A 63,354-nucleotide genomic window follows, 5' to 3' on the forward strand; every position below is an offset into this window, starting at 1 on the left:
GGCAGAGGGATTTATTTGAAAACCAGAGGATGTAGCATCAGGGTAGGGATGAACCTAATGTGTTTGGTGAGTTTGGAGTCCCTAACCCAATCAACAGCAGAGCTATTGATCAATATATGGGTAAATATTGATCAATAATCATAAAAAAAATCCTTAAAATTAGGCAGAGGGATTTATTTGAAAACCAGAGGTTGTAGCATAAGGGTAGGGATGTCACTAATGTGTTTGGTGGGTTTGGAGTCCCTAACCCAATCAACAGCAGAGCTATTGATCAATATATGGGTAATTATTGATCAATAACTATAAAAAATTCCTTAAAATTAGGCAGAGGGCTTTATTTGAAAACCAGAGGATGTAGCCTAAGGGTAAGGATGCCACTGATGTGTGTGGTGATTTTGGAGTCCCTAACCCAACCAACAGCAGAGCTATTGATCAATATATGGGTCATTATTGATCAATAATCATAAAAAAATCCTTAAAATTAGGCAGAGGGATTTATTTGAAAACCAGAGGTTGTAGCATAAGGGTAGGAATGTCACTAATGTGTTTGGTGAGTTTGGAGTCCCTAACCCAATCAACAGCAGAGCTATTGATCAATATATGGGTAATTATTGATCAATAACTATAAAAAATTCCTTAAAATTAGGCAGAGGGCTTTATTTGAAAACCAGAGGATGTAGCCTAAGGGTAAGGATGCCACTGATGTGTGTGGTGATTTTGGAGTCCCTAACCCAACCAACAGCAGAGCTATTGATCAATATATGGGTAATTATTGATCAATAATCATAAAAAACATCCTTAAAATTAGGCAGAGGGATTTTTTTGAAAACCAGAGGATGTAGCATAAGGGGAGGGGTGTCACTGATGTGTGGGGTGACTTTGGAGTCTTTAACCCAACCAAACTCAGAGCTATTGATCAATATATTGGTAAATATTGATCAGTAATCATAAAAAAATCCTTAAAATTTTGCAGAGGGATTTATTTGAAAACCTAAGAATGTAGCATAAGGCGTGGGGTGTCACTGTTGTCTGTGGTGATTTTGGAGTCCCTAACTCAACCAACAGCAGAGCTATTGATCAATATATTGGTAAATTATGGTCAATATGCATTTAAAAAATCCTTAAAATTAGGCAAAGGAATTTATTAGAAAACCAGCAGTTGTTGCATAATTGGGAGTACTTCATTGATGGTTGTAGTGATTTAGGAGGGTTTACCCCAACTCAAAAAGGGGAGCCACTGATTCTTTTTGAGGGTATAAATGATTAACAAGCATTTAAAATAAAGCCCCAAAATTTATCAAAAGAATTCATTTAAAAAACGAGTGTTGTAGTGCGATCATGAAAATGTCATGAATGCCCAGTGATTTTGGACTCCTTATATTAAACAATATTGGAGCTATAGATGAATATACAGTTTATTAATGATTTTTAAGTACACAAATTATCCAAAATTAAACAAACGCTTTTTTTATTCAAAAGCACTGTCCCAATATGATTATGTTAATGTCTTTGATTTGTTCGTTGAATTCATAATCACAAATTGTGGCGTTATTGTTTTTTTCCCCCTCCTCATCTAGTAATTTGCAGACTGTCCCTTGCGCGCTCGCCCAGCCTCTGCTGCTCATAGAGCTCAATTGCGTCTTTTCACCGAAAGAAACGGTTTAAATATTTTACAAATGTCTTTTTTTGACATTGTAGCTGGTAGTCTGTGTTACGAAGGAGGCATAAAGGCGACTTTGGTGTTTCGACGACGTTTTATCTGAGAGGTATTGATCGCGAAAGTCCGAATCTGCCAATATCTTGCCAACTTTACTTAAGTGCTTCGGAGGATGTTCGCCGCCTCGGATTAGGCACCCACACCTTGAGGAGACGCTCGCCGGGAGGAGGCGGAACTGCCAAAAGGTCCACCACCACCAACGAGCTCTTGCTCCTGCACGACGAGCAGCCTTCGGAGCCTAGCGACACCGGCTCAGCTCGACTTTTTCGGAGTAATGTAACGGAGGCTTCCGCGCTGGAACGCCAAGCCGTCTGCATGATATGCAAAAAGAACGGAGACTGTAGAAGGGAGCCCACCAGCCTGGGGAGTCTCTCACTCATATCCCGACATGAAAAGCATGCCGATAGTGTAGTAGAATCGACTGAGGGCGGCAAGGCTGCGAGCATGGACGTTTCCGGGGTGACCGAGGGATGCAGAGCCGAGGTCAAGAGCGCCGCCGCTGGGGCCGAGAAAAACGACTCCCGTGTGTCTTTCTCCAACGCGCCTGGCGCGAGAGGGCACACCCCGGCTCCGCTGTCCAGGAAGTCGTGCACAAAGGCGGCGGCCGAGGACGGCTCCCTGATCGCAGTCGACTATGGCGAGTCCAGCCGGGGCCAGACTTATATGCAGCGGCAGTTCAGCTCCATGCTGCAACCGGGGGTCAACAAGTTTTCCTTGCGGATGTTCGGCAGCCAGAAAGCGGTCGAGAAGGAGCAGGAGAGGGTCAAGTCGGCGGGGAACTGGATCATACACCCTTACAGCGACTTCAGGTTGGCTATGAGTCACACAAGTGGCCACGCTGCAAGGCTACTTAATCAAACCTTAATAACATATCCAGACTACAGTGAAGTTCATTTGACGTTTCAGCTCCAAGGACAGCTCAGTTATGTCCATTTATTATCCATCTCTCAACCCATCCGCAGTTGCTTTGACGTTTCAGCACCAAGGACAGCTAAGTTACTGTCTGTCCATGCATCCATCTGTCGGTCCATCCGCTGTCTATCATCCATACGTCAGAGCTGTTACAGAGTCAAACCTAGCTCCAGCATAAAACATTTTGCTGAACAGGCAATGTTGAGTTTTGCAAGATTTGATGATTCTTGTCATACAAATGTAATACTCTACAGTGTATACTACTGTGAAATAACACCAACAGAAAGTAAAAACTATTGTACAGTACTTGCCATTTAACGGCACAATGTAGTACTTCAATGAGCAAAGTCTTTGGCATTCAATGAATTGCATGGTTAAGATTAGGGCTCTGAATAGTGATTATTTTATTAATGAGATTGACTGAAATTGAAGATGTAAAAAATGCTCAGAATTTTTCTTGATTCCGTTTCTAAAATTATCCATAATATGTTGAAAATTAGGTAAACATACTTTTTCGAAATAAAAGCAAGTGTTTTATTCAACACAAATGTTTTTTTTTCCCTACCTTCTTGGAGGGCAGCTACAAAAATAGTGGAATTTATATTGCAGGGAAGTTCAAATTCCAAGGTTTTTTAGAGTTTTATATTTCATGTGTTATTTGAAAATGTAATTGTCAATTGTGTTAATTTGACAATCAGTTTTGGATTAGTTGTTGCATCTACAGTTCACATAAAATCTTTAAATCTTTACCGTTAAAAAGTGAGTTCTGATTATTTTTATCATCATGCTTTTCCTCATTGGGTTGTCATCACTGGCACCCTCCCGCAGTAATACATGATCAAAGGCATCTTCAGTCTTAATTTTTTGGATACTCACTGAGCTAAAACCATGCATCATGAAGTTTTGACACATTTGAGTCACTTGATTGAACAGGATCGCACAGCACCTGAAGTTTTACCATGGCACTTGTGTCTTTGGTCTAGGTTCTACTGGGACTTTACCATGCTCCTGTTCATGGTGGGCAATCTCATCATCATCCCTGTGGGCATCACCTTCTTCAAGGATGAGACTACCACACCATGGATCATCTTCAACGTGGTTTCTGACACCTTCTTCCTCATGGACTTGGTTCTCAACTTCCGCACGGGCATCGTATTTGAGGACAACACAGAGATCATCCTGGACCCCAACAAGATCAAAAGGAAGTACCTGCAGACCTGGTTCGTGGTAGATTTTGTCTCCTCCATCCCGGTCGATTACATCTTCCTCATCGTCGAGAAGGGTATCGACTCAGAGGTGTACAAGACGGCACGGGCGCTCCGCATCGTGCGCTTCACCAAAATCCTCAGCCTGCTGCGCCTGCTTCGACTATCCAGACTCATTCGTTACATCCACCAGTGGGAGGAGGTAGGAACACACTGCGCTACATCTGAACTACAGTGATACCTCCACTGATGAACGCTTAAGCTCACGAACTTTTCGCCTCGAGAACATTAAAATCGCGAGCATATAGTCTCTGCTGACTCACGGCGTCCCAGTTCGTCGCTATTATGGGACTGAAAAAGACCCCACAACAGGCTAGTGTTAAGCCAAAGAAGACATTAAAGAAAATTACGATCGAGCAGGAGGATGAGATCATTGAAAAACACGAACGAGGTGTGCGTTTGTGTGACTTAGCGTCACGGTACCAGTACACTAAGTCTACCATTGCTACCATCCTTAAGAACAAGGAAGCTATTAAGGGTGCGTGTGTGGCTAAGGGTGTTTCTGTGTTGTCTAAGCCTAAACGGTCTCAGGCAATAGAAGAGGTTGAAAAACTCCTGTTGATTTGGATTAACGAAAAGCAGTTAGCAGAGGACAGTGTGACAGTGTGAGTTTAATTACAATACAAAAGCAGATTTATTGTGTGAAGGTGAAACCTTCACACATATGTCATTCCTTGACTTTATTATTGTGTGAAGGTGAAACCTTCACTCATATGTTATTCCTTGACTTTATTATTGTGTGAAGGTGGAACCTTCACACATATGTTATTCTACCGCTTTATTATTATTATTATTGTGTGAAGGTGGAACCTTCACACATGTTATTCTACCGCTTTATTATTATTTTGTGAAGGTGAAACCTTCACACATATGTTATTCCTTGACTTTATTATTATTATTGTGTGAAGGTGAAACCTTCACACATGTTATTCCTTGACTTTATTGTGTGAAGGTGAAACCTTCACACATGTTATTCCTTTGCACATTTTCTAGTTGTGTGAAGGTGAAACCTTCACACTTATGTTTTTCTCCACCTTTATTATTATTGTGTGAAGGTGAGACCTTCACACTTATGTTTTTCTCCACCTTTATTATTATTATTATTTTTATTATTCCGACCATTTTTTAGTTTCGTTTTAACTTTTTCCCAGTTCATTCATTTCATACCGTTCAAACTTCATATCCTTCCACATATTCATGTTTAGTGCGGGTCTATTTTTCAAGTTTCAACTTTTCATCGTTTTCCTACAATTTAAGTTTTTGTACCGTAAAAATGGCCTAATGTTAAGTGAATGGGGTGGTCTTCGTACTTTATTTTTAAACTTTAACGGTTTCCGCATTTCCTGTGTCTCTGTGGCTCATGGGTATTGTGTGCCGTATACCCACTTCATGTTCGTGGGTTCAATCCCTGGCTGCGTCTTTTCGCACATTCAGTGGTTTTTTTTTTTCAGTTAATTCCGTATTTTCTTTTGGTTTCAACTCCTTCCCAGTTCATCCAATTCATGCCGTTCAAACTTCATATCATTCCACATATTCACGTGAAGTGCTTTTGTATTTTTTCAAGGTTCAACTATTCATCGTTTTCCTACAATTCACGTTTTTTTATACTATTCATATTTAAAGTATTTAGCCTTTTCAAACTGTTCTTACTTTCATTTCATCTTACTCTTCATTCCACAGTTCAACTTTTTTCAGTTTTTTAATTTGTATTATTCGTAGTTCTTCACAGACTCTCGTTCAAACATACTTCATTCTCTTTATTTACAGCTTTCACAGTGTGGGTTGACATCGCCCCCCCGTGGCCCAGTGGTAGAGTTGTCATCTTCAACATGTCCGTGCCCCGGTTCGGGCAAATCGCGTTTCACGTTTACAGTTGTTTTTTCTCTTCTGCTTTTACTTCGGATCATCCACACGTTTTATAATTCAAACATTCGTTTTTTTTTTTTTTTTTTCAGTTTTCAACTTTGTGTTATTCATATTTTTTCACACATTCACATCATTCCACAGTTCAACTTTTTTTCAATTTTTCAACTTTGTATTATTCATATTTCTTCACATTAACATTATTCCACAGTTCAACTTTCAGCTACAATTCAAGTTTTTCTACTGTAAAAATGGCCTAATGTTAAGTGAATGGTGTGATTCAAAAACATGCAGGATACAAGCCCTCGAGGACTGGAGTTTGACACCTATAGTTTAGTTGCACAAAGTACTCCATTTCCCATGATGCCATCGGGCGGCCATCTTAGAGCACTGAAGACTCCAACTCCCATCTGCCCTCATGGGCGGCCATCTTGGATATTTTATAACACGTCTCATTACCTCTCACTACTGCTTCCACCTAAGTACAGTGGGTCCCCGGGTTACGAACTTAATCCGTTCAGCGGCTACGCTCGTATCTCGAATTGCTCGTATAGCGGGCAATCCAAACCCATGTTAATTCGTGAATGCGTGCAACGCGCGCAGAAGCCTTAGGTGAGATCATCACGCTGTATACATATATTAATATTGAGTGACATAATCTACTGTACAGTTGCATTATATAACAAATACATAGGAATAATGACTTTTACCTTTGGAAAGACGTGACTTGAGCTAAATAAGCAGAATTCAACACAGTAAAGCAGATATGCTATTGCTCTTACAGTGTCACAGTAACTTTTTCAGTCAGGGTTTTCTCTACTTCCTTCCATCCCAACCAGCTGTGCCATCAAGCTAGATAAAGGCGTTCGGCCAATAGCATATCGGCACTTCTGTGATTGACGTGTGACGCCGGCCAGTGAGTGAGACCGGGTGACCTTAATCGACCAATAGCATATTGGCGTCTCCTTGACTGACTGATAATTATTCGCACTTTTTTTTTAAACGGTTGGAATGTATTGACATCTTATTGATTAAAACACATTTAAACCTGTGACGATTTTTTGTCCTGCAATCGGCACACTTAATTTCATGTCAGCTGTTTTTCCCCGACGTGAATTGAGCTGGGTGGAGGCGGAGGGGAGGTTATATGTGTTGTATTAACTAGGCACCACACTTATAGCTTGTTCGAGCGTCAGTTCACTGTTGGTTTCAACTCACAGAATTGCAACAATGGCGTTGTCCCAAAGCATGTCGGGAGGTCGCCGAGTAACATGACATGCAGTTTTGTCAAGCTACCATTATATAGCACTGTAATATCACCCGTACCAGGGTGCAGGGATTAACGTCTTGAGTTAATACGGCAACGCAGCTAGGCTATTGCTCTTACAGTGTTACAGTAACTCTTTCAGTCATGGTGCAAATCACGGAGATACTAAAACATCATCCTCTTATTTCTTCCTTTACCGCTGCTAGTAATTTTAGAAGCTATGTCTAACAGATAAAGTTTGCAAAGTCTTCAAAACATTCCGTTTTTCACTCATTTTCTCTACTTATTTCCATCCTGTCCCATCAAGCTAGATAAAGGCGTTCGGCCAATAGCATATCGGCATTTCTGTGATTGACGTGTGACGCCGGCCAATAGCATCTCCGTGAGTGAGACCGGGTGACCTTAATCGACCAATAGCATATTGGCGTCTCCTTGACTGACTGATAATTATTCGCACTTTTTTTTTAAACGGTTGGAATGTATTGACAATTAATTAAAAAAAACACATTTAAACCAATGACAATTCTTTGTCCTGCAATCGGCACATTTAATTTCATGTCAGCTGTTTTTCCCTTTAGCTGTACAAACACTACACTTAAATGGTAATATATTTAGACACCGTGAGTGAGACAGTCAGTGTGAGGTTGTAAGACCAATAGCGTTCACATTACTGCCACAAGTATCTGTTAATGATTGTAGATGACGCAACTGCTGAATATGTTGACGCAGTTAGGCGAGAACATTTATACATACTCAATGGCTGGCTTGTTGGAATGCTCGTAAGGCGAGAGGTTTGCTCGTAAGCGGAGGACAAAAATCTCCCTGATCCACGCTCGTAAGGCGAATTGTTCGCAAATCAGGGTGCTCGTAAGCCGGGGGCTGACTGTACAGCATCTGGCTTGGTTAACTTGATTCATACGTTCAGTTTTTTTCAGTTTTTCAACTCTGTATTAGTCATATTTAAAGCAGTAAAAAAACTGAAAAAGTTTGATTAGGGATCATTTTTAAATTGATAATGAGCTAAACATTTGAATGAGGTGGATTGTGGATTGATGTGAAACAGTGAAGAAATGTGAATAATACAAAGTTGAAAAACTTTGTATTTTCTCTTCTGCTTTTACTTCGGATCATCCACACTTTTTTATGATTCAAACATTCGGTTTTTGTTCAGTTTCTCAGTTTTTCAACTTTGTAGGATTCATAATTTTTCACAGATTCACATCATTCTACAGTTCAACTTTTTCAGTTTTTCATTCATCTTCAAATTCCACAGTTCAACTTTTTTTCAGTTTTTCAACTTTGTATTCATATTTCTTCACAGATTCACACCGTTCAATCGTTCCACATCATTCCACTTTTCAACTCCCAAACCTTCAACGGTTTCACCTTCACACGCAATTTCTTCAGAAATTGCACATTTTCTAGTTATTATTATTATTCTGCCGTTTTTTGGGACATTTCATCTCTTTCCCAGTTTATCCGATTCCCGCCGTTCCAATTTCATTTTATTCCACTTATTCCCATTCGGTGCGCGTGTTCTTTTATAATTCCAATTATTCATAGATTTCCCACAATTCCCTGTTTTCCACGCCAAAAATGCCATTGACTTACATTGGGTGATTTTTCATTTCAATATTACATCTTTTACATTTCATATTTTCAAAATTTAACTAATTCAGCTTGCCTTAGGGATCATTCTCATCATTCCAGTATTTCATAGTTTCCAATAATTTCCCATAATTCCATATTTTTCCCACCTTCAATATTTCATAATGCATTTCCAATGGGAGGGCTTCCCATTCATTTTCAATGGGACAATTAACATTTCACATTTTGATGTTTCCCATTTCATATTCATAACATTGAACTTATTCATTCCACCTTATGGCTCATTCCCAACAAATCAATAAATCAAAATTATTAAGAATTTCCCAATTTGAAGCTTCCTTATTTTGCATTTAATTCATTCAGCCAATTCATTTCACATTGTCATCATTACACATATTCACACAAACCAGTAATTCATAACAATATTAATAAATTTACCCATAATTCCTCATTCCCATTTTCCTCACCAAAACTTTGTAACCTTCTATCTTGGCCATTCCTGCTCCGATTCCCACCGTTCCAACTTTAATCGATTCCCCCAGTTCCCGCCATTCCATGGTAGTATCAATTTTCCTTTTCCCAGAAATCAAAAATTACCCACAATTCCACTTTTTCAGTTTTTCCCTTATATCTTTGCTATTCCTTCTCGGATTTCCACCATTCCAACTTTAATCGTTTCCCCCGATGCCCACCATTCCATTCGTGTATCCATTTTCCTCTTCCCAGAATTCAAAATTTTCCCACACTTCCACATACTGTACCTTTAATAAACCAATTCATTTTCAATGAGGTCATTCATTGTGTGGGCGTTTGGCCTTCATGGACTTCTGTTTAGGTAGACAAAGTACTCCATTTCCCATGGGGTCATCAGGTGGCCATCTTGGACACTTGGCTACATACACTGAGACTCCATTTCCCATCAACCCTCAGGGGAGGCCATCTTGGATATCTGATCAGACATCTCATGAGCGCTCAGCCCAACTTCCACCCAGGATGGCAGCCATCTTGGTTAACTCAGAACAATAAAAACGACTCTCTCCAAATGTTGAACATCCAAACTTTGAAATATAATCCCCCAAAATTCAGAATTTGTTCTTTGAGTGTATTTTTTTTCTTCCTTTTTGAAATTTTGTGATATTTTACAAAATTCAAAGAATTGTTGTTTTTTTTCACTTCATGACTACAGGTGTTTGTCCGATTCAGTCCGATTCAGCGTTTAACCGTTCATCTTGACCCTGCCATTGACCTCCGGGTGTCATTTACCCAGAATGCATCTTTTTTGCATAAGTAATAGCCCCCTAAAACTCGCGAAAAATCAGATTTTTTTATGTTTCCTCTTGTGATATCTCCATTTGCGTCCGACCTCTACTTATCGTTCCAACTTTAGGTGTTTCCCATTATGGGTTAGATTGCCAAGAACACCCTCGCACCAACAATTTCAAGTTTTTCCCATTTTTTTACCCATAATTCCTCAGTTAATTGTTCTTGCCAAAACATTGTAACCTTCTGTCTTCGCCAATCTTCATCCGATTCCCACCGTTCCGACTTTAATCGATTCCATTCATCCCTGCCAATTCATTGGTGTATTCATTTACCTCTTACCAGAATTCAAAAATTTCCCACAATTCCACATACTGTACCTTTAATGAACCAATTCATTTTCAAGGAGGTCATTCATTGTGTGGGCGTTTGGACTTTGTGGACTACTGTTTAGGTAAACAGAGTACTCCATTTCCCATGGGGTCATCAGGTGGCCATCTTGGACACTTGACTACTGAGACTCCATTTCCCATCAACCCTCAGGGGCGGCCATCTTGGATATCTGATCAGACATCTCATTTAGTTTTTCCCTTCTATCTTTGCCAGTCTTCATCCGATTCCGACCGTTCCAATTTCAATCGATTCCCCCGATGGCCTCTATTCCATTTTTACCCACAAATCAAAAATTACCCACAATTCCACTTTTTCAGTTTTTTCCTTATATCTTTGCCTTCTTTCATCCGATTTCTACCGTTCATACTTTAATCGATTCCCCCAAGTCCCGCCATTCAATGGTGGTATCCATTTTCTACTTCCCAGAATTCAAAATTTACCCACAATTCCATTATTTCAGTTCTTCACTTATATCTTTGCCACTCTTCATCCGATTTCGACCGTTCCTACTTTAATCATTTCCCCCAATAGCCGCCCATCCATTTTTACCCACAATTCAAAAATTACCCACTATTCCACTTTTTCAGTTTTTCCCTTATATCTTTGCCATTCTTCATCCGATTCCTACCGTTCCGACTTTAATTGATTTTCCCAAGTCCCGCCATTCCATGGTGGTATCCATTTTCTTCTTCCCAGAATTCAAAAATTACCCACAATTCCATTTTTTCAGTTTTTCCTTTGTATCTTTGCCATTCCTGCTCCGATTACCACCGGTCCAACTTTAACCGATTCCCCCAATGCCCGTCCATACATTTTTACCCACAATTTAAAAATTACCCACAATTCCACTCTTTCAGTTTTTCCCCTATATATTTGCCATTTTTCATCCAATTCCGACCGTTAAAACTTTAATCGATTCCCCCAAGTCCCGCCATTCCATTATGGTATCCAATTACTTCTTCCCAGAATTTAAAATTTACCCACAATTCCACTTCTTCAGTTTTTCCCTTATATCTTTGTCATTCTTCATCCGATTCCGACCGTTCCAACTTTAATCTATTCCCCCCAATGCCCGCCCACCCATTTTTATTCAAAATTCAAAAATTACCCACAATTCCACTTTTTCTGTTTTTCCCTTCTATCTTTGCCATTCTTCATCTGTTTCCGACGTTCCAATTTTATTTGATTCCCTGATGCCTGCCATTCCATTTTTACCCACAATTCAAAATTTACCCACAATTCCACTTTTCAGTTTTTCCCTTCTATCTTTGCCATTCGTTATCTTATTCCGACTGTTCCAACTTTAATCAATTCCCCCAATTTCCGCCATTCCACATAATTCAAAACCTCTCCCTTCAGGTGTTTCACCTTCACACGCAATTTCTTCAGGAATTGCACATATTCTAGTTATTATTATTCTGCCGTTTTTCGGTAAGTTTCTTCTCTTTCCCAGTTTATCCGATTCACGCCGTTTCAATTTCATCTTATTCCACGTATTCCCATTCGGTGCGCGTGTATTTTTATAATTCCAATTATTCATAGATTTCCCACAATTCCCTGTTTTCCGCGCCAAAAAACCCATTGACTTACATCGGGTGATTTTTCATTTCATTATTACATCTTTCACATTTCATATTTTCCAAATTTAACTCATTCATCTTGCCTTAGGGATCATTCCCATCATTCCAGTAATTCATAGTTTCCAATAATTTCCCATAATTCCATATTTTTCCCACCTTCAATATTTCATAATGCATTTCCAATGGGAGGGCTTCCCATTCATTCTCAATGGGACATTTAACATTTCACATTTTGATGTATCCCATTTCATATTCATAACATTTAACTTATTCATTCCACCTTATGGCTCATTCCCAACAATTCAATAAATCACAATTATTAAGAATTTCCCATAATTCCATATTTTCCACCTATAACAATTTGTTATTCATTCCCAAAGGCAGATTTTACTTTTTCTACTTGAAGCTTCCTCATTTTGCATTCAAATCATTTAGCTAATTAATTTCACATTGTCATCATTACACATATTCACACATACCAGTAATTCATAACAATATTAATAATTTTACCCATAATTCCTCATTCCCATTTTCCTCACCAAAACTTTGTAACCTTCTATCTTGGCCATTCCTGCTCCGATTCCCACCGTTCCAACTTTAATGGATTCCCCCAATTCCCGCCATTCCATGGAGGTATCCATTTTCCTTTTCCCAGAAATCAAAAATTACCCACAATTCCACTTTTTCAGTTTTTCCCTTATATCTTTGCCATTCCTTCTCGGATTTCCACCATTCCAACTTTAATCGTTTCCCCCGATGCCCACCATTCCATTTGTGTATCCATTTTCCTCTTCCCAGAATTCAAAATTTTCCCACAATTCCACATCCTTTAATAAACCAATTCATTTTCAATGAGGTCATTCATTGTGTGGGCGTTTGGCCTTCATGGACTTCTGTTTAGGTAGACAAAGTACTCCATTTCCCATGGGGTCGTCAGGTGGCCATCTTGGACACTTGGCTACATACACTGAGACTCCATTTCCCATCAACCCTCAGGGGCGGCCATCTTGGATATCTGATCAGACAGCTCATGAGGGTTCAGCTCAACTTCCACCCAGGATGGCGGCCATCTTGGTTAACTCAGAACAATAAAATCAACACTCTCCAAATATTGAACATCCAAACTATTAATTATAAGCCCCCAAAATTCAGAATTTGTACTTTGAGTGATCTTTTTTTCTTCCTTTTTTAAATTTTGTGATATTTTACAAAATTCAAAGAATTGTTGTTTTTTTCACTTTAATGTCAGATTCAGTCCGATTCAGCGTTTAACCGTTCATCTTGACCCTGCCTATGACCTCAGAGAGTCATTTACCCATAATGCATCTTTTTTGCGTTAGTAATAGCCCCCTAAAACTCGCGAAAAATCAGATTTTTTATGTTTCCTCTTGTGATATCTCCATTTGCATCCAACCTATACTAGTCGTTCCAAATTTAGGTGTTTCCCATTATGGGTTAGATTGCCAAGAACACCCTCGCACCAACAATATTCTACAACAACAACACATATTCTAGTTATACATGAAATAAGGTATATCTTTGTGTAGTTTTAAGGCTTATTTAGTAGAAATTTATTTTTTTATGGGGACCTGGGAACGGATTATTCTTGATTTAATGGTTTCTTATGGGAAATAAATGTTCGGAAGATGAACTTTTCGCCTTACACACACTTTCTGGGAACCAGTTATGTTCGTGAGCTGAGGTATCACTGTACTAAAAAGTAAGTAATATTACTACAGATGGGTGAGTACCGAAACCAAGTATCAGTATTGTGTCGACCATATAGTGAGGTATCGAGCACTCACAAAGTCTGCCCAAAGTAGCTATTGACACTGATGACAAAGAATTTGATATTGAGTAGATCTTGCCAAGCAGGAGTTAGCGCTATATCAGTCAATCTTGCCAAGCAGGAGTTAGCGCTATACTTTGGCAGTTTGACATATTGGCCAGTCAAAGAATAGTGGCTAAGGTGGTGGACCCAAAATGCAAGAAAGCAGGTTGCAATCAGAAAAACATAATTTAATATGAAGATAACAAATGGAAAACAAAGTCGACAACTGTCGACAAAGTAACAAACCAAAACTTACGACAAAATTCTCGAATACTAAAACTCATGGAACTAATCAATAGAACAATCCTGCATCGACAATAACAATAACAAGAACAATAACAACAACAAGAACTGGAAGGAAACAGGAAACTAAATATATGTTTCCGCACCATAAGGCGCACTTAAAAGCCTTATTTTTTTTAAAAAGCTGATGGTGCGCCTTATAATCAGGTGTGCCTTATATATGGATCAATATTGAGATTGGGATTATTAGATGGAGAATGAACTGATAAAGTTTTACCTCTTTTGTGTGTTTACAGTTGAACAAGGTCGTTCATATTGACATTGAGTTATTCTGCGATTGACAGTTTAGAGTTATTATTTGAGTTATTATTTTTATTACTTTGAGTATTACTATATTGTGATTGAAAAAGTTTTAAAATATGTCATTAATTGAGGATGCGCCTAATAATTCAGTGCACCTTATAAATGGAAAAAGTTTTAAAATACAGTGATCCCTCCTACTTCGCGGTCTCAGATATTGTGGTCTCAGTACTTTGCGAGTTTTTCCAGCAAAAATTAAAAATATTTCAAAATAAAAAATAATTTAAAAAATGTGCAAAAATCGAAAAAATTTGAAAAAAGCAAAAAAAAAGTACATTATACAGTACTGTATTCATCAAATAACTAAGTAATATTAGTTAATAACTATGTTAAGAATTCTTCAAGCTTTAGAGTTCGTGACGTTTTTATCTTATTTTGAAATGCATGCTTTTAATTTGTCGGGTCGCGTTGTATTTCCGTTTCCTGTTTTACTTTTTTTTTTCTTTTTTTTTATTGCATAACCTAATCATACGAAGATTCAACACAGTACAACATCACTGACCGAAGATTGTACAAACAGTATAAAAGAACATACAAAAGTAAAACAAAAATAATAAAATAAGAAAAGTATATACGCTAGGGGGATAAAAAAAAAACATTATATAAATATGTTTAACATAGAGCAAGCAGTTATAGTTTTAATTGCTTTTCGTTTCAAGGAACGCTGAATAGAATAGGTATAATGAGTAATTTTTTTCTAAAAACAAGAAAACATGGCTTTTTGCCTGTAAATTTACATGTATGAATATGAAACTTAGCCATGATAATAATGAGATTAATTATATGTATATGAATACTTTTCTGTGCATTATACTCCAGGTGACCAAATAAAACATTCTTCCAATACAAAAAAAAATCACTCAACATTTTCAGTAATAGAAGAGCAGAGGTTTTTCCAGAAAATTTTCACAAATGGGCAGTGCCAAAATAAATGCACAACCGTTTCTGGGCATTCAGAGCAGAAACTACAAGTAACATCTATGTCTTTCTTGAATTTTGTTTTTATATATTTTTTGGCAGGGTAGAATCTATGAAGGAGTTTGAATGATATTTCTTTTACTTTATTGGTGATCAAATAGTGATTAGTAGCCAGGCCCTCTTCCATGCCAAAACACCCACCGAACGACTCCAGAATGAATTCACATATGGCAATGAGATAAATCTTTTTGGAATAAGGCTCTTATAGATCTGTTGTTATTCCGAGAATTATTACAAAAACAGGCCTTGCCTATATGAGTGTCAGCTGAAGATAACAAGGGCAGATGTTGACCATTAAATCTTGGCTGAGAATTAAATAACATACAAACTCCAGAGGGTATCACACCAAAGACCTTTGCATAATCAACAGTAGATACCGGGATGTTGTATAATGCCAGAAACTCTTCATAAGAAAAAAGAAGACCATCCCTTTTAAATGGCTGGTCTACCCGTATATTGTTATTAAACCAATATTCGATAAAGAGTTTTGCGTTTGAATAAAATGTCCTTGTTATTCCGAAATAAAATAGTTATCAGGTGAAAAATTGTGTTTGTAAATGAGGGACCATGATAGAAAAGCTTGACGATGAAAAGCAGACAATTTTACAGGAATTTTGTCAATATTAAAGTTACCGACCGAAAAAAAGTTTAGACCACCCAACTTAGACATCAAATGAAAAGGTATACTATTCCAAATGGAGGTTGGGTTTCTGAAGAATTGATTTAGCCAATTTATTTTAAAGGATTCAAGATTTAGAGTGCAAAAATCCAAAAAATTAAACCCACCATTATCATAAGAGTTCATCTGAACAGATTTCTTAACGTGGTGTATCCTATTTTTCCATATAAAATTGAACATCACTTTATCAACCTCCTTTATTAATTTGTTATCGAGATGGAGAACCAAAGCCGCATAAGTCAGACGGGATATACCCTCTGCCTTGGTGAGTAAAACTCTTCCTCTTAACGAGAGGTCCCTTAGAAGCCAGAGGTTCAATTTTGTTTTAGTTTTTTGTAAGATAGGACTAAAGTTTAATGAGAGTCTCCTTTGTTGATCTTTAGTAATAAATATTCCTGGATACATAACTTCCTTTTTTATTGGGATACCATAAAGGGCAGATCTATAACACTCCTTAACAGCCATGAGTTCACACTTTTTTACATTTAAATATAAACCAGAAGCATTTGAAAACTCATTAACTATTTCAAAGGCAGTAGGAATTTAATTTTCATCTTGCAAAAAAAAATGTGGCGTCATCAGCCAGCTAGGTTATGATCAATTCTTTATGAATAATATAAATACCTTTCAGAGTAGTAGATTGTTAGAATAATTATTGTTAGAATAATTATAGATATAGTGATTATACATTTGCTACAAAATATTAATGCTCGCAATGAAGAAATGCTTTGCTGCGTGAATGAATAAACACATACTGAATGATAATAATGAATGAATAAACTGCTGATGTACTGCTAGGTATGTTGATGGTACGCTGGGAGAATGAGTGCACTGTTTGTGGGAAAAGAACTGTCTCGTCATTGTTTTCTTTCAAGCAGAAGGAAGGCCGCTCAAGCCTGCCAGTCGGAGCGTTCCCACACCTGTGACTCTTATCGATGTTTTTGCTATGCATTATCAGAATGTTTCGCTACGTATTTTTTCATACATGCATTAGTTTCTCACCCACATGCTCACACATAGAAGGACAAGTACACAAGGTCCCGGCCATAGACTTGCGTTTTTCCCTGCCCCTTGAGGGCCGGGACTTTCATGTAGTTAGGGATCTCTGTAACAAATAAAAGTAAGGGGAGTCGGAGAGATTGGCAGAGCGCAGAATTGTCCTTGGCCGGTTCCTCTTCGCTCCCCTCATGCATGAGTTGGGAAGATTGCCTTGTCTCCTTTTTTGTGTACAATTTCTTACAAATGTCTGACAAATGAACCTGACATAGATTTAACATGATCTGCCAATAGCTGAGCCACCAACAGGAAGAGATACGGGGAGGTGGGGCAACCTTGCCTAATTCCTCTAGATAAATTAAATCTAGGGGATGTACCTCCCATCAGTTTAATAGAACTGTTACCATCCTTATAAAGCGTTTTAATGGCTGTAGAGAAAAAATTACCAAAACCAAACTTTTTTAGAAATTGTAAAATAAACTGATTTTCCACTGTATTGAATGCCTTCGACAGTCTAGAAATAATATGAAACCATTAGTGTCAATTAAGTCAGGGTAATCTAAAATGTCCAAAACTAGTCTGATATGGTTTGTTATGTGTCGTTTTGCCATGAAACCTGATTGTGATTCGTCAATAATCGAGTCCAAGACCAATTTAAGTCTCTTAGACAAAATAAGAGCAAATATTTTGTAATCATTATTGAGCAAACAGATTGGACGCCAATTGTCAATTAATAATGAGTCTTTATTAGGTTTGGGAATCAGTATAGTCAACCCTTGAGTCATGGTAGTTGGGAGATTTTCTATTTCTATACATTCTGTAAACACTTCAAATAAAAAGGGAGCCAGGTCATTGGACAATAACTTGTAGAATTCTGAGGTCAGTCCATCCGTACCTGGCGATTTGTTATTTTTTAGATGAGTGGTTGCATTTTTTATCTCCTCAAGCATAATAGGCTCATCACATAATGTCTTTTCTTTCTTAGTAATAGATTTAGGAGTAAGTGAGTTTAGAAAGTTATCAGCTGAATTTTGACAGAAGTTAGGGCTGTATAATTCTCTGTAGAAATTACCACAAAAAGTTGAGATGACTTGAGTCCTCTGTAACAACTCCATCAATGTTCAGTTTAGCAATACTATTGTTATTGGAATGATGCTTTTTTAAAAGCAAAAAAATAACGAGTATTTTGTTCTCCTTCTATCCATTTTGTTCTAGATCTAACGAAGGCACCTCTTGCTTTTTGGCTATATAAGTCATCTAATCTAATTTGCAAATTTGCTAATTCCAGTTGCTCCTCCTCTGACAATGTATCTGTGTTTCTAAGTGACAAATGAGTGATCCCTTTTATTATAGTTTCCTCTTCAGCTCTTCTAGCTTTGGCTTTAAGACTACCACTTTTTCTTAATAATTTACCAAACTCAAATTTAAACAGTTCCCAATTATTACCAAATTGTTTTTCTGCTTTAGCTTTGGACCAAAAGTATGAAATCAGATCTGTGACATCCTTTTTAACGTCATCTTGTAGTAATAATGAGTGATTGAGTTTCCAATAGGCTGACTGAGGAATACTGTTTTTAGAGGATGATAATGATAATTTAATGTATATGGCTTTATGATCTGTAAGAGGTGTGGGCAATATATCCACATCAATATGATCTTTGTTAAAGTTCTCAGAAACTAACCAAAAGTCTATTCTCGACTGATTGGAACCTGACTTATTGCTCCATGTGAATGAGTTATTATTATAAAATTTAACTCTCCAAATATCCGCAAGGCTGAATCTATCCATAAAGGCTTTTAGAATAGAACCAGTTCTATTTTTCTGACCAGGAGGCCATTTACCCATACTGCTATCCAAGATAATGTTAAAGTCCCTTCCTAATAATAAAGTTGCATTTGGAAATTTGACTAACCAGCCTATCAAAATGTTCTCTATAGACAGAATGAGATTGTCATTTTCTTTTCTTGTGTTGTATCCATAAATATTGGCTATTAAAAATACTAGGTCATTGAGTGTAATCACTTGACAAATAAAGTGATCATTTGTATCATATTCTGTAAATAGGACATCACCATTAAACCTGTTTTTCAAAGTAGACAACCCTGCTGAACGCTCTGTACCGTGAGAAAGCCAAATAGAGTTGCCCCACTGACATCTCCAAAAATTGGCATCGTATATGATGGAATGAGATTCTTGTAAATAAAAATAATCTGACCTAAACTGCTTGGCAAAAAGAAATAAAGCTTTTTGTTTATCATTATTATGTAACCCCCTAGCAGTAAGTGATACAAAAGATAAAGTTAACAGAATACAACAAATAACAATGAACAAACAAACGTAGAATTGTGTTAACTGAGATAAGCTTGATGAGAACGAAGTGCTGAGATCAGCGTGGCAATTGTATTATAATAACTAAGCAAGTCTGACTGAGAATCAGTGGAAATTTGGCAGTATTTCTTCACATTATCAAGTGGAACGACTAGATATTATACTCATAACGTTATTTACCAAGTAAAAAACAAAACAATAACTCGTTATAGAGTAAAGTGTCAGATAACTTTAAGACATCACATGAACCTGAGAAATTATATAGGCTAAGAGCAAACCTGTGTCTTTACTTAAAGAATATAAACTGTAGTAATAACCCATATCTAGGGAGGGATTTCTGCACCATTTATGAAACCTCTTCATCCCACAAAGTAGGCTTGCTTCCCCTCTTCGCGCGCTTTCTTTATAGTCGGCCACAGTTTCTGCCTGTTCTCTCTGTCCTCCTTTGTGAAGTCCTCGGTAAAGCGCAGTCCCTTGTCCTGAAGAAAAGCATTGTTCTTAGCCGCTTTCCAAACAGCATCTCTGTAACGGCGCGCGATGAACCTGACGATAATACCACGGGGTCTTGGGTTGTTCAGGCGCTGTTTCACCACACGATGAACGATATCTATGGTCTCATGTATCTTCTCCCTCACGGGAGTACCCTTTGGCATACGTTTATCATCTCTGCGCACACGTTCTCCTTTTCACCTTCTGGTATACCATAACGTCTTAAGTTCCATCGGCGGCCAAAGCTTTCCAAATCTGAGACCCAATTCATGCATTTCATGGCAGATTCCTCGGTTCTCTCCACTCGTTTTTCAATAGAGACAATCTTCTCCTTCATACCTTTTAGTTCGGCCCGGACAGAGTCCACCATTTTCTCAATCGCGTCACTCCTTGAGTTGATAAGATCGGCCAGTGTACGAACAGCTTCTTCAGAGTTGAGAGCTTTGTGGATAGTGGGTTTTTTGGCAATTAGAGGTTTACTCGGAGTCAGTGGCAATGGAGAAAACGCTTCCTTGTCATCCAATTGTGGATCATTTTCCATCACGTGAGCGTCGTGCTCATTAGCACGGCTGCTGCTAGGTTCACTTTTTCTTTTTTTCGCAGATTTCTTCATTTTTCGTGCGAGCCCACTTTCACACACCCAAAAGTGTTAGGGAAGGTTCAACAATCCACTTCATCCGTTTATCTTCGCCAACTGCTGCAATTATTACTTTCACAGACTTTTAGTGCTTAGAGCTCGACAACTTTCTGACTTGACACGCCGCCATTTTGCCCGGCTCCCTCCTGTTTTACGTTCTGTGCGTCATTCGGCTCGTTACGGTGACGTAGTGAATGACAACGTAAGCTTATATTTATAGTTTATTATCATTTATGTTGATAACGCACGCTACTGCCTATGTTTATTAAGCGATGAGTGTTTATTCTGTTTGTGTTCGTTTGTGTAGAGGTTGCACTTTATAGTTAGTAGTTGTTAGTTGTCTAACCTGCTAATGTCGACTAAAATACAGTAAATTCATAGATTAAAGTTTGGCAAGTGTTTATATGTTAGTTGACTGACTTTAACATTGTTGTTGATTTATTATTCAACAGATACTACATGATACACCATACATGAGCCAAAATAAATGTGAAGTTCAACGTGATGACTTGTGTGCTCTTTCACCGGAGTCTTGGTGCAGATAACCAGTGCTGAGAACAAATTCTCAACAAACTAAGTAATATAAGTTATTTAATGAATATACAATAATGTTAACAATGTTAATAAGGATAATGTAATGTTAAATAATAGGAGAAAGGAAATAAAATACAAAAAAAAAAAGGATTGTTTATAGTTACTGCGGCTATATTGGGGCGTACGTGGAAATCTAGGAACTGATACCCTACTTCGAGGGTTTCAGACTTCACGGGGGGTTAACACCCCCCATTAACCGCGAAGTAGGAGGGATCACTGTATGTCATTAATTGATGGTGCGCCTTATAATCCGGTGCGCCTTATAGTGCGGAAAGTACAGTTCTCAAAATTAACCAGACAACAAGGAGCACCTTGAAACAATCAGAAGAAGAAGCTGATTAGTCAACACAAGAGAAGCAGAACAGAAAACCCCGACGCTAACTAAAATCACAAACACAACACAACATGACATTATCATTTGAAAAGGTTTTCACTTGATCAGAATCAGTTAGATTAACTTCTCTCTTTTCAATGGGATGGGGTCATCAGTTGTGTTGTGCAGAAATCAAGTTAATACTCAGCTAACAGTCCAATTGGAAAACTGTTCAAATTCATTTTATAAGCAGAACCCATTCGTAAGTAAAAAAAAATGACTGGTCATCCTTACTTGTCATCCTAAGAAATTGATCGAAAAGGCGTATCCAAACTTTTGTTCTGTACTTTACATTTTACAAAGTTACTTAGAGCAGGGGTGTCAAACTCGTTTAAGCTTGTGGGCCACATAGAAGAAAATCTATTTCCAAGTGGGCCGGACCAATAAAATAATGGTATACTGTATAGTTATATCATATTAAAACAACAACTTCAAATGAATTATTTTTTAAATGCTTTTCAAAATCGTACAACATCACGATAAATCATAAAACATTCACATTACTATTAATCATAAAACTTTTTAAGTTTCATTTATTGAAAACATTCAGTAAATACTTTCTTACACAATCTCGCGGGCCAGATTCAACCCATTTTGTTAGCCAGAACCGGCCCGTGGGCCCTATTTTGTACACCAATTTTCTATACCACCGGTGTCAAAACCAGTTTAATCATGAGCCAAATTGTATAAAAGTCAATATAAAGTCAAATCAATTTGAAATATGATTGTCACACATTTATCTAGTTTTAAGATCAGAGGCCGTTTAAAATTGTTCAAAAGAGGGATTGGTAACAAAGTTAAAGTTGAAGACAACTTGCAAATTTGATATTATAGTCAGAAACGAAGTCATAATTAGCATTTTGCGGGCCACGTTAATAGCTGTGATGGGCCCAAATTGGCGCCCAGGCCTTCAGTTTGACATCTGTGACGGCATTGTACTGCTGGGCAAAATGCCTATGCCAGAATGGCAGATACAATGAATTTATTTGCAGTGTTAAGTCATGAGGCGTAAACTGATAAATTCCTTTTATGCAGTTTACTGTATGTAGTAGTTATTCCTCTACTGCAGTGCTAGTGGGGCACGAGGTGATAAGAGGGCAGGGGGCACAGATGACCCCGGAGAAGTGTAATTGCAATTAAATACAAATTTTTATTCATTATTTAAATATTCAGGCACTTTGATGTACTTTTATTTTCTATTTTAGACTAAGTTAGACTAACCCGTGTAAACGCTGTAAAAAATAATGAATAGTCGTTGAGTTGATTCATATTGTTTTTTTTCTTCTGTTAATGTTAAAAAAAGATACAGGTTTCGATATACAATTTTTATAGATAATAATCTTTTTTATTGAAATCGCGTCGAGGGGGTTAGGGTTAAAAGTTTTCTCTTTCCTAGTGGGGGCTTGGCAAAATATAATTGAGAAGCACTGCTCTACTGTCTACAGTGGGGGTGGATAATGATTCCAGACATTTTGAGTTATGACTATGCTCATGGAAGGAACTAAACCCATTTTCAAGGCACCAGGAAAGTTATCAGACGAAAAGTTGGAATTTGATCATGTTTTTCACATGCAAGAAAAGTCGTCATACATGTCCAAGAACAATGTCATGATTCTAGAAAAGGTACCTGAGGTTGGTAAAAAAGTGCTATGTGTGCAAAGTTCTTTTACCATCCAGTAGGATTTAGGATTTTGACTGTCAGACATTGTGTGTACATACATAAATTGTATTAAATGTGCTTAGTAATTGATGGCCAATAGGTCATGCTTAGTGATCTCCTAATCATAGTATGGGTGTTTAATGTGTCTGTGAATAGCCCTCTCACTCACAGCCATAAGTGCACCACACTTACTGTATGTAATGCCATGATGTCATGAGTCCGTTTCCGACATGACGAGCAGTGGGGTAGTTTTTAGTAAAAGTCCCTACATTTGCGACTGAGCAAGACTGCGTTTTAACAGGCTAGAATGCTTCAAGACTCCACGTTAGCACTGAGCGTGCAAGTGTTATTGCAGTACATTAGGTTAGCATTTCTATAAAGTGATGGTCTTTTGAAAAAAACAAAACATTGGGGGAGGAGGTGATTTCCAAGTGAGCCCAACAGCAAAAACATTACAGACATCCCTCCTCAGCTAAATATTGACAACATTTTCAGCCCACACGAACCTCATTTCAATCAATTTGCATGTACAATTTTGGCAGAAATAAATGCAGTATTTTTTATCCTTAAAATCTTCTGTGACAAATCCACAATTTCAAGTTTATTTCAGCATTTCTATTTTATATATTTTACTGTAGCACTAGTTTAACCAGCATAAAAGTGTGTGTATTTCATCATTCTTTTAATTAATATCCCCCCACCTCAACAGTTGACCAGGTTGAAGATGGTGACTGATTGTAGGGGAGCATCAAAACAGTTGGGAATGCGGATGAAGGCTACAGCAGGAAGAAGGTCTCCAGTCATGTTGGATTCCATGCCACTAGACCCAGGCCCTCTCCCCGTCAAGGACTGTGTGGTGGCTGTCTGTGCAGCAGCCACCCCACATTAAACAACGTCACAAACAGGCGCCCTCCACAGGCGTCCTCCACAGGGATTCCACCCTAACATCCTTGATTACAGCCCCATGGCGACCAATGAGTGGCAAACGGGGGCAGGATTGTGAGATCTGGAAGGCTCTAGTCACGGATTGGCACATTAGGCGGTGGGTGTTAAGATTCAGTTGCTGGGCTCTTGGAACAAGGCAGAAAGAGCCCTTCGGCAGCTGCACCCATGACTGAGCAGCCCTTTCACTTGGCTCACCCCATATGGGGAGGGGGCTAGCAAAGATGCCCTAAAGATAGCCTGCCTTAGATCTCCCGATTGGATTACCGCATGCAGAGGGATCACTGCTTGCGATTGAAAACATAAAATAATGGACATTGGAGCCTGGAATGTGTGCACTGTAATGGATAGTGCACCCAGTGACAGACAGAGAGAAGAACTGCGATCATTGCTAGAGAACTGAGGAGGTGTCGGATTGACCTAGCTGCCCTTTCTGAGACCAACCCGGCAGACGGAGGAAAACTAAAGGAGAAGAAAGGTGACTACACTTTCTTTTGGAAAGGGAAAGCTGCTGATGAGCCCAGGATCCATGGTGTTGGGTTCACCATCAGGAACCAACTCATCAGTCACCTCTCTGAACTTCCTGTGGGGATCAATGAGCGTCTCATGACCATCCGTCTGATGCTTGACCACAACCAGATGGCAACAGTTGAGAGTGCCTATGCCCCTACCCTAGACTCTGGAAGTAGCAGGAAGTAAAAGAGACCTTCTACGCCTACCTAGGATAAGATTACTCTCCCAGGAGATTTCAACGGCAGGGTAGGCCGAGACCAAGACCTCTGGAAGTGGAAATGGGAAAGTAAGACATTGGGAACATCAAGCCTGAGAACTCAAGAACTCCTAATGGACAGAAAGAGCTCTGGAAGTCCAGAGACTGTCAGACTCTGGTGATACCAGAGGCTTTTTCAGTGCCACCAAGACTGTTAATGGTCCAAGCTACCGTGGCCTAAACCCCTTGAGCTCGAAGGACGGGCAGGAGCTGCTGTAGGACAGCAAGTCTTTCAACACACGGTGAAAGAGCACTTAGGAACCCCTCAACCGTAACAGCACAACTGACCCAGACAAAGGCTTTTGAAACTGTAGACCGCTAGGCTCTGTGGAGTATACTAACAAGGCACGGCTGCCATAAGAAGTAAATCAGGATACAGAGGCCTCTACATGATGGCATGTAAGCCACAGTGCTCACCAACAGCAGCTATGAGTCAAAGCCCTTAAGAGTAGAAACAGGTGTCAAAAAGGAAGCATTATTGCACCAACCCTGTTTGCAGTCTTCATTGCTGCAATGCTACATCTTATTGGCGAAGAGCTGCCTCAGGGGGTCCCAATTGTTTACAGGACTGATGGCAGGCTTTTCAACCTGCTCAGGTTCAAGCTAAGAGCAAGGTCTCCAACACTACCATCATGGAGCTCCAATAGGCTGATGACAATGCAATCACAGCACATTCTGTCGAGGACCTCCACGGCATCTTGAATGCGTTTGCTAGCTTTGAACATCACAAAGACCCAGGTCCTAGATCAGCCCCCATTCAACCAACCATCTAATCAACTCAACATTAAATTGGATAACACCCCCCTTGTAAGCGTTGACCACTTCCAAGTGAGCCCAACAGCAAAAACATTACAGACATCCATCCTCAGGTCAACCATCGCCTGAGCTGTGCCAGTGGAGCGTATGCAAGACTCAGGAAAAGAGTCTGTGAGGACCAGGATTTAAAGACCCAAACAAAACCCTACTTTGCTATATAGAGCTGAGTCATGGACCACCAATAGAGCCCTGGAAGGACATCACCAAAGATCTCTGCAGAATATCCTGAGGATTAGCTGGGGAGAAAGACAGCATCAACGTTCTGGAGGACGCAAACATGCTTAGCATCGCCACCACAATAATGCAGCACCAACTCCGATGGTCAGGTCATGTCATCCGCATGCCCAACACACGCCTCCCCAAACAGATTCTCTACTCACATCTCAAGGAAGGTCAGCCAGCTGCCAGCGGCCAAAAGATGCATTTCAGGGAAAACATTAAAATCAGTCTGAAGAAATTTAACATCACATCAAATGAGTGGGAGCACCTTGCACTGGACAGGGGCACTTGGAAAAAAATCCTTGTAGAAAGATGCTGCATGTCATGAAATGGAATTCCGTAGCGTCACAGAGACAAAGCGAAGGCACTGCAAGGAAAAACAGAAAAATGCTCCGCCATCACAAACCACTTTGACTTTCCCTTGCCCACAATGCACCAAAATATGTGGATCATGGATCAGCCTCAATAGCCATCTGAGGACCCACAAGTAGATGACTCTATGAAGAGGACAGTCATACTCGCTTTGAGTCACTGTCGATGATGAATTAATATTCAGTTTTAACCACTTTGTCATGTTTGGGTTGGGGTTTATTATTATTCTGGTTTTGTGGGGTTTTGTTCATGTTTCTCTTTCCCTCGTGTCTGCCTTTTCTTGTTTGTGTTCTCATTAGTAAGATTTCGTCCACCTGTCTGCTTACCCCGTGTCAGCCAATATGGTTTGCCTGCCTTTCGTGCCTGTCCAGGTGTTCTGCATTTTCCAAATTTAGTATCAGTGAATATAAGTCCCATTTTAGTTCAGTTTAGTTGTCGGGTGACCGTCTTTGTCATACGACCCGAGTATTCACTGCCTGCCTGTCCGAGTAGTCCCCCGTCAACTTGTCAGTGTTTCCCTGCTGTTCCCCATGAGTTTGTTTCAGTTTTGGGTCTTGTTTTTTACTTTCAAAGTAGCAACTTTGTAGTGTGTCAGCACACTGACACATTGTGTTAATACTGCGTTGATATTGTGTCATCAAATGCTGTCAACTGCTGGACATTAAAAATCCCTGCAGGCAACCCATTTGACAAACTGAACTGACCTAGTGTATACCAGGGGCATCACAATAAATTAGGAATTATGACATTATTATAAAGTAATAAATAATGAATGAATGATCTTATGTCAAATTTAGTAAACTGTTTTTAGGTAAATGTTTAAAGTTAAATGTCAATTCACCCAATGTAAGTCAATGGGATAGAAAATAGAAAATGAGGATTTGTGGGAAAAGGATAAACATTTAGAATAAGAAAAATACATGCAGTCCTTTCGTGAATATGTAGAATTATATGAAATTGGAAGTATCAAAATAGAAAAACAATTATTTATCGAAGGAAGTGAAGGAAGTGCGACTACGGTCTGGGGTCGAACCACGGACTCTTTTTGCATTGGTCCAGTACTTTAACCACCGTATTAAGCAGCTATTTATTGTGTTAATTGTCTGTTGATTGTCCCGAGCGCCCATATTCCACTATATTTCCCCCCAGTGAGTTCTTTTTAATTCTGATTTTTCCAACTTACACGACCTTGACTATGATTCTGATTAAGATGTTTTGGGGGATTTCACACACACTGGTCAGCCTTCGTCCCACTTATATTTTTATGATTGAGATTTGGAGCATCTGTTAGCACCTCCTTAGCCTTCTGTCCCTCCCGGGTTTGCTGGTGGGGGTGCCAGAGTAAGGAGCATCACTTGATTTCACGCCGCAACCCAACATCCGTTCTTCCAAGTTACTTCATCTAGTCTCTATCCTTGCATCTACAGTACTCACACCTTGTCATCCACACTCTGTCTTGAACCTAGCCTTTCTGTGTTTTTTTTCAGGTCCACTACCTTCCTCCACCTCTCCGATACAGCGTGACACACTTTAGTATTTTTCAAATTTTAATTTCGTACTTTGATTTTTTGAATTCATTTTTGCACAAAATTATGTTCCATATTTCATGAATATCTTAATCATCTCTTAGATTTCTTCAATTGTTTTTTAATTACAATTGGACTTAAAAAAACACAGGTCTCCTTTGAATCATATGCAATAGAAACTAATTTCCTAATATCCAAATTAATTGTGATCTGCCGCAGCAGCAACTAAAATGGCTTTGAGTTCTCTCAAGTTCTGAAAAGTTACTCAAATAATTTACTTCCTACCGGCAGATCTTCCACATGACCTATGACCTAGCAAGCGCAGTGATGCGAATCTTCAACCTGATTGGCATGATGCTGTTACTGTGTCACTGGGATGGTTGTCTGCAGTTTCTGGTGCCCATGCTCCAGGATTTTCCCTCCGATTGCTGGGTGTCCCTTAACAAGATGTTGGTAAGTACACTTTAACTGTGTATAAATCAAAGGTGGGCATCTTCCATTTTTTTGCTATTTTTTTGCTTGACTCTGCAGTGTAAGGCGGACATGCCAACGAGTCTTCCACCATGCCGCCCTTTGCTCAACTATTGGGAATTTCTTTTTGCAAAATAACACAAAACTAATATCCTAATTCAAAACATTACTTTTTACTTACGATCAGTAAAATAGTCACGCTGATTACGATTATGTACACGCCCTAGGACGCAGTTCGATGATCGACGTTGTGGTTCTGTCAAAGGCTTCACACCTGAACATAAAAATAGTTAGTGCCTACATACTGTTAGTGTCCCCCCCCCCCTTCAAAATCCGGCAATACGGAAATTTGCTAAAATCAATATGTGAAGATGCAGTGGTTCAACTGTACTATTGAAACAATGGATGTTTCAGATGTTTACCAAATCCATCTTAAGTGTTTTGGAACAGGTGTTGCAACACATCCACTGAGGGGAGATGCAACAAGCACCCTCAGATCATCAGTATAAGCACTGCCTCTCCAAAATCCACATTAATGATGCTTTTCATGATAGTCTTTCATTTTCAACCACTGCCTGGAGTATTTGTAACCATGTCTGCACAGAGAGAGTTAGAATGTTAGTGGTTGAGTCAATACAATACTTCTTACCTTTGAGCTTGGTGGAGATATAAAAATAAAAGAATGAATGAATAAATAATGGCAATATGTGAAGATGCAGTGGTTCAACTTTACTCCTGAAATAATGTAATGATGTTTCAGATGTTTACCAAATCCATCTGAAGTGTGTTGATTACTGTTCTATCTGCTTCCAGAATGATACATGGAGTGAGCTTTACTCCTTTGCCCTCTTCAAGGCCATGAGTCACATGCTTTGCATTGGTTACGGACGCCAAGCCCCCGAGAGCATGTCGGACATTTGGCTCACAATGCTCAGTATGATCGTGGGGGCCACCTGCTACGCCATGGTCATTGGCCACGCTACAGCACTCATCCAGTCTCTTGACTCGTCCAGGCGACAGTACCAGGAGAAGGTAAGCACATTGTTCGTGTTACGGTAATTTCATTTTTGTTTTCCACATTCCCCTTGATACAGTGTATCAGGAAAGTGTTCACTGGGCTTTACTTTTTCCAAATTTTGTCATGTTACAGCCTCATTCCAAACCATACTATTCTCTTGAAAATTCTCTGCACAACAACCCAGTACAACAATATGAAAAGTTTTTTTTTTTTTTTTAACTTTTTTTGACTATTAAAAATAGAAAACTAACAAATTACATTAACATAAGGATTGGCAGCCTTTGCTTAGTACTTTGTTGACCAACCTTACAGCAATTACAGGCTCAAATATTTTGACAATGATGCCATAAGTGTGCACACCCATCTGACCTGTAACATCTTTGCACATGAATCCGGCCTTTGCACAGCCATTTTCAGGTTTCTCCAAAGATGATCAATTGAATTCAAGTCTGGACTTATGGCTGGGTCACTCCAGGACATTCACAGAGTGGTTCTGAATCCAATCCTTTGAGATCTTGGCTCTAAGGGTTGTTGTCCTGCTGTCAAGAGCACTCTCAAGCAGGTTTTCATCCAGGCTATCCATGTAAAGTCCTGGTTTAATTTTTCCTTCTATCCTGACTCGTCTGCCAGTTCCTATTGCAATAGGTACAGTGATTCCTCACTTTTGGCGGTTAATTGGGAGCAGGACTCACCCACGATAAATGAAAACCACTATATAGGGGTCCACTCCAGTCAATCACAGGGCACATGAGAAGAAACAATCTCACCGAAGAAAAATTTGGAGCAGTGATCTCCAACCTTTTTATCACCATTGCCCAATCAACACTTGAAAATTTTTATCGGAGCAAATATAATGTGCATATAGAATATGAACCCACCATATAAACACCAAACTCAAATAATACATTTTTGACTACTTCATCCATCATGTTTGTTTTGATAGTGTGGAAAAAAACAAAAAACAAACATAACTTGAGTGAAAAGGAACACAGCTTTTTTTATATTGAATACTGCTCACACCATGAGGTAAAGATGATCATACAGATGACAACAAGATTGTTGTCACGACTATGCTTACGCTAGTCATGCGAGTAACTTCAAAATAAAAGCATTTGTTTCATATATTACTTGATATCCCACGTTTTATTTTGAAGTGTTGTCTGGATTCTTTTACAACAAGCCATGTCATACAGACAGATTTCACTGGGGCATATCCTATTGTACCCCCGGTAAGAATTTCACCAATAAAAAACACATTCTACTTACTCCTTAGTATAGTAATTAATTGCTCCTGTATCACTCCACGCAAACAATGCACACATTGCTAATTATTATGGTAATTTATTCACATGTAGCAACTTTGGCTGATATTACTCACGTGAGCACACAAGAGACAGGTAGGTGATGAGAATCGCTGCAATAAGTCGGTAAGTTCAGTTAGGTTGCGTAGTTCACAGCAATAGCCTCTGGATGGGCTACCTTCAGGAGGAAAAACTAATTTTCCCTATCATCAAGTTGTAGGGTAAGTTTTTAAACCATTCACAGAAAAATTGACTTTGATTGACAAAGATTCTGGGATCTGATTTTTTTTTAACCTTTCCCTCTAAAATGCCTTCTAAAAAGTGCGATTTTTAGTCTTGAAACAAAATAAACTCGTCAATTTTTTTTTAAGTACCAGTGACAAGTCAAATAATACACATCAGGTAACAATGAGCCAGAAAGTAAAGAAGCTAAAACAAAATGCTTTGGAAGCTCAAGAAGAGGAACAAACAGACATGCTTCAACTGAACAAACGAACACTTTTATACCAAAGTGGACTAAGTTATATCAGTGCTTGCGATATGAAGAAGATGATGATGGATGCTACTTCCAAGTTCATTCTATTATTTCAATAAATTTTAATGTCGGGCGGCTTGGTGCACATCTGCTTCACAGTGTAGAGTCCCGAGTTTACATGTTCTCCCTGAGGCTGCATGGCTTCACTCCGGGCACTTCTGCTTCCTCCCACTCTCCAAAAAAAAATGCATGACAGGTGTAGTGGCCACTGTAAATTGCCCTTATGTGTGATTGGGTATGTGAACGGTTGTTCATTCCTGTGTGCCATGCGATCGGCTGGCACCCAGTTAAAGGTCCCCCCTCGCTTACTGGCCAAAGACAGCCGGTATAGGCACCAACAATCCAGCGATCCTAATAGGGATAAGCGACAATAGAAAATGGATGGAAATTTTGGTTTGATTGTTTTTTGCTGAGGTCTTGTAAATGCAGTTTGAACCTTAGAGTTACTTTGTCCTTTTTATCGTGCAATTTTTAAGACTCCAAACATTCTTGTAGAGATCCATAGCTTCTTGGTATTGTGAGTCCCAGGAAACCATCAGAGCTAAAATAACCATTGCATAAGGCATTTCCTAGCCCCTAACTTTAACAATCATAACAGACTGCCTAACCCTTTACCTAACCAAAATCCAAAAAAGCATGTCTTGACCGTCTTATCTGAGCTCGTGAGGGCCACCAAAATGGTCCCCACTAGTGCAAGACATCCCCACATAAACAGTGAAACCCGGTATTCGGTCTCCACCATGTGGCAAAAACCTAGGACGCACACACACACACACACACACACACACACACACACACACACACACACACACACACACACACACACACACACGCACACACACACAGAAATAGCAATAATAAACAAGCAAACTTTGGCAAATGATGGCTCAAGAGATAAAATGAAACCTTAATGAGATTTTCTAAGTTGTTTTAAGAGTTGAAGCCAATTCACCCTTTTTGCCCTGTTTAATCTATTGAGAGGTCAACTCTCCCCAGCTTTAAAAGCCTTAAATTGTCAAATGATGTTCTTTCCTCAATTGAAATTTACTTACCAGTGGTCTTCCAACAGTTCCTGAAAATTTGAAATCAATATCGTATCCTGAGGTACTAGTTGCTATGGATGATAAGATGTATGTGCCAAGACTTAAACTGAGTTTTTCTCAAAACTTCGTTTAAGGATTTCAACATTGCAACATTTGAACTGCCGTATCTTCTTTGATTTTTGAAGTATCACTATTATTATCCGTGGAAAGAGAATTAAGTATAGAAATAGGATATATTGCTGTGATTGGCTGGCAACCAGTCCATGGTGTCCCCCGCCTACTGCCTTAAGATGAATGGAATATGCACCAGCAAGCCAATGATCCGAGTGAGTCGCTAAGGATAATGGATGGATGAAAAGAATATATGGTCAAGATTAATTTTTTGACCCATTTTTGCCAGAGTTGGTATGATTTATGACAACAGATAAATAAGACATACTGTAATAAATGGTCTTTGAGCAGGGGTCACCAATGTGGTGCCCACTGGCACTGGGTAGTTTACTCACTGGGTGGAGAGAGGACACAGGAGCCCTCCTAGACAAGTAAGTCCTGACAAAGTTTCTTTATTGCTTGCAAGAGGATTACAGGTTGGCATCCTGTATGGCAACTAAGGTGGTACGCTTGGTTCATTGCCAAGCCTAGATGAGGCACGAGCAGGCAGACGAAGACCACTGGCTGGCGGGAGGTCAGCAAGAGGCTAGGTCGAGGCACGTGTGGACAAACGAGGACAACAAGCAGGCGAGAGAAACAGGCAGGCGAGAGATCGAAGACAGTCCGGGTCCATTTAAGTGTTCACTGGCAGAGAATAGTACTGGAAGGCTTGGCATAACAGGACAAGACAATCAGGCGAGTGTTGGAGGGGTGAGACCGGCTTTAATAATGAACAGGTGACAAGCCCCAGCTGTGGTGATTTGGCTGATTGGCAGGGGAGACAAGCAGGTGTGTTGATGTCAGTAAATGAGGTGACTGAACTAAGATGTATTTGTCACAGTTTATAAGTTAGAACATTGTGATTTTTTAGTAATTTTGACATATGACATAAACATTACATTTTACACTTGATTTACATATTTACTACAGCTGTTTCTAATTATTGTGAGAAATCAATAACATGATCAGGGTCTTCACATAAATAGGTTGCCCTTCGTATTACTTCGTACCAGAGAAATTGCTCTTGGTTTCAAAAAGGTTGGTGATCCCTGTTTTAAAGACTACTGAAGTTAATGATATTAGCAAAGGTGACTGGATTTTTTTTTTTGTGTGTGTTAGAAAAATATAAGTCACTAAAAGCCTCAGGAAAGTTGATAAATATTGCAACAAAGTCCATAATTGGTGACACTGAGTGGGCCTTACTTTGTTACATCCCTTAGCTTTCCCCCAGGATGTCAACCAAAAGCCATATTGTAAATGACACAACCCTAACTCACCCCCCCCAAAATATTACTACTAATTAGTATACTCTAATTATTCTTCTACGCACATTTTAATGCAAGACTTTTCAACAAACACAAGAGGGAATGCGTAGAATAATTGGTATAAGTTCTCAATGTGATTCTATGTGAAGTGACCAAAGAAATCATATAAAATAAATGCCACCACCAAACTGGACATAGAAAATGTTATCATGTCAGAGGTTCAGTGTCTGATGTGTTTGTGTCAACTTTAGGATCCGTCTTTTTAAGATGTGACATAAAACCCCAAAAACTGCTTTAATCTCCATAGAGACTTGGTGAAAGACAGTCCTATTTATTATGGGCTCAATCATTTCCTCCCTTAATTCCAACACTCTTTGATAGCAATTGGATGTTTTTTGATAATTCTATGCTTGTGGCTGCCAATCCCAGGACCTTGGCCTCTCTCCTCACCTGTAGCGCTTACCAAAGCACAGCTCAAGCGAGCTAAGGAACCTTTTCGTCCCTTTGTTTCCTTGATTTGCAGCTTCTTTCTATCCTGGAAGTGATGCAGCCTAAATGCACATATAATGCTGACACACATATTCCAGTACACAATGGGGTGTTTTGCTGTCTGGCCAACTCCTTGGAAGATTGTTGAATGGAGAATGTGTGTTTTGTAGCAATATTTTTTCAAAGACTGGGAAACACTAAAACATGTATTTTTAGTTTATTATTTTCAAGAAGAAGAGGAATTGTTTAAAGCAGGAGTTCTTAAACTTTTTGGAGTCAGGGACCCTTTTGAGAAAGCAAATTTTCCAAGGACCCCATTGCAAACAAAAAGAAAAAGCCAAACATGAATGCCCTTTTTATTCACCAACAGATGCAAGTGGATCTGTTACTTTTCAGCCATACTGAGGGTCCTCGACTAATGACGTTTATTCGTTCTTAAGACGAGGTGTAACCCGAATTTCAGTGTATGTTGGAACACCATACAAATAATAAATAATAAATAAATAAAATGAATAGGTTACTCTTTATGTAATGTACTGTATTGTACTATAATAAAATGTTACAGATGACATAAAACACACATGATTTAAAGTAAAGTAAAAATTAAGTATTGTTTAATAAAAATGGAGAACAAACAAAAAAAAAATCAACCACGTGATAGAAAAGAAAAGCACAACCTGGGAGATGCCATCTTCCTCGCCCACTACCGCCACAAAGCATATTCATCCGCTGCGTGCTAGAAAGTAGTTAACGCTTGTTTACTTTTCAATAGTTTACATCTCAATTTTTTACGTCGCTTTATGGCGCGCTCGTAAGCGTGTTCGTAACCCTGATACATCGTAAGTCGGGACTGTCATAACCCGAGGACCCCCTGTACTGAAGTTTACAAAATAAAAATTGCAAAAGAGATTTCATGCCTCCTCATAACAAACTTGGTAAGGTTTCTGCCATATAGTCAAAAACAGAGATGGGAAAACCAGGTCCAGAAGTAAAGCCCTGCCACATTTCGGCTTTACCCACAGGTACTTAGTCAACCTGCTGTCAAATGAGCTCATTAACCTGCCAGTTAAGTGGAAGCACCTATAGCTAAAGCTAAACTGTGGCAGGGTTTCATCCCTGGTCAAAAACATCATTATAAAATACACCATCCTGTGGTATTAAAATTGACACAACCTCAAAAATTTCCTGATTCAAACAAGTCAGGCAAAAAACAAAAACATAACTGGAAAATCAATTAGAAGATTGAACCTGCTTCTGACAACACAGTCTGCTTATACTGGGAGTAATGGAGGAGGACAAACTCTCAGATCTTCTTCTACATACAAATGTGCCCTGTATTTAGTTTTCATTGCAGCCAAAGTGGAAAAGGAGGACTCAAGTGGTGGGGAAGGGGAGCAATATTTACAAAGCTTTAATTGTCATTTCTGAATGTATGAGAGACAGCCAAAAATAAGCAGGACTAACCTTTAGGAATTTGTCTCTCAGTGACATGTCACAGGCTGTTGGCTAATCTAGATGCAAAACAATCACATACCCAGTCCCAGGAATCAGTGTTCACTTCTGTAAAATACAAGCTGAAGTACTGGCACGGTGACGTTAGATATGAAATAGTCATAGCTTCTATAATACCCACTGACAGTTTCTCTGCATGAAGAAAGTCACTCATTTGGGGAAACCTGTGTCAATCCTGTCTTGTATCCTTCGTGCCCAGATGTTTTCTTCATGAAGGCTAAGATTTTGTCACTAACCTCAAGTAGAGATGAGTGCTCTCTGGATGGAGCAGTTCAGGTCATAAGGTATGTTAAAAATACCCGAAAGATACACCCATCTGGATACCCTCTGTGGTTTGCAAAAATCTGAGCAAAGTCAGGTTTTCACAACGTGGAGTGATAAAGAAGTGTGTCATGCTCTGCAACCACGTCCTGACAAACGGGACTGCAGCGCTTTTGACTTCACAAAGTTTGCAGCAGAAATAGCAGTGCTTAGAACAGAGTGGACTTCCGAATCCATGTCTTATGCTCCCAGTGCTTGCTTGTGCACTAACATGCAGTGCATTGCTTTGGTGTTTGGATTGACAGACTTAATGTAAAAGAAATTGCACGCCTCCTCATAACAAACTGAGTAAATTTACCCCTAACAGGTTGCTGCCATACAGTCAAAAACACAGATGGTAAAACCAGGTCCTGAAAGTAAAACCCTGCCACATCTTTGCTTAAGCCACAGGTACCGTATTTTCCGCACTATAAAGCGCACCTAAAAGCCTTAATTTTTGTTTTAAAAGCTGATGGTGCGCCTTATAATCAGGTGCGCCTTATATATGGATCAATATTGAGATTGGGATTTGTAGATGTGGAATGAACTGATAAACTAAGCTTTACCTGTTTCTTTTCTGTGTTTACAGTTGAACAAGGTTGGTCATATTGACATTGAGTTATTAAGCTATTGAGAGTTTAGAGTTATTATTTGAGTTATTGTTATTACTTTGAGTATTACTATATTGTGATTGAAAAAGTTTTAAAATATGTCACTAATTGAGAGTGCGCCTTATAATCCAGTGTGCCTTATAGTGCGGAAAATACAGTACTTCTATTCAACCTGCTGTCAAATGAGCTCATTAACCTAATTAGTAAGTTCACTTTTCCGCCCAGTCATAGCGGCTGCCCTATCCGTATGGTCTGCTACACACCTGTCCCATTTCGGCCTCGCATCTGTAATGAAAGCTTCCACCAGTTTGAACACCTCTAGTCCAGCAGCTGTACTTCAATCTCGACAGTCATTCCTCTCACGGTGTCATCATAAAGTGGAATTAGGAAGTTTATTTGCTGCCTCTGCCCCAAGTACGACTTCACACATTTCCAATGCAGCTGGGAGTAAAAGTTCTTGTCCAATGTTGTGCGTTTTTGTTGTTGTTGTTTGTTTGTTTGTGTGTGTGTGTGTGTGTGTGTGTGTGTTTATTTTTACATTCAGCAATGCATTGAGCCACCTAATAAGGGGCTTTCTACGCTTTCTTTGGCATTGATGTTAAAGTCACCATCTGCTTTTTCTGCCGCCTTTATTTCTTTGCTTTGCATTATAAAACGTTCTTATATTAGCCTTAGCTTTGCTGGCTTTATCGCCTTGTTAGCAAGCAGTTATAGACACAAAACACATTTTAGTTGTCCGTCCTTATTTTCAACAAATTTTTGTGTTTTCTTTGTTTAGAAATACTTTGTCTTTGCATTTTCCTCGCTCGATGAAGTAGACGGCCTTACAAACGAGTGCATAAATAAGTAAGTAGTAGGAATCCCGTGGGCGTGGTCAAAGCTCTTTGATAATGACATGAATTCTGGTCTATGACTAATTTCAAAATTATTACATTTTTAAAAATATATCAAACTGGTTGAGTTGATTGCTTTATTGAAGAGTTATGGCTACATTCAGTATTTATAATGAAATGAAATGAAATTAAAAGAATATATATTATTCCTCAGTAACCCAAATTATTTCAGACACCCTGCAGTCAAGTTGTCTGTGGACGCCACTTTGAGAACCACTGGCTAAAAGCTAGCACGTGGAGTGCATTATACAGGGTCTTCTGAATAAAATGGCAGTTGACATACTTAATATTAGGGGTTTGCCAAAACATCCTAATTTACTACAATTTAAATCAATATGTCCCTAAATCGATAACACGCTTAAAATGAAATCTATCCGCTTCTGTCAGCTTCCGTTGGAGGCGCGCTGTGACATCACTGTGACACCACCACAAAGCCCATTCTGGAAAAGATGAACAAACATGGAGGAAATTGAACCACCCCGTCCCCATTGAAAGCAAGCAGTCTTGGCATGTTTTGCTAACTCGTGTGGTGCACAAAAGCCCTATGGCGGCAAATGTACAGTAAATAAAACGTTTCACTCTGCTGCTGGAGTTTGACCATCACAGTTGATTTTGTAATCATTGTGTGAAGATGAAAGCCTTCACACATATGTTATTCCTGTTTTTTATTCTGCCAGTGTTTTGAAGCGTATCAACTCATTCCCAGTTCATCCGATTCACACCGTTCCATTCATATTATTTCCAATTAATCGTGCAACGACAGCTTCCATTTTTCTCATTGCAAATATTTACAAATTTCCCACAATTCCCTGTTTTCCACGCCAAAAATCCCATTGACTTAACAATGGGTGATTTTACATTTCATATTTACAGCTTTCACATTTCATATTTTCACTATTTAGCTCATTTATGTTGCCTTAGGGATCATTCCCATCATTACAATAATTCACACACTCGAATATTTTCCCATAATTCCATATTTTTCACCTATAATAATTCATATATTTAACATTTCACATTTGAAGCTTCCCCATTTCACATATACATCATTTTAATTCAATCCTTTCACATTTTCATCATTACTAATATTCCCACATTCAAATAATTCATAACTATTTTTTTGAACAAAAATCTTCATTGTCGATATAGGCTTACAAGTTTTGCTGACATCAACATTCTACCTTTTACAATTTTTTCCATAAGCCACTATTGTTTGGTATGTATTAACAGCCAAAGGCAACCAACAACTTCAACAATACCCAGGAAAGACAAAGCAAATGACAGTAATATATAAATAATATGCTTTAAACTGAACTAAAATAATAATAATTAAAAAAAAAATGTTTTAACAACAACCATCTTGGCAGTTGTGCTCCTGCAGGAGCAGCAGTTCATATCACAGTGCCAAACTCCAATGGCACTTAACAATGGATTCCATCTCCTTCTGAATATGTCCATGCTTAAATTTAACCTAGCAGTTATTTTTTCCATCATGTATACTTTCATTGTCCTTTCTTGCCACTGCTTGGTCGTGGGGGGTGATGGCTTGCACCAGGATACAGTTATCATTTTCTTTGCCACTAATAAAAGTACCGTAAAAAAGAAAAAAGAGCTCGTCTTTACTCATGTATTCTGAAGTGAGCACCCCAAAGACAAACACCACTGGGGGTTCCATTTAATTTGAATATCTAGTAAAGTACAGATTTCTTCCTTGATACCTTCCCAGAATGTTTTAAGTTTCGGGCAAACCCAGGAAATACGTATGTGTATGGTCCCCAATTTGTCCACCTTGTCTCCAGCAGAGATTTGATTTCCTCTTATCCATTTTGGAGGTGTTGGAGGGTATTTTAAAAAATCCAATATTCACTTTCCAGCAGAACTCTTTCCATGTTGGACTATTAGTTATTTTATGTCCATTTTTGCAGTTTTGTCTCCACACTTGATCCACAATCACCCTATTCATTTCTAGTTCCCACATTTCCTTTATCTCGAGGCTGCCCACTGACATGCTTGACGGTAAACATTTTTACATATGTGATACTACTTATACACATTATACAATTATAACACATTTTCTCCCTTTTGAAGCCAATGAAAAGCATTTTGAGATTGCTAGGTTGTACCTTCAGGAAAGACCACTCTTTATGGGACATCAAGTAACTCCTCATTTGCAGGAATCTATAGAAGTCTGATGATATCAGACCATATTCTCTTTGTAACTGGCCAAACGACAAAAGAGTTTCCCAATGAAACAAATTGATGGAATAATTGTATATACGTGTATTTGTCATCATATAAAAACACTTTGCTCGCACACTCCTTAACCTACTCACTCACACACACACGAACACACAAATATACACATGCACACACACTCACGCTACAGACATAAACAACTCCTTAAATGGTATTATTTTGAAACTTGTAACCGCCTTCTTTGTAATCTTTGGAATAAAACAAGGAGGAGAGCCCCAGAGCACCGGAAGACCCTGGTGCTCTCCCTTTTTTGCAAAAGATCGTGTTTGACTCAGAGTTTTGGCTTTTCTCCAGTCTCTCATTATTGATAACTCTGACACAAATCATTTATAAGCACTAGCCCTTCCCATTCCTGAAACCTTGCATCCAGTTGTCTGGGCATGAAGTCAACATTACCGGATATTTTTGAGGCTCTCGATAACATCCGAGGGGCGTTAATGTTTTCTCTAAAATTACTTAGAATTTTGTAAGTGCAGTCCATCTATGTATTCGTAATTTTGAATTTATTCCATTCTTCCCTGGGGCAAAATATCAAGTCACATAGAAGTGGCTCTGGGCTTGCACTCTGCTCTAAGGTCAACCATGTTGTCTCTTCATTTTGTCTCTGCCACTCCATTGCCCCACACAGTTGTGCTGCCCAGTACTATAATTTATGATGGTAAATTGAGACCTCCACTGGCTCTACTGCTAGAGAGTCGTGTTAGTTTAACTCTAGGTTTTTTTTTTTTTTTGATAGGTGAAAAATGATCATTTTTGCATTTTTTTTTAAATTTATTCAAAAAGTGGGATCCGGATAGGCAAGTACAAAAACAATAGTCTAGGGAGAACATTCATTTTGACAGTTTCTATTCCCCCAAAAATGGAGAGATGGGAAGTACTACATTTCCCATCTAGCAAGATCTCTTTTAATCTTGTCCATTAGGTTCCCAAAATTTGCTGCAAAGAGTCGTGTGTTATCATAGGTAACATTAATTCCCAGGTATTGGAACCCAACCAGAGTCCACTTAAATTTGACTTTTTTAGACAACTCCTGAGGCCAATTTCCTTTTTATATCATGGCTTCCTCCTTAGATTCATTCACTTTGTATTCTGAAACTGCCCCAAAATCTCTCAAACATTTTAAAAGTTCTGGAATAGATGACGCCGGATCCTTAATAAAAAAAGTCTAATCCGATTTACACTGCACCAACTTTAATCGATTCCCCCTATTCCTGTCATTCCATGGATGAATCCATTTTCCTCTTCCCACATTTCAAAATGTTCCCACAATTCCACTTTTTTCAGTTTTTCCCTTGTATCTTTTACATTATTTGGCCTATTCAAATCATTCCAACCTTGTAATATTCAGAATACTTCACAGATTCAAGCCATTCAAACATTCCACTTCATTCCACCATTGAACGCCTCTCCAGCGTTTTCGCCTTCTCACGCAATTTCTTCAGGAATTGCACATTTTCTAGTTAAAAGTTTTTCTCATATTGTGGGTCCCAATCACGTTAAATATTTCTGCCGCCTCACTTCTAAATAGATCAACAATGACAGAATAGCATTCAGTCATGTCTTTATTCTTACTCTTTCAGTGCTAACAGGACATTCCCTGTTCTAATGAACGTTTATATATTGCATTCACACATGGATTAAATGTGCTAACCAGGAACAAATATTCAAACAAAATAGAGAGCATATGGTCAACACAAAACTTCAGCATGCACACAAAATAAAATAAAACAAAATATAAAACAATGAATGCAAACTCCATATTAATATATGCATACAGTGATCACTTGCTTCTTCGCGCTTTGATTTTCGCGCCTTCGGTCTTTCGCGTTTTTTTTATTTTTTTAAGGTAAAAAAAAAAAGCTCTGCTATATTGCGGAGAGAAATGCTGACGTGACATGAGCGAACACACACGTCTGTTTGGCTACATAGAGAGCAACGGAGAAATGCACAGCTTTGGAAATCTGAGATTTCTTTTGTAATAAATTGAAGTTTCAAGTGTATTGTTATGATATATGAGGCTTCAAATCTTCTTGCTCAGAAAAAAAAAGAGCGCCAACAACTACCCATAACAACGTTCTTCTCTCGGAGAAAGCTGCTGCTGCAGATTCTAGTAGATTTGGGAATGGTGGAGCGGTCCTTGGACACATGGATAGCTTTCATAGGCTCTTTTAAAGCCCAGGACACAAAACAGTGACTATATGATAAGCATCAGTTCCATGTGCCCAAGGACACAAAAGCAGCTCCACACGTGGTTCAGCACCACAAACCCACCTTGTAGTACTAACAGTCACAACATGGGCTAATTTAATTAGGGGCCGGAGATGTCTCGCACAAGTTTTAGTGGTCCAGTTGGCCCAGACCTGTCCCGTTTTTGCAATTAATGCATTCCATCTCCTATATCTAGCTGTTAAATACCATACAAAATACCACACATAATGTTAACCGTAATTTTGTCCTTCGTGAGCATGAACACAACTGCCCCTGACGGATGTCTCTGTCAACATCAATGTCAACAATATCTGTGCCCACAACATGACAATATTTCTAACACTGTTATCAAAAAAACAAAACATAGTATTTGCCACAGGGCCCATAACATTTCGGGTACAGGAGGTGAAATTTTAGTTTCCGGGGTACATAATTTTCATTAATGAGCCTATGTTTATTTTTAGCTCACGCCTTTGATGTGCAGGGCTATTTTTTTGTGGTTTCATCAGTGTTGCTCCTATATAATCCCGAGGTGTATTGTTTTGCTCATTGTGTAAGAAAATAAAGAAATAAAGATTTTTCAGTATGTGGATGACCGGTAGATTATACCAATATTGTTTAAACATATTTATTTGAAAAATGTTCAAATGTAGCAGCTCGGTGGATGAGCGGTTAGCACTTTCACCTCACAGTTAAGGGACCATTCAATTCCAGCTGGCGCTGACCTTCCTGTGTGGAGTTTGCATGTTTCTCTCCCAGCACTCTGGCTTCTTCTCACAATCCTAAAACATTAAATGGCAAGTGCATTGGACAAACTAAATTAGTCCTTTGGTATGATTGGGTGTGCGAATGGTAGTTCATTCCAGTGTGCTCTGCAATTGGCTGGCAATCAGGTCAGAGTGTCCCCTACCTACTGCCTGAAGTCACCTGGGATAGGGACCAGCAAGCCTTTGTGCGGATAAGCGGCTATAGAAAATGGATGTTAAAGGCTGTGTAGTTTCTTTCTTTTTTTTTTTATCCTACTCTAGAAAAGAGATTTTGAATACATGTCCACTTGCAGTGGTGAATATGCAAAATTCATAAGCATTCCATATTTCCAATTATTTCCAAAGACAACATATATTGACTCATTTTACTACATAAGGACTATTACAATATATCACAGAATGCTAAAATCCATATGCTATATTCACAGCATAGATATATTGTCTGCGAATAGGGTATATTTAGAGGTTTTGACTCGTGGTTGACGGTGTCAGTCTACCGTCTTGAAAGCATCAAGAGAAATTGTATTTGCACTGACTCTACTGCATGAATATATTAAGGTCAGCTTTCTGTAGAGCAAACATGAAATACACTTCTATTTGTGTGTGTTCTTTTCTTTTGTCATGGCCTGCTTGCCCATCTTTTCACACAAACCAGTTTAATCACATAACAATCAGTCCGTCTAAATGACCACCCGGGTGTAACCTTTTTCCTGGACTGCATAAAACCCTGCCTTTACCTTCCAGTATTGGCCAAATGTCTGTCTTGTGTCCCCATGCCAAGCCTTCCAAGAATTACCCTAGCCTGCCTGCTTGTGACTGGACCCTGCCTGTCCCTGACCACTCACCTGCTTGCTGACCATTCTTTCCTGCTGGTGCCTGGACCCTGCCTATTCCTGACCACTCACCTGCCTGCCGACCATTCTTGCCTGCCCGTGCTTGGACCCCGCCTGTCCCTGACCACTCGCCTCCCTGCCGACCATCCTTGCCTGCCCGTGCCTCAACCCTATCTCTCCCTGACCGCTCATCTGCTTGCCAGCCATTCTTGCCTGCCAATGTCTCAACCTTGTCCATCTCTGACTCCTCACCGAACTGTAGACCATTATGTGCTGCTCGTGTCTCAACCCAGCTTGTCCCTGACCACTCCAATGCTGGCTTGACCTGTCCACCCTGCTTGTCCACACTTCACCCGGTCTTGCCTAATGGACAAGCATCCCCAGCTCAATTTTGTCTGCCTGTCGCCTTACGCCCCCATGTGCAAGCCAGCAGTTCTGACTTGTACACAAACAAAGAGGCAGTTACAACTCTTGTCTGTTCATGGTCCTGGTTTCGTTCTTTGACCTTTTGTTTTACAGCAACATACAGTAGAACAAACTGTTGTACAAAAACAATGAGAAAGAACTTTTAAGGCAAGAAAATAATGTGGTAGTGTTGTGGAGAAACACTATAGTGTAATACAGTGTCTTCTTACTGCAGCTTGTTATGTTTTAGCTCATTGCCCGAAGGAATAAACAGGACACACCTTTTCATCTGTACCCACATTTCTAGCCCGAATATTATTATTACTTCTTTTTACGTCAACTTTGCTGGTCAATGTGACATAAATGTTCTGGTGAACAAAAGTGGTGGGCTCATTTTCTTCTCCTACCTTCCCATCCCCTCTTACCTCCTTCTCTGTGGCATTCAGTATAAACAAGTGGAGCAGTACATGTCATTCCATAAGCTACCTGCAGACTTCCGGCAGAAGATCCATGACTACTATGAGCACAGATACCAGGGCAAGATGTTTGATGAGGAGAGCATTCTGGAGGAGCTTAATGAGCCTCTGAGAGAGGTAGCTAGCTAACACACACACACACACACACACACACACGCACATTCACATTTGGAAAGAACAGTGAGTCTTTGCTGGCATGCTGCTTGAATATTGATACATTTACATTTACACCCACTGTCCACTACTGTCCCTTACACAATCCCCTCTTGTCAATGATTTCAATAACTACTAGTTAGCATCAGTAAAGGTTCAACATATAAAGGTTTTGTGTTTGTAGTGTGAAATTAAAATCCAATTTATCATAATATTGACAAATAATATACTTATGTATATGCGTAATCAATAAATTAGCCATATGTAAAAGAGGATCACATTACCATAACCCTTAATTTATTAAATCTTTAACATGTTACACGATGAAAATATAGGTAAAATAAAATAAAAATGAACCTTTCTGACTACTCTCAACTGTTTCTCTTGTTTACTGTTCTTCATGAATTATCCTGCAGAACCAAACATGCACAAGTCAAAACCAGACTACTGAGAAAATCAAAATAATAATAATATTACGATATGCTTTTCCGACATTCCCAAATACCCAATTTATGACAGATTAAATGGTCACACTGGTCTTTTTTTGTACTTTTTTTTTCTCGAGAAAAAAGTGATTTTTACTCGGAAAAGGGTGACTGAAAAAAATTATGCTACCGAAAAAAAATTACTGTTACAATAAAAAGAGAATATGAGAGTATAAGAATATATGAGCATGTAGAAAACATACTGGAATAAAGTAGTATAAACTTGCAATACTATTTAATAAATAAATAAATAAATAAATAAATAAAGTTTTTCATCAGTATCAAGTGAGAAAGTTCAAATTTGTATGAAAATCTCATTTGGAAGTACAAGAGCAAAATTACTTTATCCAAATAAATTAAAATACTATCAACGATGTGGGTATATTATGGGAAAGAGAATGGAATTAAAACAAGAATAAAAACATTTGCTAAAAACAAACATAATTTTATAGTTTGATTGATTGATTGATTGATTATAGTCAAAATTTAAGTCATGAAGTCAAAAAAGTCAAATACTCATCACTTAAAAATTAAATTTTAATATCACACCACAGATGAATTTTACAAGACGCAAGTCATGTGAAGCATGACAACAGAAGACTCAATTTTTAGAAAATTAAATGACAATATTCAAATTTTACAAATTCTGTCCACGTCTGATTAACAGAAGGTCCATATCTCACTCAGGAAATCGTCAACTTTAACTGTCGCAAGCTGGTGGCATCCATGCCGCTATTCGCCAACGCCGACCCCAACTTTGTGACAGCCATGCTGACAAAGCTGCGCTTCGAGGTCTTCCAACCGGCCGACTATGTGGTGCGCGAGGGTACCATTGGCAAGAAAATGTATTTTATTCAGCATGGCGTAGTCACCGTGCTCACCAAAGGCAGCTTGGGCATGAAACTGGTCGATGGATCCTACTTTGGAGGTAGGTGCTGCAATGGAAGTGCACAGTTTTGCCTGACTACACTGTAGTGTACTTGCCCAAACGAGTAAACAACGTTTGTCCAGCTAATGTGCAGAAAATGCCATGCTGGCAAGTGGAAAAAAATGACAAGAAAGGGTCATTCTACGAGTTCTCTGAAGAGTCTTTTCTGTCAAGTGAAAAGAGAATACCTACAATTATATCAATTAGGCTGTAATTACATATAGTAGTGCACAATTATAAGCAAATATCAAGACTGCTCTGAAAAGTATGACATGTCTGCACAATTTGATTGCAATTGGGTTGGACTTCGCCAAGGCTGCCCTTTGTCACTGTTGGGTTTGAAGTGGGCTCGATACCCCACAAATGACCCAAGGAGAGGTGTAAATAACAACACAGGAGTCAGAGATTAAGTTTTACCACTGCAGTGGGGAGAGCTCGAAGGAGAGCGTGACCATGTCAGCCTCGTTGCAAAGTCTCTCTCTCTCTCTTTCTCTCTGAGCTTTGGGACTGCAGTCTTTTTATTAAAAACTGTTACTGAGGTGTAGGGGTCTCACATTCCAACCGTCACACAACATGAGTATTGTACACCGTGGCAGAACTTGTAGATAACTTGCGATTCAGGCCTTGACCTTAACATTGTTTTTAACACACACACACATATGAGATAAGGTGGCGCTGTGGTGTCTGAAAAAGTAACAGTTACAGTACATGAAGCAAAGCTGTTGCACTAATGAATCAGCCGGAAAAGTAGCCATTAGAATACATGAAGCAAAGCTGTTGCACTATAAAATCAGCCAGTTTATCTTACAGTCACCGATTCTGTTCATTACCTTTATGGACAAATTTCTAGGCGCAGCCGAAGCGTTGAGGGGGTCCGGTTTGGGAGCCTCAGCATTGCTTCTTTGCTTTTTGCGGATGATGTGGTGTTGTTGGCTTCTTCAGGCCATGACCTCCAACTCTCACTGGAGCGGTTCGCAGCCGAGTGTGAAGCAGCTGGAATGAAGATCAGCACCTCCAAATCTGAGACCATGGTCCTCAGTCGAAAAAGGGTGGAAGGCCCTCTCCGGGTCGGGGATGAGGTCCTGCCCCAAGTGTTAGTTCAAGCATCTCGGGTTCTTGTTTACAAGTGAAGGTAGGATGGAATGTGAGATCGACAGACAGATCGGTGCGGCGTCTGCTGTCATGCAGACTCTGCACCGGTCTGTCATGGTGAAGAAAGAGCTGAGCCTACGTTCCTGCCCTCACCTATGGCCACGAGCTGTGGGTCGTGACCGAAAGAACAAGATCCCGGATACAAGCGGCCGAAATGAGTTTCCTCCCCAGGGTGTCCAGGCTCTCCCTTAGAGATAGGGTGAGAAGCTCGGTCATCCTGGAGGGGCTCAGCGTCGAGCCGCTGCTCCTCCGCGTTGAGAGGAGCCAGCTGAAGTGGTTCGGGCATCTGGTTAGGATGCCCTCCGGACGCCTCTCCAGTGAGGTGTTTCGGGCATGCCCCACTGGAAGGAAGGCCCCGGGGACGACCCAGGACACACTGGAGGGACAATGTCTCTCGGCTGGCCTGGGAGCGCCTGGGGATCCTTCCAGAAGAGCTGGATGAAGTGGAGAGGGAAGTCTGGGCTTCCTTGCTCAAGCTGCTGCCCCCGCGACCCAACCCCGGAAGACAGCGGTACAAGATGGATGAATGGATGGATCGTAGCATGTTACTTGTGAGAAAAAATGCACATTTTAACAACCTAGTGCTACTTCCACGTACAAATTATTCTATTTCTTCTATTCTATGTCTTCTATTTCTGTTTTGAATGGATGTGTTCATAATGCATTTGAGTGACGTGTGCAAAAGAGAGGTGCGTCGGAGCGAGTGACGTCAATTAAAGGGAGAGCGACATAGATTGAATTGGAAACAAAAAGAATAAAGAGAAATCTTGACTATGCACTGGTCCTGTCGTGTTCTGCTATTTAGTAGGAAGACAACAGAATTAGAACTCACACGTTTACCTTACATCTGAGAAGCCTCTTCCTTCCCCTACTCAAGTTTATAACATTCAAACCAGAAACAAATGTAAATACAGTGATCCCTCGTTTTTCGCAATTAACAGGGACCTTAATACCCCGCGAGAAGTGAAAACCTTGAAGTAGTGGCCCCACTTTTCAAATTTTAATTTTTTTTTTTTTCTTATAGGAACCTAGAAAAACTTCTCGCGTCAAACTAATTCCTAGCGTTTTTGTTTTTGTTGAAAGCTCACCCATACCACAACATAGTGAAACAATTGATTTAATCCAGACAGAGTGTGGGAAAGTACACGAGGCCTCGGGCCAGTCCTACCACGGGTCGGAGCAGAAAATGGCCACCTTACACCTTCCACATTCAGTTCTTATACAGTTTTGGGGCATATAGTCCGACTGTGGAATGCAGTTGTGTGTGTGTGTGTGTGTGTGTGTGTGCGTGTGTGTGTGTGTGTGTGTGTGCGTGTGTGCATGTGTGTGTGCGTGCGTGCGTGTGCGTGCGTGCATGTGTGGTGGCGTGCGTGGGCATGGTGTATATGAAAGTCTTTCATTCGCCAACCATTCTTTTGAAGAGGGGGAAATCAGTGCACCATAAATCTTGAATATTATCTCCTTCAGTTCACACTGGGATGTTGGAGGAAACCTTTTGTTTCTTTTCTTGGTGGCATCGGGTCTCAAGGTCTTCAGGGCCAAGTCATTCCTGTTTCTTATACTGACCCAGTCAAGTCAATCCCCATTACAATAGTACAATTTCATGATCACACTATTTTACTGATACACTGCATTTAAAAACAAAAAATACACATTTCTTTAATCCCCCAATTGACCTCTAATTACTAGAGATCACACACCAAAAGGATGTATCTATATGGCAACACTGCCAAAGCCAGGAGGACAGCCAGCCGTCTCCACAACTATCGGGTCAGGATTGAGCGACACAAGATGTAATTGCCCAAACGGGTCCTTGTGCACGATCCTGAGAACAAAACTGCTGAGGCAAGGGACAATACAACAATCACACTGTGATAGGACACTCAAAACTATGAAAACAGTGGTTCCCAAAGTGACAAAAAACCCCTTCCATCTGCCCAAAAATTATGACATGACAGAATGGAAGGGGTCGTGGCCCACCCCGGACATAGTTTTCAACTTAACAGACATTGCTTGCACAAGAGGTTAAATTTGGTAATGATGAAAATTGATCAAATCTGTATTTCATTGGGCATGGTCCAAATCAAATACTTTCAAACCCTGCTGTTGTCTGGCTGCAAGGTAGGGGGATGCCGATTGCATATAAATAGGTGCGTTCGTCCGCTGCACCCCAAGCGTTATCAAAGCCTGCAATCGCATGTCGGCTTCGAGGGTGCCAGGACCATCAGCGGCGAACTCTCTCTCTCTCTCCACTCCTCTCTCTCACATTCAGCCCCAGCCAGAAGATACACCTTGCTGGCAGACGAAGTTTAGGTCATTCGAACCCCCCCCCCCCCCCCCCCCCCACCCCCTCCCTCAACACTTTGCTCATGCATTTGCAAAATTTGCACAGACTTGCTGCTGCCATATTTATTTATAATTATACTTCCATTGCACTAGCGATTACACTTAGGCTTGAGGTGATTTAATTAAAAAAAAAAGTGCTCGTGTACATTTTTTTTCCTTTTCATCTCCAGAGATCTGTCTGCTGACTCGTGGTCGGCGGACGGCCAGCGTACGGTCCGACACGTATTGCCGCCTGTACTCGCTCTCTGTGGACAACTTCAATGAGGTTCTGGAGGAGTATCCCATGATGAGGCGTGCCTTCGAAACGGTCGCCATCGACAGGCTGGACAGGATTGGTGAGTCCATTTTATTGAATGATTGCATTGTCTCTGAGGCTTTGAAATGGTTGGAAAATGCAAACCACCTCGAATATACTATTGCTATGTAATTAATAGCTTGCTCTCTCGCAATTTCAGACAATCATATTTTTAATGAAAAGCATCTTAAAAATAGCTTATCTAAGAATCTTGTTTTCCTGATGAGATGAAAACACAAGTAGTGTCTTTATAAAGCCTTGACATCATTCATGAGAGGAAAGGAAGCATAAGAAATTTCAACACAAACTGGCGCCTGTGATGAATAATGAAGATGTGTGATAAAGACAGAGTGAAAATGTATTCACACATGGCTTTTTTTTTCTTCATTTGAAAGGTGTGACGACACTCAGATATCACACCTCTATTCCCTCATTCATTTATATTTCCGGGGGACTTACAAGGAAAGAAAAGCATCTCCACAAGTTAACAATATAATAAAACAAATAATAAAATCAACATCATAATGTACGTATCTAATTTTCTCAAGTTTGATGTTCATTTGCACCCTTTATTCAATGAGAGATTGTGGGCAGGGCAGGCTCCCTCCACCTCAACAGAATCAAACGCCTTGCCAAGAGCGTGGTAAAACGATGACCCTGCGGCGTCCAATTGACAGCTGGATCTCCTCTGCCAAAACTCCAAAAATCAATAGGATCTAGGGCGATTTAAACCCTGAGTACACTGGAAAGATGTGACCAATACGCCATGCATTTTAAGGATTGGAAGCCCAGTAATAAAAGCGAAAATTATGAAGAACATACCACATCTACTTTTAGCCCTCTGCAAGAACTCCATGTGTCACAGTCAACCAGTCCAGTCACCTCAATTTTGTCTCACCACACCTGCTCATCTCTCTCCTCCCAATCAGCACCAAATACAAACAGCTGCTACCCATTACTTGCTCTGCATATAACCCAGTCTCCCACGCACTGAACTTTCCAGATCTTGTCTTGTTTCTTAATGCCAAGCTTTCCCGCACTCTATCCTGCCTGTCTCTGACCTTCCGCCTGCCTGTTGCCCACTCCTGTCTGCCCTTGTACCGACCTCGTTTGCCCCCGACCATCCGATTGCCTGCCGTCCTACCTCGTCTCCTCATGCACAAACCTAGCTTGCCTCAGACCACCTGCCTGCTTGTGGAAGACACACTCCTGTTCGTGCCCAGGCACCCTTGGCTCCGACCACCCACTATTGGTGTGTAGGATGTGTAGGACCCTGGTAGTAAGCAATTCCCTGGCAAGCAATAAAGATAACGTGACAGCGCCTACCTGTTTGTGTGTGCTCTTGGGTCCTCTCTCTGTTTGTGATACCTTGTGGCTGTTTGTTGCTACATGTATAAGATGATATAATTGAATCCAGTTTTTAAAAATATGAGGCTAGGATTAAAATAGGCAAAGAGTGAAACAGTTATAAATACCTGGGCAACACAGTAATCTTTATTATGTTAACCTGTGCTGCCTGCAAAACGAGCAATGAGGACCAATTAGTTAGGTCGGTCTTCATCCTAAAATCTCAAAATTTTGCATCTGGAGCGCTTCACAGTGTTTAGTTACGGATCTTTCCAGGTAACAAAAGTTGCTTATATTCCTTTTGAAAGGGGAGCTGATGTCTCCAATTGTCAGTATCTTTAACTCACTTTTGTGGAGATTTAACTTGTAGTGTGAAAATCTGCCAAATCGTAGTACAAAATCAAGAACACCTGGAATCAAGGTCTGGACATTGGACAAGTAAAGAAGTAAATTATCAGTGTACAACAAGACCCTGTGTTCTATTCTTTTCTGGTTATTCCTGTTGTGAATTGATCTGATCTGATAGCAGCATGGGGTTCAATGGCCAAAACAAAAATATTCAAACATCAAATCTTACGCTGAGCTGTGTAAAATTGGCACTACAAGAGCTGTCCTTGCATGAAAGCAGCAGACATGTACTAATAGGATGTTGGCTCATCACATGTTGGCAGAGTCTACGAGGAACTGACCCATTCTTAAATGAGGAGGACAAACTTTCATCAGGACAGTGTTTTGCAGAGAAGTACCTTGATGTTTCAGTTTTATTAGACAATGTGGTAAACACGCAACAGTTGTTCCACATTAACGGGACAGTGTGTAAGATGTAGACTGTTTTTCACTAAAAAAGAATAAATGATTGTAATTTCAAAAACTTAAAAATAAATGTGTTCTTAATGACCAACAATATGTTTGTGTGTGCATGTGTGTGTGTGTGTGTGTGTTTATGTGTATGAATAAATAAAATAAAAAAAGACACAAAACCAACTACAACAATGACAGACTTACATAAAACTGAGTTAACCTTCGGCTCCCATCCCTAACCCTGATCTCACATCCCGACCGACCGCACCTGCTATTAAACATCCCTGAGATACAGTATGAGAGCAATGGATGACAAATTTGTCCAAACTCGGCCAGGTTATCCTTAATTGCACATCTAATTTTCTCAACGTGAAGCGTGTTGGTGAGCTCAGCGAGCCACTTTTGCAATGCTGGTGCATCTTTACCAATCCATTGCTGCAATGTAAGTTTCTTTGCAATGATCAATGCATATGATAATAAGCATTTCTGAGAAGGCCTTAGGCTCTTTGCCTCATTTGAAGTCTCAAAAATGACCAGTACTGGATTTGGAGCAATCTGGATGTCCAGGACCCCTGATACGAATGATAAAATGTAAATCCAGAGAGCAAAACTGTGCAGTAAAATTCCATTTTCTATCATGCATTTTTCGCATATGGGAGAGCAGTCAGACAAAAATGTGAATCTTTTCCCTTGAGTGATGTAGCCTATGTGTGTGCGCGTGTGTGATTGTTTGTATGTATATATATATATATATATATATATATATATATATATATATATATATGTATAAATATATATATATATATATATATATATATATATATATATATATATATATATATATACAGTCGAACCTCTATATAGTGAACCTCTACAAAGTGAATCTCTCTTCATAGTGAACGAATCTTTACGGTCCCTTGCAAAACAGCTATATTTGACGTGTATGTAAAACCTCCTCATAGTGAAACTCCACATAGTGAATAATCTCTTCATAGTGATGCTATTAGTCAGTCCCTTGACAGCATCTACCTCTATATTGTGAATATCTGAACTTATCGAAAATTGTGAAGTTGTAAAATTGGGCGCACTGTCGGGATTTCCTCCCTGCCTAGCCGCTCTCGCGCGCCGCGACTTTCTCTTGCATTTTCACTTAATCCGCCGTCCACTGCGCATGCGTTTCTCCGCTGGTCATCCCTCCGAAAATTCTAAGATGTCGGAATCTGCCGTGAAAAGTATGGATGCTAGATCTATAAGTCGGAAGCGAAAGCCTTTGTCGTTGGAGAAGTGCGACATAATTCGGAAGTGTGCGAGTGGAGTGAAGCAGAATGCCATTGCAAAGGAGTACGATGCTTCGCCTGCTGCGATATGTGGCATTCTGAAGAAGAGAGAAGAGATAATGCGACTTGTGGAATAATAATAAAGATATTTGTTCAATGTAAAATGTTTTTACATTAGTTTTACCGCATTAGATTTTAGTGTTTAAACAACTTAAGTTGTTTAATGTACATTTATTTACATATTTATTTTTAAAAAAACGTATATAAAATTATTTACATATTTATTAAAAAATTATTCACATATTTCATCAATGAATTCTGAACATTTTAGGAAAACCTCTATAAAGTGAATCTCTCTTCATAGTGAACTTCTCTCCTCGGACCCTTGAAGTTCACTATGTAGAGGTTCGACTGTATATGTATATATATATATATATATATATATATATATATATATATATATATATATATATATATATATATATATATATAGTATACGATCAGACAATGACAAGCATTAACAGATGGTCTGCTCACACTATGCAAAGCCTCCTCCCAGGTTTCCTTGATCTGGGGATTCCAAATTTTCTTTGATTTTTTTCAGTAAAGGGTTGGGAGACCCCTTGTAGTAATCTATCGAAAAGAAAAAAAAATGTGTTTGGAAACCGGACATAATTTCAGAACTGAAGATACCTGAAAAAGCGTTTCCTCGGCAGTCTGAATTTCTCCTACAATTGCTTAAACGACATAAAGGTACCCTCCAAGTGCAAGTGTTTCAATTTACTGATTCCCAATTCTTTCCATAAATTGAGGGAAAGAAAGACGGGTTGCATTAAATAGGCGTAGACAATGACAATGTTCTGAGCTTGAAGTATTTTCTTATTTGTTTCCAAATCCGTATTATGCTCTGGATCACTGGGCTGTTGTAATAGAGTGCGGCTGTCAGACAGGTGGGAGTATCCCTGTCCCCGTAGAATAGGGGTGGCGTTGCTCCCTCTCCATCTTTAGGCCTGAAGGAAGCAGTGTTGTCTCGTCCAGCAGGAAAGCTTAAGTACATATAGTGCTCAATAGTAGTGTATGAGGTTCGGTAGTGCCAGGCTACCAATACATTTGCACTTGCAAAGATGTTCTATTATTCTGTGTGATTTGTAGTTTCATTGGAACGACATGACAATGGCATCTATGCTTTTAAAAAAGAATTTTGGTAAAAAGACTGGTATGTTCTGGACTATGTTTAAGTATTGCGGGAAAAAGACCATGCCTATGGTGTTCACCCTCCCTACCAATGATAGTGGCAATGTACTCCAGAATTGAATATTACTTCTCAGTCTCTCTATGAGAGGGAGAAAATTTGCGTTCGCAAAGGAGCTATATTTCCTTGTCACCACAATGCCTAAGTATGATATCTTATCCAAAGCCAATTTGAACAGGAGAGATACAAGCCACATCCAATCGTCCAATTTAATGGGAAATAATTCACTCTTACACCAGTTAATTCTATAACCTGCAAAGGTTTGACTTTTGTTTGACTTTTTGTTGACTTTTATTAGGTAAGCATTAGTTAAGGTTGTCAGTTTAGGATTTTATCATGATTGTTATTACTATTTTAAAAGACGAGAATTCTCGTCCATAGAAGTGAGAGTTAAGATGCAAAAATTACTCTTATGTTTCATGAACCAATTTAAATACAATTAAAAACATATTTTCCCATTTGCTATTGACTGAAAATGACATCATGTACTCAGAGAAATTACATCACAAGAGGGAATAGGGAAAGAAAGACGGGTTGCATGAAATAGCCGTACACAATGACAAGGTTCTGATTTAGAAGTATTTTCCTATTTGTTTCCAAATCCGTATTGTGCTCTGGATCATCGGGCTGTTGTTATCATGTACTCAGAGTGTTTTTTCGTTACATTCACAAGCTGAGTCAATGGTTTCTACCTGAGCCCTAAAACATGTTTGACTTTTGACTGGTGGGATTAGTGCAATATGGCGTTTGTAAATGTTTAATTAGGGATGGTGCAATAGGGGTGATACAATTTAAATTAATGCAATGGGAATAGGTGCAATAGAAATATGTGCTATGAGAATAGGTGCAACATGAATAAGTGTAATATATGCGTGCAATAATAGTTGAGTAAATGGAGTGTGGCCTATGTTTTCTTTAAAGTGTCTGTGATGGAAATTTGGATCTCTACTGTATGTTCCGCATTTTCCTGGTCTAGTGTTTGTTGTTCTCCTTGTCTCCTGAATACTGTCTCTGTACTGACTGTTGTATCTGTATGTTTCTTGTGTTTTAAGTCTTCTATGTACAACTACCTGCCAGGAGGTCTGCAGATGTAAATTAGCTCAGGGCTATAATCTGTTATATTTACATTTTTTTTTGTTTTGTTTAAATGTTTATTAAATATGCATTGTTCCTCCTTTGTAACGTGTAAACACATCTGCAGCTCAAGAGAATACTTGCTACGTCAAAAAATTAGACATATAGTTGATCACTGATTTGACAAATTATCTATACAGCCATTTTCTGAACCATAAAGCCTCATTGAGGTGGTGGACATACCTCCTGACCCTTTGGAGTCCACAATCTCATTTCCTTTTGCATCAGTGAAAATGAGCAGGTCGTCCGTATTCAGGGAATAGTGTACTTTTGCAAGGATGCCTGTGATTGTGGCTTAAAAGCTAAATGTTATATTCAAGATTCAAGAGTTTCATTGTCATATGTTTAATATTATTATACCATACAATGTTATTCCGTTCACTTCCCCGAGTAGCTGACTACATTCCATATATTACTTTTAGATTGTATTTGACACACAAGTGTGTGCACACACCTACACACACACATACAGTACACACACACACAAAGATGAATGTCTTGAAAACACTGTTGTGGCTTACAATTCATATTTGAACAAGAGTTGAATTGGCCCTCAAAATAGTTTCATAGTAGTTGATTACAGCATCCCTTGAGCACAGACTGAACAAAAGATTTTGACTATTCTTGTTTGACTATTCACTTGTACTTGTACTCATTAATACTTATTAGTAATATTATTTATTAAATCACATCAAGGAGCTTAATGGGTCGGCTAGCCATGCAAACTTCGCCCTCTTGTTTGTGTGTCAAGAAAATTACAAAAACTGTTGTATCTGGAGTATTCTGCCAACTTTTTCTACAACCGTGTCGCTTTTTGTCGGCATAAGCCTTTTGTGTCCTTTGAAGAGTATATTACTCGATTCCATTGTACACCCAGACCAATTTTTACCTATCCAACACCACGCAAGTGTGGGCAAACCTTTTAACTCAGGGGCTGGATTACTTTTAAAATTTGACAGCCGGGCCGAGACAGCAACAGGATACAATACATATATATATATATATATATATATATATATATATATATATATATATATATATATGTATGTGTGTGTGTGTGTGTGTGTGTGTGTGTTAAAAAAAACATTTATTTACAGTGCATATCAGACACAAACATAGCTAAAGTATTAATGTAATAACATTCTGTATACATTGGATTGAGAACAGTGTTGTTGATCAACATTTTTAGCCAGTGCTAAGTCTAGAGGTAATCCTGTTGTGGCAATTCTCAGAACAGATTTGAGATGTTTATCATTCATAACACTCAAAACCAATCTGCGTCATTCAGACCTGGAAAATTGTCAATATTTTCGAATAGCTCCAAAAATGAAATAATCTCCCGTTTGAGCTCCCAGACATGTTGACATACTTTTCCTAAATTTAACCAGTGAGCATTAGAATGGTATAGCAACTTCATGTGATCAATGTTAGAATCTTTGAGAAAAAGAATAAACTGGTGATGGCGAAGTCTCCTCACTCAAATAAAGTTGCCTGCAACACAGTTTTACACAGTGCTTCTTAGTGAATTATGCAGTGCAGGAGCATCACTCTTGAGCATTCCAACATTTTTCCTGTAATATTTGTCCATCTGTGATAACGTTAACGAGCGTACTCCAAGGTAACTTGTTCCTCTGTATGACCATTGATACGCTGTTAAATAAGTTCTCCCCCCGTTGTCACGTTCTGCCTGAGTTTCGTGCCGCTATGGGTTTAGTTGTAGAGTTTTGGGGTTGTTTAGCCATTTAGTTTGCATAGTTTCTTCCCCACGTCTGCCTCGCCTCCCTGTCTATTAGTTTGATTTTGTCCACCTGTCGCCTGTGTGTTCCTGCCCTTGCGTGTCACCCAATCAGCGTCCCCTGCCTCTTGCTCTCTCCCAGATGTTTCGCGTTAACCTTGTGTATTTAAGTTGCAGCCTTGTCACCGTTAGTCGTCGGATTATTGTTATGGTCACCCTCACGTTCTCACTCCCTCGTCCACAGTGCCCTCCGGTTCACCGATTGCCCTTCCCCGCAAGTTTAGTTTTGCGTTTTCTCGTTCCTTTTGTACTTTGCCCAGTTTTTGTTTGTTTTTGTTCCTGCCATCTTTTGTTCATTAAAACGGTGTTTTTGAGCACATCCCCTCCTGGCTTCCTTGCTCCTTGCACTCTTGGTCCATCCCTCCGCACACTCGCATTCTACTCGCCATGCCACGACGTGACACCCGTAAATTTCCTTTCAGGCATTCCATATCTAAAAAGTCCTTCATTATCTCGAAATGAGCAGTGTCCTTTATATCAGTCATTTCATTTGTCCAGTGCCAAAGAATATAATGAAAATAATGCCGCTTTATTGTTTAGCTTGCTAGTTAAGTGTTCGTCAGTTACTTAAATACTGAACTGCATAAGTTATTTTTTCGTTCTTGCTCTCAGGACATAAAATACTTGGGGTCTCTACCTTGCACTCTTGAAGAAACTCTTAGGAGAAAGGCTTACTTGCTCTAGTTTGAATAGCAGTAAATAACTTGTCTTCGTGTTTGGTGGTTTAAAGGTGTTTTGCTAAGCCTGCACGCTAACTACCAACCTGTCACCAGTAGCTTGTGTTGGGCTTGTGTTGAATAGTTGCTGGCATAGTTAGACGCCTTGGTGGACAAGTGAGTGCTACTATTATATCCTTTTAAAACTGCCACGGTTTCTTGGCAAATAAGACATACAGCCATGAACTGGACTACACTAAAAAAAAATTATATTTATGCGTCCATTTTTTCTCAAACACCTGGCATTCACTGACAACTTTTTTTCTTTGAAATTGATGCAGATGAATTTCTGTTTGTACCTCATCTTAAATGGAAATTCACCAGAACAGGTTGCTACATGTGACCAGATACTAGGGCTGTATACTTTCTTATTTTTGGTACATGATGAAACAGCCTAGGAAACAGATCCCAGGAGCTAAGTTGTCCACACCCTTAGTGATGTATAAACATTTTGGAGCACGTTTTCCCTTGCCAGGTTGTGGGTCACCAGGGCCCCCTTCTGGAACCAGGCCTGGAGGTGGGGCTCACTGGCTCAATCCTGGTGGCTGGCTGAGCACAGTCCAAAATGGTAACGTGGATGCCCCTTCCCATAGGCTTACCACCTGCGGTAGGTGCCATAAGGGTCGAGTGCCCTGTAAAATGGGTGGCAGCCGAAGGTGGGGACTTTGGTGGTCCGATCCCTGGCTGCAGAAGGTTTCTCTAAGGACATGGAATGTCACCTCTCTGTCAGGGAAGGAGCCTGAGCTGATGTGTGAGATAGAAAGGTTCCCAGAGAGAGCAAATGCCAGATTTTATTTTCCCATGATTTTTTGCTTGTCAATGTTAGAATAAATGCATCTAGGTTATCCCATGTTTATTATGCAATCAGTCACTATGTTTGTTATGCAATCAGCGTGTTTGTTATGCAGTCAGTGTATTGGTAAATTAGGAGCTGCAAGAAAGAGACGCCCGTGACCCGACCAGCCGCACTTGATGTTACTCAGGACAAAGATACCAGCATGGACTGCATTCCTCACCATCATAAACCAATTGTTTACATAGTTGCCAAATGTCTCCCCCAACCCTTCAGGGCAGCAATGACTTTTGACCGAGGGCCAATCCAAATGAATAAATGAGGAGCGGAAAGGATCTGTTCAGAGACTGGAAGGAGCTTTCAGAATGTGAAGGTTACTGTCTGCTCTCCTTGCAAGAAAAAAGTTCATTGTCTTCTCCTTGCTTTGTTACTTATTAAATGTTCTAGGTTGCTTGAACCTAACATAACATGATGGCTTGTGTTAACTGGTTCATACTGGCACTATTTTTACAAAGGTTCGAGGAGTTAAGGAGAATGTATTTGTTTTTGCAGGTGAAGTATATTTTGCAATTTTGGGCAACAGTTTCTTTATTAGCGTAAAGAGTTTGATGACCAAATGGTTGGCCATTAGTTACAAATAAAGGTCTTCAGTAACTACAAAAAAAACTGTAAACGTGTCATGAATATTAAAATTGAAAAGTTCAGACTAAATAACTCACAATCACATTATATTTAATTGCTGTTAGAATCATGAGGTTATTGTAAAAATATCTGTCTATAGGGGCTCCCTGGACCAAAACAATTTTGTAAATATAGTTCTGCACTATAGACCCACACTACTGTATTTTTTTTTGTCATTATAGGCAAGAAGAACTCCCTCCTGATGCACAAAGTTCAGCATGATCTCAACACGGGGGTGTTCAACAACCACGAGAACGAGATGATCCAAGAGATTGTCAAATACGATCGCAAGATGGTTCAACAGGTGGATGTAGCGCAACCGCAGCCCTTGTCCATAACACGGCTTCAGCACACTGGTGTTATTACGTCACCGGGTTCTTCTCAACAATCCCAAAGTTCCACTATTGCCACCTTGCAGCAGGCTGTAGCCATGAGCCTTTGTCTGCCCATGCAAGTGGACTCGGTGGGGAATGGGACATTGCAGTCTCCCAGAATGGTGAGAAGATTCCACGTGTTGCAGAATGTATCCAGTCCCAGTTCACCAATAACGTCGCAGCTCCTTGGTTCTGGTGCCTCTGCTCCAGTCATGTCCAGCCCCCCTGTTAAGAGCCCCCAATCATCACCCTACGGCTCCTGCATCCTGGTTGGTGCCACCACTGGCTCCCAACTGTCTTTGGTTCACCAACACTTGGCGAGCCCTGTGCACCAAACCAGCACGCATAAGAGCATGCATTCCTTGCCACTGAGGGGTCTTAGCCAGGAAACCAGCGCTCTGTCGATCTCCCAGCCCTCACTGCCACATGGGGGAATGCAAGGAGCCCAGTGTCCACACCAATCCACACGAGTCTCCTCTACTTCCACTGGACCAGATCAGACCCCATCGGGCCATTCGGGTGTCTGCAGTGCTATTTCACTAAGGATTGTGCTACCCCACAAGCTTTCAGTGGAAGCCTTTGGGACAGGTGTGGGATTTACCTCGGGAACGCCTGTCGGGGACTTGGTACGACATAAGAATGACTCTGTCATGAGTCTTCCAGAGACAGAGCAGATAAAAGTCCGATCCCGGTTATCCTCAAACTTGTGAGCAGAACTGACATGAGGAACACGTAGAAAAGAATTCCTCTAAGTGTAACAAAGTTAATGCCTGCAATGTGCAACTGACAGAATCATACTGATTCAGCATTTCATTTTTAACTGATTTTGAACTTGGCACTGAATTGTTTCTAGTCAAAGGCATACAAGCAAATACAACGAATAATAGCATACATTCCCAAATTTTCCGCCTTTGGATACAGTAGTTCACCATGTATGCCTTACAGTATCTTTGTATCCACTTTGAGGACTAAAATAAGAACAGGCTTTACTATACTAGTTTTAAATGCCATATCATATGTGTCCTTAGCTTTAAAAGTCATTTTCACCTCCTGATTCTTGTGAGTACAACTATTTAAATATTTCTATGACTCATCTTGTAACTCAATTGAATACTATTTTAAATCGTAAGATGCAGAGTATGCTGCATAGAGCAGCGGCGTGTCTGAAGTTTGTTTGTATATTTAAATCTTGGCCTCCAACCCAGTAAAATCTCAACCCGAAAGGCTCGTGACTCAGAAAACGAAATGGTGAAATGGTGCAGTCAGTCATTTGTCAAGGTATTCTATCAAAAAAGGCCACTGAGGTTCTAAACCTTCAATCTACTCTGCCCTATCCCAGTTGATTTTGTTTTTTTTTAAATTTTTTGCCGCAAGGCAGATTACACACTGGACTGGTTGCAAGGCCAATTACAGGACATAATTCATAAGCCGTGGATAAAATTCCAAAGGTTAGTCTATTTAATCCATCCCTGCGCAAATTTGCGCTGGGCCTCATACTTCGCTTTCACTGGCCATAAAAATGTTTTATATTTAAAATGAAGTGGAGCATCCCAAGTTGAACAGTGCTATGATCAGCCATGTGGACTTTTTGAATTACCTAACTATTTTTCCACTTTCCACAGTTGCAGTATGCATAAAAATTACATTTGGCACATTGGTGATTTAATTTCTTTATTTTTGTTTTTAATATGACTATTACAGTGCTCCATTTTGCCTGCTTCCCCACGTCCGCGACAAATAACATTTGCATAAGCATACTTTCACATCAACTTGCATCCCTCGGACACAAGTTTATTTATTTATTTTTTTACATCCAAACATTAATCATTGTCCATCTACTCTTTTATTCAACAACGAACTTGACAACTTACAAACATAATTTACAACTTTTGTTTTGATCGTGCGGAAAAAAATAACATCAATCGAGAAAAAAAATAAAACATCTTTGTTTACAAAAATAATGATTAAGTGGGCCCCCAGTTTACGAGATTAATCCGTTCTGCGGTTGGGATCGTAAAGCGAATTGGCTCTATGGCGGGCAATCCATGTTAATTAGCTAATGCGTGTAAAACCCCAGGTAAAAGCATCAAAATTGTATATACATATTAACAATTGGTAACAAAATAGTATAGTAAGTGCTACTTATATATAATATACATGTATACAATTAAATAACATAATAGATAAAAAAACTATAAAGGATTTTTTTACCTTTGAGTGACGTGACGAGCTTATTATGGCCATGTTCCCTAGTGAGGATAGTCTAGCCTAGCCTAGCTTTCTTCGTATTTCTTGATTATCTCCAGCTTCGTTTCCATACTAATCATATTCTTACTTCTCTCTTTAATATCACTTGCAATCTTGGGACCCATGGCTAGCCAATTAAAGTTTCAATTAAGCACTAAAATGCACAATAAATACAATATTGTAAGCACTCACGAGAACAAGTCTTTAACAATCCGCCACTTTGAAACCGTGACACTGCCCAATATCAGAACAGCATCTTAGTGACTGATCTGGTCCGCCGACCCCAATTTGACGCCCCGGCCCTAACGACATTTGACTGCTGACCTAACTTTTGAGCGCTCGCCGGAAAACCAGAGAAAACCGGAAAAAACGCGCGGGTCGCGGCCCTCCGGGACCGGAGGACGTCAAAATTTCAAGGCTCGAGTCGGAAAGGGGAAAAGTCCGAAGGGATCGGGGGCCAAAAATGAGCTGAAGTAAGACAAGTAAAGTACAAGAAAAATTCTAAGGTACAAATATAGGCAAGACAAAAAGTGCCTACAGTCCAGTGGTGGACCATCAAGGCCAGCAAGGCCTTCTCGGCTGTCCTAACATAACCTGACATCATTATCATAACTATAATAAATTATAATAATTATAATATCTATTATGAACATCAGTTTCCTTTTAAATTTATTTTCACTGAATATATATTTTTTATATATAAAATTATTCTCCATATTCTGTTCTTTTCATGTCTTATTATATCCATTTGGTTACGCTCCTGCCAGTGTTGTAGTTTTAAATTGGAGTTTTTAGCCAATTAGAATTCACCTTTGTGTTGCCAGGCAGTATGAAATCTTCCTGCACCCAGCTAGGGGCTTGGCCATTCGCAGCAACAGTTGCGGACTTCTGCACAAGCGCAGATGGATATGTGAGTGGCTTGTATACTGTACTTAATAGACAGCTGCAATAGCCAATCGAGTCATAAGATCGCCATCTAGAGGCCTCATGTTGAACATGACGTGATTGAATGCTCACTTCACAAAGGCGTCCTCATAAGGCTCACAGATGATGGAGACTACTACCAACAGTGTGAATACTAGGGCGAAAAATAGCTGTTTTAACTGACATTAAAATGCAAAAATGCATCCATTCACCGCTCTCAGTAATGTGTGGTCCTCCTATCGAATCAGTCTGTGGGAACCCAGTATTCATATGAATCGTTTCGCTTGTGGGTGAATAATTTACTACTGACATTGATTGTCTGGCTGTATGCTCCCAAACACACATTTTGGCTACTTCAGCATTTTCTACAGTAAAACGTTGTAGCTAATAAATGAAACATTGCTGTTAACTTATTTCTCTCCCCTCCTCAGCTACAGAACCAA

The 63,354-nt window shown here is 39.5% G+C and overlaps 1 protein-coding gene across 1 annotated transcript; it reads left to right on the forward strand.

Moving 5' to 3' along the window:
* Positions 1 to 1,813: 1,813 nt before the first annotated feature.
* Positions 1,814 to 60,450, forward strand: hcn2b (hyperpolarization activated cyclic nucleotide-gated potassium channel 2b). Its single transcript, XM_088426057.1, has 8 exons — positions 1,814 to 2,526; positions 3,613 to 4,036; positions 27,970 to 28,131; positions 28,963 to 29,181; positions 44,182 to 44,328; positions 45,537 to 45,777; positions 49,446 to 49,610; positions 59,549 to 60,450. Exons 1-8 carry the CDS (start codon positions 2,033 to 2,035, stop codon positions 60,448 to 60,450), a joined length of 2,754 nt encoding a protein of 917 aa, XP_088282183.1. The 5' UTR covers positions 1,814 to 2,032.
* The last annotated feature ends 2,904 nt before the right edge of the window (positions 60,451 to 63,354 follow it).

Source organism: Hippichthys cyanospilos, chromosome 10 (assembly GCF_059441005.1).
Source record: "Hippichthys cyanospilos isolate Australia breed blue-spotted pipefish chromosome 10, RoL_Hcya_1.0, whole genome shotgun sequence".
NCBI lineage: Eukaryota > Metazoa > Chordata > Actinopteri > Syngnathiformes > Syngnathidae > Hippichthys > Hippichthys cyanospilos.

Coding starts and splice junctions, on each gene's coding strand:
- hcn2b (XM_088426057.1), top strand. CDS start 2,033: ATGATATGCAAAAAGAACGGAGACTGTAGAAGGGAGCCCACCAGCCTG. Junction 2,527..3,612: donor CACCCTTACAGCGACTTCAG/GTTGGCTATGAG, acceptor TCTTTGGTCTAG/GTTCTACTGGGACTTTACCA. Junction 29,182..44,181: donor GGCGACAGTACCAGGAGAAG/GTAAGCACATTG, acceptor TGTGGCATTCAG/TATAAACAAGTGGAGCAGTA.